This window comes from Macaca nemestrina, chromosome 2, assembly GCF_043159975.1.
Source record: "Macaca nemestrina isolate mMacNem1 chromosome 2, mMacNem.hap1, whole genome shotgun sequence".
Lineage (NCBI taxonomy): Eukaryota > Metazoa > Chordata > Mammalia > Primates > Cercopithecidae > Macaca > Macaca nemestrina.
Genome location: NC_092126.1, coordinates 106,451,038 through 106,512,301, shown reverse-complemented (window position 1 = coordinate 106,512,301; position 61,264 = coordinate 106,451,038). Strand labels below are relative to the sequence as shown.

General features: G+C 43.9%; 1 protein-coding gene across 5 annotated transcripts; it reads left to right on the top strand.

Moving 5' to 3' along the window:
* Positions 1–33,993: 33,993 nt before the first annotated feature.
* On the top strand, positions 33,994–61,011 carry LOC105480291 (protein O-linked mannose N-acetylglucosaminyltransferase 2 (beta 1,4-)). Of its 5 annotated transcripts, XM_011738909.3 has the most exons (4): positions 34,010–34,229; positions 35,363–35,561; positions 36,689–36,859; positions 58,688–61,011. In XM_011738909.3, the coding sequence occupies exon 4, from the start codon at positions 58,793–58,795 to the stop codon at positions 60,533–60,535; it is 1,743 nt and encodes a 580-aa protein (XP_011737211.1). In that variant the 5' UTR covers positions 34,010–34,229; positions 35,363–35,561; positions 36,689–36,859; positions 58,688–58,792; the 3' UTR covers positions 60,536–61,011. The 5 variants fall into 5 exon arrangements, with proteins under 5 accessions (XP_011737212.1, XP_011737211.1, XP_011737213.1 ...); XM_011738911.3 differs by lacking the exon at positions 36,689–36,859 and having other exon boundaries at positions 35,448–35,561; XM_011738907.3 differs by lacking the exon at positions 36,689–36,859.
* Positions 61,012–61,264: the final 253 nt, after the last annotated feature.

Below are 61,264 nucleotides of genomic sequence, written 5' to 3'. Positions count from 1 at the left end.
TAGGCCCACACAAGGAAATTCAGGACAAAAGGAAGTTTTTAAAGACAAAGAGAAGCCCATGCAAACTGCTTTGAAAGAAAGCTCATCGGTTACAGGCACTCATTGCGGGAGCTGCTGTTTAGTCCCTCAGGGAAGAAAGCCATTGCTGTGCAACTGTCCTGGTCCAAGGGCACTATCTGAAATACTGTAGGCCAGAGGAAATTCCTGTGATGAGCTCTGCTTGCTCTGTTTACAAGGTAGAGCAAGCAGGGCAGGCATTTCAGGAAATCACGTCTGACAGCGTCTTCTTCATGACCCTCTCTGACTTCATTTTGGTTAGGGTTTTCATTTAAATGACTCTATTTTATTACTGTTAACTTCCACATGTTGTAGGAGTGACATCAATGAAAATGGTGGAATAAGGACATCTAAAACTCTCTCATCTATAAATACCATGAGAAGGCCAGGAACAGTGGCTTACGCCTGTAATCCCAGCACTTTGGGAGGCCAAGGCAGGTGGATCACAAGGTCAGGAGATCAAGACCATCCTGGCTAACAGAGTGAAACCCCATCTCTACTAAAAATACAAAAAATTAGCCGGGTGTGGTGGCACGTGCCTGTAGCCCCAGCTACTTGGGAGCCTGAGGCAGAAGTATCACTTGAACTTGGGAGGCAGAGGTTGCAGTGAGCTGAGATTATACCACTACCCTCCAGTCTGGGTGACAGAGCGAGACTCTGTCTCAAAAAAAGAGAGAGAGAGAGAGAGAGAGAAACTGGCAAAAAATATTAGAATAAACTTTGTCAGAACTCTGGAAATTAACAAAAGACTTGTGGCAATACAGAAAGCATTTACTTAAGAAAAACGGCTGAAACTGCAAGAACAGTGAATTTGGTGATATTTAATTTGCTCCACATTAGTCCCCCCTTATCCTCACAGGACATGTTCCAAGACCCCCAGTGAATGCCTGAAGCTCAGATAGTCTCCAATCCTATATATACAATGTATTTTCCCTACATATATGTGCCTATGATAAAGTTTAACTTATAAATTAGGCACAGTAAGAGATTAACCATAACTAATAATAAAATAGAACACATGACAATATACTGTAACAAATGTTATGCAAATGTGCTCTCTGTCTTTATCTCTTCTCTGTCTTTCTCTGTGTCTCTCAAAAGATCTTATTGTATTGTACTTACCTATTTTCAGACTATAGTTGACCTTGGAAAGTGAAACCGTGGGTAAGCAGGGGACTCCTCCCATATCTAGGGGTGCAGTAGTCTTAAAAACTAGCATCCTACAATCATGGTAAAAAACACTAGCAGCTAGGCAGCCACTGAAGGGAACAGAACAGAACAAAACAGGGTTAGAGCTCCTTCAGAGTTTAGTATCAGAGTATTGTCGTTATTTGGTTTTTCTTTTTGTTCCCTGGAAGACATCACTTGCCAAGCTCTCTTTATTTCACCTGATTCAGAAGTCATTCAGTGGAATCCCCTTTTCTTCAGGGGCATTGATGGAAAAGATGAGAAGCAACTGTTAAACTCTGCAGCTGCCTAATGGATAACAGTAGGGCAAACAACAGGTTAACCAAAAACATAAAAGGAAAATTGAGGAAAGAGATGTCCACATAGAGGATTTGAAAAGCTCTGACCTATTCCCGGAAATCTAGAGGCTGTGCTCTAAAGCTGCGTGCATGGCCAGGGCTGTGCACATGTTAGGGGAAGACCTGTGAAAGCCCTAAGCTCTCACCTCTGTCTGACCTTGAGTCTCTGCATGAAGAAAGTGAAAGGTAAGGCAAAATTGTCAATTGTCAGTCTGAGTGTTGAAGAGGTACTCCACGCTTGGCAAAGTCTGGGAGACTATCAGTTCCACGCATTTGAGGAAATATCTTTCCAACCCATACCTAACAATTAAACTAACAGAGCAGGGACACCAGTGGCCACACACAACAAAGAATTTAGACTAATGCAGAATTCGTTGAAAAAAGTCATAAACAACCAACAACAACAATGACAAATAGCAACAATAAAAGAAAAAACCTGGGAGGGGAAATCTGATTTTCAGAGTTGCCAAATTGTATTATCTAAAATGTCCACATTTAAACAAAACATTGTAAGAAACAAAAAGTATGACTTATACACTGGAAAAATGGGCAATAGGTAGAAACTGTCCTTAAGGAAGCCCAGGCATTGTACTTACTAGAAAATACTTTAAATCAGTTATTTAAAATATGTTCTAAGAACTAGTTTGAGACAAGCCTGGGCAATATAATGTGACTTTGTCTCTACCAAAAAATGTTAAAAATTAGCTGGCATGGTGGCACATGTCAGTAGTCCTAGCTACTTGGGAGGCTGAGGCAGGAGGATCCCTTGCGCCTGGGAGGCAGGGGGTTACAGTGAGATGAGATTGCACCACTGCACTCCAGTCTGGATGACAGAGTGAGATCTCTCTCAAAAATAAATAAATAAATAAATTATATTCTAAGAACTAAAGGAAACCAGGCCTATAGAAATAAAGTGTGAGAATAATGTTTCAATAAAGAGAAAATATAAAGAAAAAGGTAGAAATTACAAAAACAAACCAAATAGAAATTCTGGATTTGAAAAGTACCATCACTGAACTGAAAAATTCATAAGAGGTTCCCAACAGCAGATTTGAACTGGCAGAAGTACATAAGCAACAAACTCAGAGACAGGCCCATTGATATTATTCAATCTGAGGAACAGAAAAAGGAACTAAGAAAAATGAACAGAGTCTCAGAGACATGTGTGACACTGTTATGAACTGAATGTTTGTCCCCCTCAAATTTTTATGTTGAAACCCTGCAATGCCCAAGTGGTGGTGTTAGGAGGTAGGGCCTTTAGGAGGTAATTAGGATTAGATGAAGTCATAAGGGTGGAGCTGTCGTATTGCCCTTACAAGAGTTATGAGAGAGCCTTCTCTCTCTCTCTGCCCTTCTGCCATGTGAGCATATAATGAGTACATGGTTGCCTATAAGCCAGGAAGTAGGCCCTCACCAGACATCATATTTACTGGCAGCTTGATCTTGGACTTCCCAGACTCCAGAACTTTGAGAAAGAAATATTTGCTGTTCAAGCCACCCAGTCTATGGTTTTTTTGTTATAGTAGCTCAAATGGACTAAGACAGACACACCATCAGGTATATCAACATACATATAATGGGAGTCACAGCCACAGAGAAGGAAAAAAAGGGGCATAAGAATCTTTGAAGGAATGATAGCTGAAAACTTCCCAAATTTGATTAAAAACTACACATCCAAGAAGCGCAACAAATTCCAAGTAAGGTAAACTCAAAAACATCCACACCTATATACATCATACTCAAACTATCAAAGCCAAAGATAAAGACAGAATAACTACCCAGAAAGTGAAAAAACGACCCACAGAATGAAAGTTTTTGCAAATTGTGTGTCTGATAAGGGTCGTGTATCCAGAATATTTAAAGAATTCTTACAACTGAATGATAAAAAGACAAAGAATCCAATTAAAAATGGCGAAGGAGTTGTATACATATCTAAAGAAGATATGCATATAGCCAATAGGCACACAAAAAGGTGCTTGACATCATTAGTCATTGGGGAAATGCAAATCAAACCATGAGATACCACTTCATACCTACTTGCATGACTATAATAAAAAGGATAGAAAATAACAAGTTTTGGAGAGGATGTGGAGAAATTATATTTTATATATTATATGCATTAGAATATTATATATTATATGTATCATCATGTATATTTTAATTACATATTATATATCACACATTATATCTTCATTTTATATGTCAACAAAAAATGAAAAAAAAAGGCCAGACACAGTGGCTCACACCTGTAATCCCAACATTTTGGGAGGCTGAGGCGGGCGGATCACGAGGTCAGGAGGTTGAGACCATCCTGGCCAACATGGTGAAACCCCATCTCTACTAAAAATACAAAAATTAGCTGGGCGTTGTGGCATGTGACTATAATCCCAGCTACTTGGGAGACTGAGGCAGGAGAATTGCATGAACCCGGGAGGCGGAGGCTGCAATGAGCCAAGATCGTGCCACTGCACTCCAGCCTGGCGACACAGCTAGACTCAATCTCAAAAAAAAAAAAAAGAAAGAAAAAAAATGCTGTAGTTGCCAATAGAACGATAAACATACCTGCGATATAAACTTAAGCAAAAGGAGAAAGGCCTAAATCTGCAAGTTCACTGTGAATATTGCAGTGTATGTGGTGATTAAAACACAGCAATAGTCTTATGCTGGAGAAATTAAAGATTTTTCTGAGGTATTACTTTTTAAATAGGTGAAAATTGAAAAAGGAAATATAAGCACTGCTCTAATTAGTTATTTTGACTTTCCTTGAATATTGCCACATCATGGCATAGATGCATGATAGTCTTGTATGTATCTAATATTCAGTGGGATTAATAGCCGACATAACCTAATTATTGGCTAAGTTTGGATATCCAATATTAACTTATCAAATTGTCAGAAAACAAAAACAAAATTGTGAAGTAAATCACTTGAAAATGGTGTATTTTAAAACTTTTGATTACCCAGCACATCAGACATTTTCTTTCATATTGGACATCAGTCTTGTAATGAGCCTGAGCTACAACGGATACACACACACTGAGAAAACAGAAGGAGAAAAGAAAGAGATGGAAAAACAGTGTAAGTGGGAAGGCGGGAATAACTAAGAAAAGCTTGAGACAATGTGCAGGAGCTACTTACGTGCTTGATGAGAGTTAAATTCTGAGTAAGGGCTGTGATGAGAACCTGCCAATGGCTCTCTGTGGGTTGGGCTAGAGTTTTGATGCCAGGATGATGGACAGCTCTCAAATCCTACATAAAATGCAACTGCTTTTCATTCATTTTGGAGCAAAAATGATTTGCTTCCTCCCTTCTAGAACTGTGTAGCCCAGATTTCCTTTGATTATAAAAATTTTCAAATATTCTTAAAAGCACAATAATACAATAGGCCTCTATCTACCCAATTTCAGTTAACAACATGTTGTCAGTCTCATTTCATCTACCCTTTCTTTTGTATATTTGTTTTACGCTGGGGCGATTTAGTGCAAATCCTAACATCATGGTGTTTCCCCCCAGATTACTTCAGTATGCATTTCTAGCTGATATAGACATTAAAAAATATGACCACCACGCCATTATCGCACCTAAAAAAATTAATAAAAAATTCTTCATATAAATGTTCAATAAGAGTGTAGTCAGTATTTTGGCCAAGAATGCCTCAGAGTTGGTGCTTTACACTTTATATTGCATCACATGGGTAGGCACATAATGCTTGGTTATTCCACTTTTAGTAGTGCCGAGATGGAACAGTGGATCCAGGTGTTATCACCCTGATTTATTCTTATAAAGTTCTCCACCAACATTTCACCCAGTGGTTTCAGCATCCATTGAGGATTTTTGCCTAAAATTACTCTAAAATATTTACTAATTGTATCCTTCCATCTGCCTTTTTTAGTTGGAATTGTCTACACAGAACTTGCATCACCTATTTGGTTACGCTGAAGAGCAGTTCATGCAGGAGGGACAGGACAAATGCTTGAATCTTTCCCTTTCTTTGTCAGGATCCCTGGTAACATTGAAGATTGACCAGTAAATGTCTATTTTTTAAAAGTATCATTATAAACATGGATTTTGATTCAGTCGATGGCAATTTCAGTCTACTGTGTTAATTTTTTATGCTTAAATTGTTTTATTTTTAGCCAGTGGGAGACCCTTCAAGTTGACCCCTGGGTGCCTTTGATATGACCCACTAAAATGGACAGTTACCTCCTTTTGTGGCACAGCCAGGACCATCTTGTACATTTCCTGCCCTGGGTGTGAAATCAGCCATTCCTCAGGGAACTCTGATTTCTTTTAGTGGGAAATGATATTTAGAGACCACAATTCAGGCATAAAGGTCATTGCTCCTAGGTCCTTTCAGCAAACAGATCTAAGATACACACATGTCTTTTTAGAAACAAAGAAATAACGAGGTATTGATATGTCCTATTTATTCATGAGATTACAGGGTTTTCCCATTATTTCTTTGGTTGTACAGTATCTTTTTTTCTTATAGCCTGCCAGCTTTTTCTGCCTTCCTGAATTTGGTTGGATAGGCTCAAGACCTAACCCCACAGTGGCTTCAGATCCACCCTTTAGTCCCCTCCCCACTTTTCCATCCGAGCACCTCCCAGCTCTGAAATGTAATGAAATGTCTGATAGTTTCCTCATTAGAACTAACGTAGTGGAAATGAAATGAACTTGAGGGCATGCGCTGAAAATCTTCCTATTCCAGGCCAGCCCAAGGTCGTGTGAGCCATTGGATCCCGTAACACTAACATTTCCATACAAATACCTCACAGCTTTCCCAGGAAATTACTCCTGGCAGAAAGGCCTCCCCAGCGAAATCACAAGCAAAAGTAATTAAATGAGCTTGGTAGTTCAAGAGCATATCGCCAGAGAGCCCATCTCCGATAGTCCTCTGAGACAAAGCTGAGTGTTTTTCCATTCTTTCTTTCTTAAAAAAATTGGAGTCAGGTTGAATTATGTTCCATAGCAACTTCTGCCAATGAAGTTGTCATGGTTACAGGTGAACTGGAAAGTGAGCAGTGACAAGCTGGGCTTGGAGTCCCTGAGCTACATGTCTTAAAGATATATCCATTTGTCTTCTGGTCCTGGCCAGAAAAGTAATGAGAATTAATAGCATTTCCCAGCAAGGTGTAACCTGTGGACAGATGCGGACCAGGGGAAGACAGAGCCATGGGCCACTTCAAATAAACATTCTCCTCCAGAACCCAGGGTCACGTTATTCCCCCATGCCTTCATCTGCCCACACATGGGGGATGCGGCTGAATCAGTGTGTGCTTGCAGCTTCCCAAATGCAGAAACGGTGAGCCACACCCAGGAATTCTCCTTAGATTAAAAATGGAGAAATAATATCTCCCTCTCATCTATGGTAGTGCTGTCCAATAGAAATAGAATGCCAACCACAAATGCAAACCATGTATGTGATTTTACATTTTCTTTTCTTTTTTTTTTTTTTTTTTGAGACGGAGTCTCGCTCTGTCGCCCAGGCTGGAGTGCAGTGGCGCGATATCGGCTCACTGCAAGCTCCGCCTCCCGGGTTCACGCCATTCTCCTGCCTCAGCCTCCCGAGTAGCTGGGACTACAGGCGCCCGCCACCATGACTGGCTAATTTTTTTTTTTTTTTTTTTTTGTATTTTAGTAGAGACGGGGTTTCACCCTGTTAGCCAGGATGGTCTCGATCTCCTGACCTCGTGATCCACCTGTCTTGGTCTCCCAAAGTGCTGGGATTACAGGTGTGAGCCAGTGATTTTACATTTTCTAATAGCCGCATTTTAAAAAGTTAAAAGAAACAGGTGAATTTTAATAATTTATGTTTAACCCAATATATCCAAAATGCCATTTCAATATGTAATTAATATTAAAATGAGAAATTTTACATTCTTTTTTCATACAAAATTTTTGAACTTTGGTGTACACTTTTCACTTACGGCACTTCTCAATTCATTATAAACTCTCTTTGGAAATACTTGACCTATACTGAGATCTCATAAATCTTACAGTTGAAAAAGTTGATTCACATACTCAAGTTAATCCAAACATACTTAAGGGTTTTAAAATAACAAACTGAGTATGCTCTAAATATTAAATTTAAATGAATTAAACTGAAATAAAATTTAAAATCTAACTCCTCCATCTCACTAGCCACATTTCAAGGGCAAAACAGCCACATGTGGCTGATGACTACTATATTGGACAGCATGAGTCTAAGGCTTTGCTACTCAAAGTGTGGTCCCAGATCAGCAGCATCAGTATCATGTGGGAGCTTATTGGAAATGTGTTCTTGGGCTCTACCTCTGACCTTCTGATTTAGAATCTGCATTTTAACATGATCCCCAGATGATCCTCATGCACATTACAGTTTAAGAAGCTCTGCTTTAAGGGAAAAAAATCTGAAACTCTTAATGTGGCTTTTAAGGCCCTTGATGAGCTGACCACTGCCCCAATTTCCACTCTAATCTCTCATACTCCAAATCCATTTTCTATCTCTTTCTTCCACAGTTCAGTATCTCTGTTCCTGCTGTTCTCCACTTACATGGAAGGCTCTGTTTCGACCTTCCTTCCAGACCCATTCAGATGTCACTTTCTCTGAAACCTTTTCTGATCCTTGCATTCTGGCAGTGTTAAACATCATTTCTCTGCATTTCGTATCACTCTGTACCTTTGCTACAGAGTCCTGTTTTTGCAGCCTGGCTTTAGCACCTATTTACTGTGAAGGCTTGGGAAAGTTACTCAACATCTCCGAGTTTCACTTTTTCATTTGGGGAAATGGAAATTATAATACTTCCTTCATGCACTTGCAGGGACTATAGATGCAATAATATTTCCATGTAAAGGTATCAGTAGTTTCTAAGTCATGGGGCATCTTTGGCCACCTACCACTTATGCAACATCTTGGACAGTCACTTAAGCCTGTCAGGCCTCAGTTTCCTCATCTGCAAATAAAGGAATGTGACTAAGAATTAGGATTTGAATGTCTGTTCCTCCAAAACTCATGTTGAAATTTAATTGCTACTATGGCAGTATTGGTGAGTGGGACTTTTTGTTTTTGTTTTTTGAGACAGAGTCTCACTCTGTCGCCAGGCCGGACAGAGTGGCACAATCTCAGCTCACTGCAACCTCCGCTTCCTGGGTTCAAGTGATTCTCCTGCCTCAGCCTCCCGAGTAGCTGAGATTACAGGTGCCCACCACCATACCCAGCTGATTTTCATATTTTTAGTAGAGACAGGGTTTCACCATGTTGGCCAGGCTGGTCTAGAACTCCTGACCTTGTGATCCGCCTGCCTCGGCCTCCCAAAGTGCTGGGATTACAGGAGTGAGCCACCGCACCTGGCTCAGTAAGTGGGACTTTTAAGAGGTGTTTAGGTCATAGTATTAATTAATGTCATTATTGCAGGAGAGGGTTCACCTGCTCTTGCTCTTGTTCTCTCTCTCTTTGCTCTTCTGTCATTTGATGCCTTCTGCCATGGTATAGCACAGCAAGAAAACCCTCACTGGATGCCAACACCTTGATCTTGGAAGTCCCAACCACCAGAGCTGTGAGCCATACCTTTCCTGTTCTTTATAAATTACCCAGTCTGTGGCATTCTGTTATAGCTGCACAAAATAGACTAAGACACTGGAGCTCTAATATTACGTTTCTGAATTACATTGTTCAGTGTGAAATTTCCTTAAAGACATTAAATGATGCTGAAATTTTTGTTCCTTTCAGCTCACAGTCTTTAATTTCCCAGAGTTTGCTTTTCACCCATCTCTTTGGCTCCTCTCTAAGCCCTTCACCTGGTTTTAATTGGTTGGATCTGCTTGTGGTTTGATTGACCGGTTAGAACATTAGTCTGTAACACCTATCCCCAAGAGCATAGTTGGGATGAGCAATCTTGGTGAGAAGCCATACTCTATGCATTTTACATAGTCTGAAACCATTCTTATTCATTCTTAGTGCATATTTGACATGTCCAATCCAGTGGATATTGAAGAAGAAACATCCAAAACACAAACTAACACACCTAAATTATGATTGAAAACATATGCACGTCCATCTGCTAGAGCAGAAGAATGCAGGGATCTATGCATGTATGATGGCATCAAGTGCTCAAATTAGGCCAAGAGGTGGTTTGCTGTGATTTTTCATGAGGCCCATGGGCTAGTGAGGTCCTTTGGTGGATTCCATCACCACCGCCTTCTTCGGGGGTTTCTCCCTCCAGCCCCAACAGTCATGCGCATGTTGTTGCCCAGCAGCTGCCATTTTTTGATATGATCCTGACCCTGCCTACTTGAAGCAGTTGCTTGCTCCTGGAGAGGCACTTAATCTCTTCCTTGGGACTTTTTAGGAATTGGGAAATAGAGTAAGCTCCTCTTTGTTGTCCTGGCATTTCCAATATAAATGTTAAGAATTATGGTTTCTCCCATATGGTAGAAGCTGATCTATGGTGAAGGGAAGAAAATGAAGCCAATATGTAGACTGAAGCTGAGACAAAAGATGGAGCACACCCATATGGCCTCACTCCTGCTCTTTCAGGATTTCATGAGCAAATAAATTCCATTTCGATCTATGGTATTTCCAATTGGATTTCATTTACTTACAACCCATAAACTCTGAATTCTTTTTCACTTGAGGTCCTAGTGGGGTTGGCTGGTTAGCCTTCTGCCAGTGCCACAGATTGGGAGTGCTGACCAGGCAGTCCGGGGAGGATGCTCTAGACCTAGATCATGACCTGGCATCCCAATGGCAGCAGCATCCCTATCATGCAGGTGTTACTTCAAATCATTAGAACACAAAGCTCGTAAGCATCCAGGTCACAAAAGTAGCTCACCTTGTTCCAACTCATTCTAAGGCTGACTATGTGGGGAGAGAACATCAAGCCAGGGGACACTAGTGTCCAGGCCCCCAGTTTCTACATTTCTCCATGTGAATTGAAATTCAGATTCATGGCTTGTGGATATCAGCCTTCTGTGAGGATAATCAGTTTGAATCAATTCTCTCCAATTGATCATTTCTGGGGCAAGTGCATGACAGTTTCTGGACTGTAAGTTTTTGTGGCACACTGAGTACTGACAGCTTCCCAGTACAGCAGCACCCTGAGGCCTTTTGCTATTGCTCAGCCTTCTTCTCCTGGCACCCACAGCCCCCCCCACATGTCTGACTTCAAAGTTCCTGCAAGCTCCTGAGCCTTGTTTGTTTATTGTTTTTAGAAGTTCATACAGTTTTGGGGTTTTTTTTTTTTTTTTTTTTTGAGGTAGGGTCTGGCTCTGTCATCAAGGCTGGAATGCAGTGGTGCGATCTCAGCTCACTGCAACCTCTGCCTCCTGGGCTCAAGCAATCCTCCAACCTCAGCCTCACGAGTAGCTGAGACTACAGGCACATGCCACCATGCCTGGGATTTTGTTTTTTTGTTTTGTTTGTAGAGACAGGGTTTCACCATGTTGTCCAGGATGCCTTGAACTCCTGAGCTCAAGCAATTCACCTGCCTACGCTTTCCAAAATGCTGGGATTACAGGCATGAGCCGCTGCACCCAGCAGAAAAGCTCTTATAGTTTTCATATATCAAAAAGTAGGACTTCATGAAAGAATCTGATAATATTAACATTTTTAAACACAGAAAGAAAAATGTTTAGGTGAAGAGGTTATTTCCGAGTCACAAACCTACATTATGTGTTAGGGCAACTCAAAATACTACAGCTCTGGAACGATTGTGCAGACAATACAAGATTCTAGGGGGTAATTTGATAAAATATACAATGGAATTTTGTTTTGTTTTTTTAAATTCTCATCTCCTCCAAAATTCTTTTAGGTTGACCCCAGACAAGTAGAGGATCTGAAGGTGAGGTTTAGAGGCTCTCTTGCTATTAGGAAGAAAGCAATGCAAGGGAAGGGTGTGGAAAATGGATGAGAATTGTTAACAGGCAAACGTTTCCCAGTATCTGTACTGTCCATGTGAATTAATTATAAACAAGAGCAGGGCGATAGCCTGTCTCTAAAATGGCCCCTATAATCTCCCTGGCCTGGTAATTCACACTTTTGTGTAATCTCCTTCCATTGAGTGCATTCTGGACCTAGTGAATCGCTTCTAACATGTAGAATATAGCAGAAGTTATAAGATATCACTTCCAAAATTAGATTGCAAAACGACTGTGACTCTGTCTTCCTGGCCCTCTCTCACTGTCTCTCAAAGCCTTTGCCCTGGAAAGCCAGCTGCCATCTTGTAAGCTGCTCTATGGAGAGGCCCATGAGGCAAGGAACTGATGTCTTTGGACAACAGCTGGAGGACCCGAGGCCTCCCATCAGCCACATGAGCGAGCATGGAAGCGAATCCTCACTGAGTCGAGCCTTCACATGTAACCAGTGGACCTTGGTCCAAACACCTTGATTACAGCCTTGTAGACACCCTGAGTCAGAGAAGCTGCATCCAGAGTACTGACCTATAGAAATTGTGAGATAATGAATGTTTGTTGTTTTAAGCTGATAAGTTTTGAGGTACTCTGTTATAATACAGATTACTAATACAAATGACAATGTGAGAGCCAAGAGAGACCCCGCCTACTTCTCCAGCCTTATTGTTCACCACTTTTATCCTGTGCTCCAACTGTAACAATTTAATTTTTTTTGTTGTTGTTTACCATTTCCTAACACTCTATTTGCTCTGGCTCATTGGTAGGTTTCTGCATACTCCATTCCTACTTCCTAATATACTAATCTTTACCACCATCCCCCCAACTTCTTTGTCTGTCTAATTCCTACTTCTTTTTCAACTCTTAGCTTAAATATCATTTCCTTTGGGAACCCCTCCCTGAACCTCCAGGTCTGGGTTAGTGCCCGTGATAGTGCCCCCATCACATCCTGTGTTGTATTAATGTTTACTCAAAAAATGGGCTGTCCACCAACCCTAATAGGCAGTGATTGCCACCATGGCAGAGATTGTGTCTGTCTTGCTTATCACTGCCTTGTGTCTCCTGAAGCAGGCACAGAGCCTGGCATATAATAAACAATCAATAAATATTTGTTGAACATTGTTGAGAACTAGGAAAAGAGGATTGTAAGGAAGGAGGATGGACTGCAAGCTAGAGTAATTAGCCCCCACAAAAGTAATCAAAGCAACAACAAAGGAGACCCAAGCTTGGGATATTTCTGAAAGTAGAGCTCATGGGATAGGAGTTAGGTGGCTTAGCTGTGTGTAGGGCAGTTGAAACTGTTCTCTGAGGTTCATGTGTAAAAGCGGGGTGCTTTCCACGCATGCCCAGAAGTGAATTTAGGTGGGGTGTTGTGATCAAATCTAGGGGTGGGAAAGGAGGGAGGCTGTATGGAAGAACATGTTGGGGGCGGGGGACTTTAATTGGATGTTCACACCAGAAGTACCTGTCTTGTCACAATGTTAAAACACTTTCAAATCTTCTGGTTATGATACTCTCACAAGGCAGAGGCATTTGGAAAATGTGCAAAGCATTTCTGGGATCTTAAAATGTGTCATTTGTCAGCTTTACCATCCAAGTCCAGTTCCATCATCTATCTTGGACCTCAATTTTCTGGCCCATAAAATAAGAGGTTCATCTAAATCATTGCTAAAGTCCCTTTAACCTTTGTAAAATAAATAATTCCTCTATGATCTGAAAGAGTGAGCAATTGGCTCATGTTACTGGTATAAGTCGATTCTCCTCAATGGAATAAAATATAATAATCACAAACAAAGTAAAAACATGCACTATAGCAACAAAGAAAATTAAGGGCTTATTAAAAATAGAAAATGATAATTTTACAACATCTGCGTTCATCTCTAAGGCACTTAAAGGAAAGTGGTTTGGGCCAAGGCAGATGAGTCAGTTCCCTCATTCCAATCTATTTGTGATTCCCATGAGAATTGCTGTCACTTCTTAAAGACTCCTTTTGCAAGACACTTGTGATCTATGGGTAAATGAAAAAGGCAGGTTACAAAACAAAGCATACAGTATGACTTCTCTTGGCATGTTGATGTACTCACACAAAGAAAGCCTTTTAGGAGGTGGTATACCAAAAGGCTAACTGCAGTGCTCTCTGGATGGTTAAATTAAGGGTAATTTTAAATTATGTTGTTTTAGCTTCTGTGGCTTTTGCTTTTGCCCATTAGAAACATATTATTACGTCTTCAATAAGTCAAGCACAAAAGCTTTGTCAAAACTCCTTTTATGTCCAAACTTGCACATCTGGAGTAGTATAAGCCTTGCAGAAAGAAGACTGTTGCCACAGACATCATTTTATCAACAGAGCTCCAGCAATCTGCAATGTGAGCAGGCTGGGCTGCCCGGGGCCTGCGTCCAGTCCTCTCTACACCTACAAGCATGTCTCTGATGTGCCCTTTGGAAAACAGAGGGATTATTTCCTCATGTTTTCAGAATTTTGTGTAGTAGAAACTTTGATTAGGAAAATGAGGCCTCTTCCAGCTTTTAATTATTATGGCATCCATAATTCTTTTTAAATAACATTTTCCAAGATTCAAATAAAATGCACTATAAGTTGATTGTAGACACTTTGGAGAATATAAAAAAGTAAAAGTAAAATAAAAATCACCTATAATCTTACCACTCACAGAAACATGTTTCATCCATTGAAACATGTTGGAATATGTTCTATTTTTTTTTCTTTGCTCCCTCCCAAGCTTACATATGTGAATGTCTTGATGTGAACCAGTCATGTCCTATTTTTTCCATATAAAATTATATCTGAAGCATTCTTCCATACAGTTGCTTTTCAAAAGCATGGGTTTAAGTGGATTCATGAGATGCTCTCATATAGATGTGTCGTAAGATACTTACTGTCCTCTTGTTGGACAGTTGGGTTGAAGTCTTGCTTTCTTTCTTTTTTGGCTACTGTGAAAATACAGTTATTATATTTTCCTGGATTGATATTTTTGTCATGACAAAATGTACCTCTTTCTCCCAGCAATATACTCCTTGGCCCTTTAACTCACTTTATCTTCAGTTTCTATTTGGTTAATGCTTGCAGTGTTTGTAGTGTTTTCAATCCTTGTGCTTTCTAGTAAGCAGCATATAATTGAATTTTATTTTCCTTGATCTAGTCCAACCTTGTTTGTCTTTTGATAGAATATTTAGTTCATTTATATATAAATGTGGTTGCTGATATCTTAGGGTTTAAATCTACAATATTATTATTTTCTTTACCTCTGCTGTGTTCCCTTTTTCTCTTTCCCTGTCTCTAATTTAATCATCTTTGTTGTTATTTCATTTTCTCTCCTGTTAAGGTTTGTTAGTTATCTGTCTTTTCAGTGGTTACCCAAGGGATTTCAACATGTGTCCTTGACTTTTGAGAGCCCAATATAAATTAGTACTCTTACCATTCTTCTTCAATTTTGTAAGGTTCTTAGATCATGTAACTCAACTTACTCCTCTTTTTTGTATAATTGTTGTCATATATTTTAATTCCATATGTACTTTAAACCCCACAAGACACTATCATTAAAATGGTGTTCTACAGTCAATAATCCTTTATATTTATTCACATATTTACCTCTACATTTTTTCTTCATTCTTTTGTGAGTTTCCATACTTCCATCTGGGATCATATCCTTCTGCCTGAAAAACAGCTTCACTATTGCTTTTATTACAGATCTGATAGTGGTAAATTATCTCAGTTATTGTTTGTCTGAAAATGTCTTTATTATCCCTCTAGTTTTGAAGGCTATTTTTGCTTAGGATAGAATTCTATATTTGTAGTTATTTTCTTTCAGCATTTAAAAAAACACTTAAATTTTTAAATTAACATTTAATTTAATCTGAATTTTATTTTTTATTTTTTATTTTTTTAAGAGACAGGGTCTCCTTCTGTCACCCAGGCTGGAGTGCAGTGGTGTGGTCACAGCTCTCTGCAGCCTCAAACCCCTGGGCTCAAGTGATTCTCTTGCCTCAGACTTCCAAGTAGCTAGGACTACAGGTGTGCACCACTATGCCTGGCCAATTTTTTACATTTTTTGTAGAGAAGAGGTCTCATTTTGTTGCCCAGACCACTTAAAATTTTAACAACATTTAAAAAGTTTTTTTATTTTAAAAATGTTTAAATGTTTAAAGATGCCTTTTTATTTCCATTATTTGTTTTAAGAAGTCAATTGTCATCCTTACTATGACTTTTTAAAATGCAGTGTGTCTCTCTTTTTATCTGCCTTTTAAGATTTTTTTTCTTTAGTTTTGTTTTATAGCAGTTTTACTATGATTTGCCTAAGTATGATTTTCTTTTTTTTTTTAATTATTTTTTATTATTATACTTTAAGTTCTAGGGTACATGTGCATAACGTGCAGGTTTGTTACATATGTATACTTGTGCCATGTTGCTGTGCTGCACCCATCAACTCGTCAGCACCCATCAACTCGTCATTTACATCAGGTATAACTCCCAATGCAATCCCTCCCCCCTCCCCCCTCCCTATGATAGGCCCCGGTGTGTGATGTTCCCCTTCCCGAGTCCAAGTGACCTCATTGTTCAGTTCCCACCTATGAGTGAGAACATGCGGTGTTTGGTTTTCTGTTCTTGTGATAGTTTGCTAAGAATGATGGTTTCCAGCTGCATCCATGTCCCTACAAAGGACACAAACTCATCCTTTTTTATGGCTGCATAGTATTCCATGGTGTATATGTGCCACATTTTCTTAATCCAGTCTGTCACTGATGGACGTTTGGGTTGATTCCAAGTCTTTGCTATTGTGAATAGTGCCACAATAAACATACGTGTGCATGTGTCTTTATAGCAGCATGATTTATAATCCTTTGGGTATATACCCAGTAATGGGATGGCTGGGTCATATGGTACATCTAGTTCTAGATCCTTGAGGAATTGCCATACTGTTTTCCATAATGGCTGAACTAGTTTACAATCCCACCAACAGTGTAAAAGTGTTCCTATTTCTCCACATCCTCTCCAGCACCTGTTGTTTCCTGACTTTTTAATGATCGCCATTCTAACTGGTGTGAGATGGTATCTCATTGTGGTTTTGATTTGCATTTCTCTGATGGCCAGTGATGATGAGCATTTTTTCATGTGTCTGTTGGCTGTATGAATGTCTTCTTTTGAGAAATGTCTGTTCATATCCTTTGCCCGCTTTTTGATGGGGTTGTTTGTTTTTTTCTTGTAAATTTGTTTGAGTTCTTTGTAGGTTCTGGATATTAGCCCTTTGTCAGATGAGTAGATTGCAAAAATTTTCTCCCATTCTGTAGGTTGCCTGTTCACTCTGTTGGTAGTTTCTTTTGCTGTGCAGAAGCTCTTTAGTTTAATGAGATCCCATTTGTCAATTTTGGCTTTTGCTGCCGTTGCTTTTGGTGTTTTAGACATGAAGTCTTTGCCCATGCCTATGTCCTGAATGTTACTACCTAGGTTTTCCTCTAGGGTTTTTATGGTATTAGGTCTAACATTTAAGTCTCTAATCCATCTTGAATTAATTTTCGTATAAGGAGTAAGGAAAGGATCCAGTTTCAGCTTTCTACTTATGGCTAGCCAATTTTCCCAGCACCATTTGTTAAATAGGGAATCCTTTCCCCATTTCTTGTTTCTCTCAGGTTTGTCAAAGATCAGATGGCTGCAGATGTGTGGTATTATTTCTGAGGACTCTGTTCTGTTCCATTGGTCTATATCTCTGTTTTGGTACCAGTACCATGCTGTTTTGGTTACTGTAGCCTTGTAGTATAGTTTGAAGTCAGGTAGCATGATGCCTCCAGCTTTGTTCTTTTGACTTAGGATTGTCTTGGAGATGCGGGCTCTTTTGTGGTTCCATATGAACTTTAAAGCAGTTTTTTCCAATTCTGTGAAGAAACTCGTTGGTAGCTTGATGGGGATGGCATTGAATCTATAAATAACCTTGGGCAGTATGGCCATTTTCATAATATTGATTCTTCCTATCCATGAGCATGGTACGTTCTTCCATTTGTTTGTGTCCTCTTTTATTTCACTGAGCAGTGGTTTGTAGTTCTCCTTGAAGAGGTCCTTTACATCCCTTGTAAGTTGGATTCCTAGGTATTTTATTCTCTTTGAAGCAATTGTGAATGGAAGTTCATTCATGATTTGGCTCTCTGTTTGTCTGTTACTGGTGTATATGAATGCTTGTGATTTTTGCACATTAATTTTGTATCCTGAGACTTTGCTGAAGTTGCTTATCAGCTTAAGGAGATTTGGGGCTGAGACAATGGGATTTTCTAAATATACAATCAAGTCATCTGCAAAGAGGGACAATTTGACTTCTTCTTTTCCTAACTGAATACCCTTGATTTCTTTCTCTTGCCTGATTGCCCTAGCCAGAACTTCCAACACTATGTTGAATAGGAGTGGTGAGAGAGGGCATCCCTGTCTTGTACCAGTTTTCAAAGGGAATTTTTCCAGTTTTTGCCCATTCAGTATGATATTGGCTGTGGGTTTGTCATAAATAGCTCTTATTATTTTGAGGTACGTTCCATCAATACCGAATTTATTGAGTGTTTTTAGCATGAAGGGCTGTTGAATTTTGTCAAAAGCCTTTTCTGCATCTATTGAGATAATCATGTGGTTCTTGTCTTTGGTTCTGTTTATATGCTGGATTATGTTTATTGATTTGCGAATGTTGAACCAGCCTTGCATCCCAGGGATGAAGCCCACTTGATCATGATGGATAAGCTTTTTGATGTGCTAAGTATGATTTTCTTTGTAGTTACCTTACTTGGATTTCACTGTGTTTCCTAATATCTTTAATCAAGTTTTATGTCTTTCATCAGTTTGGGAAAATATTTTGCTATTTTCTCTTCAAATATTACTTCTGTACCATTTCCTCTTTCCTTTACAGAGTTCTAATTATATGCTTATTAGATTTTATTTTTACTATCTCCCATTTGTCTCTTAAATCTTTTCTATATTTTTTTCTTTTTTCTCTTCATGTGTCATATGGATACTTTCTATTAACTTAACTTCCATATTACTAATTCTCTCTTCAGATACATCATCTAATCAGCTATTAAACCTATCTAATGTGTTCTTAATTTTGTTTACTATATTTTCCAATTCTTGGATTTTCTTTAAATATGTTTAAAAATATATTCCAATTCTCTGGCAAAATTTTTCATTTTGCATTCTGCTTTCTTAAGCATATTAATAATAATTATTTGAAAGACTATGTTTAATAATTCTAATATCTGGATCAACTCTGGTTCTGTTTTTATTGTCTGATTTTTTTCTTTCTGCTGTCTCTTGATATCCTGGGAATTTTAGTTGAACGTGAAATATCATGTATTAAGTATTGTAGAAACCCTAAATGAGCTTTTAGCTTATGGCAGGCAGTTAGAGTTAGGACAGATCATGTTAATCCAATTGCAGATTGAGGGTGAGTATCAGTTTTTTTGAGGTCTAATTTATTTTTAGCTAAACTTTACTCCCAGGGTGTAGGTCTCCAGGGGTTCCATCTGAAAGCCTGAGTTATTTACCAGAGTCTCTCTGTTTTAGTGGGACTTCAAAACCAATTTTTATCCCCCATCTCTCTGAGGCTGCAAAATCTGTTAATCTCTTCAACCTCTTAGCTGGCACTATCTGCTCAGTTTCTCGAAGCCTACACTATTAGTGATTTTGTGATTCTGTATCACATAAAAGTCTCTTTTTGTTGCTTAGCATCTCTGGCTACACCACTCATGAATCCACAGATCTTTTGTTTGTTTTTGTTTTTTTGAGGCAGAGTCTTGCTATATCACCCAGACTGGAGCGCAGCGGCACAGTCTTGGCTCACTGCAACCTCTGCCTCCTAGGTTCAAGCGATTCTTCTGCCTCTGCCTACCAAGTAGCTAGGACTACAGGCACGTGCCACCACGCCTGGCTATTTTTTGTATTTTTGTAGAGATGGGGTTTTGCCATCTCTACAAGACTAGCCTGGGTTGGCCAGGCTGCTCTCAAACTCCTGACGTCAGGTGATCCACCCACCTCAGCCTCCCAAAGTGCTGGGATTACAGGCATGAGCCACCATGCCCAGGCTGATCCACAAATCTTTTGAGGGGAAAACAGCACAGAATGTCAGGTCACCTTATTTGATTTCTCGTGTATCCTGAATCTTGGATCCTCAAGTTATGGCTGTCTTGGTAACTTTCCAATCCCTAAACAGATTTGCTTGAGTCTGAGCTTTCTAGCAGTTTTCAGTATGAGGTTTTTTCCTGCAACAAGCTAATCTAGCATTATCCTCTTTTTTTGCTACTCTGAATATTACTTCAATTAGCATCCTTATACATAAACCTTTATCTATATATCTCCAAATTCCTTAGGATAGATTTGCCATAATGGAAATTTCTGAGTCAAAGAGTACACATTTTTAAGGCTTTTGATACATACTGTCAAATTTCTTTCTAGAAAGATCTTATCAACTTACATTGCCGGCAGCACTGTGTGAGGGTGTCCAACCCAAACTGTTAATTGATTGCTATATCATATAGTATGCCAAGCTTTATAATAAGCAAAGATAGCCTCAAATGCTTGGAACCAATTTATTTTTACTCTTAAAATCAGAGTCAATTACCCAACATTTGTTGAAGAGGAAAGCAGATGTAGGTATTGAAAACCTACAACATGATTGGCATGTTACATATGCTACCTAAAAAAGTTCTGTTTTATAGGTATAGTCCATTACATCAGTGCCCCAATTCCTGACCTGTCTCTGCATACATGTTCTTTTCACTTCTAAGACTCATTGATTCAGAGTTCAGCAATGTGACTTTCTTTGGCCAACGGGATTGCTGACTGACATGATACAAACAGAGGCGTGAAAAAGCATTTATACCATTGGGCCAGTGCTGTTGCAGTTTTGCCACATCCATTAAAAGGGCATGCTTCCCCTAGCTTGTTGGCACCAGGACAAGGGGAAGAGATATGTGGAACAGAGCCATGCGAGGTAAAGTTCTCCAGCCAACCCACAGATGCATGAGGAAGCCCAGCCAGGATCAATAGAGCCAGCCCCTGCTGACACACAGACATGTGAGTTATAATCATAAATGATTGTTATTTTAAACCCCTGAATTTTGGGGTAGTTTGTGGGGCAGTGAAAGCTAACTGATAAGAAGGTATCATTGTATACATTTTACGAAGGAGAAAACTGAGGCTTAGATTCAAGTTTATAGCCAACCTCTGTTACATACTTACTTATTTTATGCTAGGCGCCTTTCTAAATGCAAAGCTTATGTTATCATGTTAAGTCTCCTCATAACCTACGAAATAGATTCTATTACTATTATTGCCATGTTACAGATGAGGAAACAAGTAACTTGCCCAAGGTTATACAATTAGTAAGTGGTGAGTCTGGCATTGAAGCCAGGCCTCTCTTATTCCAAATTCCATATTTTATCCACCTCATTATGCTGCTTCTACTAAACTAGATATAAGGGTGTGGAGGTCTGGCAAAGATAGGGCGTTAAGTTAAAGGCCCTGAACCCACAGAGCTTACAACCTGTATGGGAAGACAAGGTGTACACACAAAGCATTCAATATGAGTATAAGGTAATGTTACAATATATCAGTATCAAAGGCTTTTAAGGTCATGTCTCCAGTTCAGCGCACTTCATCTGAGCTCCACACGTGGTGATCTGCAACTCTGTGCCTAACATCAATCACTATTTCCCACTCTGATCCATTCTCTGCTTGACAGCTATCTTTTTTCTTTTTTTTTTTTACATCTATCTTTTAAAATTCAAAATCTAATCATATTGAATCTTGAGGAATCTATGCTAAATGAAATAAGCCAATCACAAAAGGACAAATACGTACAATCCCCCTTATGTGAGGTACTTAGAATAGGCAAACTCACACAGACAAAGTAGAAGGGTGGTTTCTGGGGGTTTGGGGGAGGGGATAATGGAAAGGTACTGTCTAATGGGTATAGAGTTTCAGTTTTACAACTTAAAAAGGGTTATGGGCATGGATGGTGGTGATGGTTGCACAACATTATGAATGCATTTAGTGCCACCAAACTGTACACTTACAAATCTCTAAGATGGTAAATTTTGTTATGAGTATTTTACCACAATAAAAAAATTTGGAAGAAAAAAGTGTAATCACTTCCTAGCTTAACACCCGTCAATGGCTTTCACTGCTCTGAGAATAGAGACCAAAACCATGAGTATGGCTTACACAGCACTGCATACTCTGTTCCGTGCTCACCTCTTTAGTCTTATTCAGCTCCAATTCTCCCGCTTGCTGTTTCCCTCTTGATCTCTAGCTTCACCACCAGGGTTCCTGGTGCCGAGGGCCTTTGCACACGTCATTCTTCCAGCATGAACTGCTTTCCAGAGCACTCCCACCTCTATTTAGATAGCTCACATCTTCAAAGTAGCCCTCCATGATTTCTCAAACAGGGGCACGTTTTCCTGCCATCCTCTTTTAGAGCTCTTGGTTCTGTTCTTTCACTTCACTTTGTCACTGGTTTTATTATATACTTGTGTGCTTATTTGATTAATTTTGGTCTTTCCTGCTAGATTTTGATCTTCAGGAGATCATGGACAGTGTCCGTCTTGTTATTCATTGCAGCTACAGCATCTGGCACAGGACTTCATATGAAGTGATAAATTAATGGCTCAATGAGACAAAGTACAGGAGATGCTGTTGGCTCCTGCTCCTACCACATCCCCTCAGCCCTCCTCATTCCCTTATATATTGAAGGCTTTCTAAGGAAAGTACCTGGGATTCTCCATCTGAGGGCTTTCTCTGGAATGTTCAGTCCACAGCTGTGGGGCACAAGGAAGTGCTGAGACTCCTGAAAACAGCTCCTGCCAAGATGGATGGTAAAGCCTCCCCACTACCCTAGGGTGGCTCTAAGGAGCACTCTACACAGCCTGCAGAGTTTCCCTCGGGAGTGAGCTACCACTTCCTGCAGTGATGGCTTTAGTTCACCCTGTGTTTGGCTTCCTTCCCTTCCTTGTCTCACTTCTCACTCTCTGGTTAGCTTCCTGGTACCACCTCTCAAATAAACCAACTGAAGAGAATGTCACAACGAATGAAAGTCATGGAAAGGGAGAAGACATCCCCATAGAGGGGTGATTTGGACAGTTTCTATGCAGCACCTGGGATGTTAATTGGACTTTGCAAGCCTGGAGCTGGAGCATGGATGCAGCTCTATTTGCAAAGTTGCAAAGGAGAGGTGTAGAAAAATGAGCAGGATGTATTGGATCTCCTTCCCTGCCCACAGAATGAACGACTTTTCTGCTCTAACAAGCTGTCTTTGGGTTGTGTTAAGAATTCTTTTCCATCGCCTTCAGGAACCTTCCTTTTCCTAACTGGCGAATTTTAATGTGACAGTGAGATCATTTGTTCTTTAGGTCACATTGCCAAATCAGCCCCATTACTATTTGTGCTTTTACAAAATGTCTCTTTCACAGTACAGGATCAAATACTTGACAGAATAACAAAATATGGGACAGAGAAAATTAAAGAGCCTGGTCTCCAACCCTCAAAGTCAGGCCAAGGGCTGGCGATTTCTCTGGTGAACTAAGGAGGAAAGGGGTGACAGAAATCTGATCAGAGTAGCACAAACAGAAGGTTTCTTCTCCTTCACCCCACAGTCGTTTAAAATGTCTGTCAAATGATTGCCCCATCCAGCTTGGCTGTGAACCAGTAGATTCAACCAGTCTAGAAGAGGGTTTTTGGTTTGTATTTCTTTTTCTTTTTTTTTTTAATAAAGGAAGCGAAGCCAGCAAGCTTACAGCCTTCTCTTTGATGGATGTAATTCAGTCCAAATGCCCAAATGTACATTGCAGATTCTCCAAAACACTGATAAATATTCCAAATGATATATTGCCTACTGAAGGAAACTGTTGAAGAATGGTGTTCCCCATGCAGAACTAGGGACCCAAGGCTCCCTCTCGATTTGGTGCAAGAGTTCCAGCAGTGGCAAGACTGCTTACACAGCATCTGGGTAAAAGTCAACTCACTCATAGCTGGGCCTCCACAAGCTCATCTGCAGATGTTTTCTGGATAGAATTTGTGTATGATATACAGCAGATCATTTAGGTTGTTTGAAAAAAAAATAAAGCAGACTCTCAGTGAGAAACTCAATAACTGAACATTCATTACTATCTTCCAAGCTTTCTGAGGTATTATTCAAGGCAGAGACCTTATCTATCTCGTTATTTTCAGAGTTTTTACCTGGATATAATAGTATCCTCCAATCCTGCACCTGTTGACAATAAACCAAAAATTTGTGCAGGCTGATGGAGATGCACAGTGGAAACTAAGTCAGGGACTACGGATGACTCTGGAGTCTTGTGAAGAGCTGACTTGTTCAGTGTTTCAACAGGTGGAGTCAATGTTAAGTGAAGCTGGTCATTCTAGTAGAATGAAAAGACATTCAGGGAGAATTGAAATGAACCATAGGGAGAAAATTAAAGGTCAATACTTTTTAAATGAGTCTCTCTCTCTCTCTCTCTCTCTCTCTCTGTCTGTCTCTCTCTTCTCCTTCTCTCTCTGCCCTCCTTAAGCACCTAGCTTGGAAATCCTCTCCAACCTTGAAGGGCCAACTGACAAGGTACCTCCCTACTGCCTTACTAGTTAATAGCTAATATGTACTGAACCATCACTATGTGATAGATATTATCTCAATAGCTTCCTGGACTTATTCTATTTAATTTTACACTGCCATATACTAAGATAGAGAAAAAAGTCTTAAAACATGGCAATAGAATTTCTGTTATGAAAAAACCTGTCTTTTGAAAGCATGAAGTATTTGATGAGTATAAGGAGATCGCACAAACTGGTTCACTGAGTGCTCTCTCCAATGCCCTTCCACCGTGCCCTCCATGCTGGAGATAGAGAACTACAATCTCCATCTCCAGACTTCATGCAGGTTGGGTTCACCTTAGACCCAGGCTCCACCAAGAAGATGCAAGCAGACATAACTTGGAAGAAGGAAAGGAATTCCACAAGGTGGTATCCTACATGGGGATATGGCAGAGATGAGTTTGGCTTCTCTATGGCTGGCAGGGACAGGTCACTTCCTGCTCATAGGAGGGACAGCATGATCCTGGGGCCAAGATGGCAGCTGTTCCCTTGGCAGTTTGATTCTCAGACATCGTGGTTGTAGGACTTGTTCCTAGAAGCCCATCTAGAGTCTGTTTCTTCTTCATCCCAGTGAATCTGTGGGTCACCTAACATACCTTAATAAACCATTTTCTGCTTAAGCCAGCCAGTGTGGATTTTGTTGTCTGCAACTAAGATCATTTCTGACACACAAAGCAGAAGATGAATCCTCAAGGGCCTGGGTCCAGCTGGTCCTGAGGCTTCAGAGAGCAGCAGTGACTGCCTTGCATAAGGCAAAGAGAAGCAACTGTGTTGAAAAAAGCAAGGGCAGGAGGAGAGGAGAGGAAAGCAGACAGTACACGCATGGCATGGAGTACAGGAAGCGGCAACAGAAGCCTCCATTGTGGTTGCAGACGAAGAGCCACTAACTTGGATATTGTTTGTTTTGTGTTGCATGGGACATGACACATCCTCAACTTTGTCAGTTCTTTGGTAAAGTCTATTACTCTTTGAGTCTCACAAATGCTTTATATAAGTGCGGGTTTGTTGTAGGACCTAGCAAAACAGTAATATTTCTTTGGACTGATTCATAATAGCAGCCATGATGGAAGTTCACTGAAGCCATGGGGTGGCCTTGCAACCAACCAGGCCAAGAAGCCGGGAGGATCCAAGTGCCTTTCCCTGATTCTCAAGGAGCAGGAAGCCCCCAGCTGACATCTGTGCATCATGCCTGCACAGCATCGTTTCCATTTTCTGAATGAAAAATTTGAGGCTTAAAAGGGTCACACAGTGACTCAGGTGTTCATAGTTAGGTCTGCCTGATTTCAAAGCCTGAGCTCCCACTCATAGTAAGCTGCCGGCTTAGCCATAAAGCCAAATTAAAGTACCAGGAAAAAGCATATGATAAATACCAAGCCAGCAAGTAGAATATGCAAAAGGGACAAGTCCCTGTGCTACCCAGTCACAGTCTGGGGATCTCTTACTGTCCACATGGACATTGCAGAGTTGAGGGTTCTCTATGAGCTGCCTTCCCCTGGCCTTTGCTCTATGTGGCTTTCTGATGATCTCACCTTCTCTTGGGTCTCAGCTGTGAGCTCCTTCCTGGTTCTCTCAGAGATCACTAGCATTGTTGTGGCCCTGGTCATACCCTTGTCTGTGTTCTTTGCTCCCTAGAGTCCTTCAAAGGCAACATTTTATCCCTCAAGAACTTGAAAGAGGGGAAAGACAGAAAGTGCCTTTCTGTGCTTTTTCAATGCCCTATCTTTATCACTTTGCTGCATGCCTAACACTGATGGAAACCTTACTCAAATTGGATTAAGCAAAAAGGAAAAAAAAAGGAGAGAAGGGAATTGATTGGCTCATGTTTCTGAAAATCCCAGGGATTTTAGCTTCAGGTCTGGTTGGATCCAGGGGCTCAGAGGGTCTCTCATTCTCTTACTTTGTTTCCTTTTCCCCTCCATCTCTTTACTCCATTTCTTTTATTCTCCAGTAGAGTCTCACCTTAGGTGCCTCTTGGCATATTCCAAGCTCACATTCTTAATGACTCCCAAAGAAAGGGGCTTCGCTTTCTCAGGAGATACAACTCAAGTCCTAGAACTGACTCTCATTGTCCACTTCTGAACCAAATCCTGTGATCAGGGGTAGAACTGCTGTAATGGCCGAGACTGGGTTATGTCCCACCCCTGGCACTGGGACGAGAGCAGCCTACTCAAACCACAGGGACAGAGATAGAGAAGGAATGGCTTTCCATGAGAACTCCAGGGAGCGTCCCCACAAGGAGAACAGATGCTGGCTGAGCTAAAACAAGAAACATCCACTGTTCTGCCTTTACTGCCTTCTCTACACCCAGTCTTCCCTTCTCCTTCACCATATAGTCTGTTCAGAGCATCACTCCTGGGGTCTGTTGGAATCTATCTGAATGCATTTCCTCCCTTTCTCAGTGGAACTTTCCAGATTGTGGCTCTGCAAGGGACACACCCCTTGCTTGCTGGCCATGTCTGCCCAGCCTTGCCTCATTTTATTCCCAATGTTCGACACAGTGACTGGCACAGATACAGTGTTTGGACAATGTCTGTGGCCTGACTGGATGAGGCCAGGGGAGCAGAGAGGCCACCGAGCTCTTTTTCATTGCTGGGGTGGACCCAGAACAACTCCATGGTGCTGTCTCAAGACTGCAAGGGAAAGACCCAAGATTCCAGACTGACGGAGCTGTCATGTTGGGATTTCACTTGGCTCTGCTTCTTCTTTCACATTGCTAAATTTTTTACAATAATATATGCCAAAGGGCTTTCCCTTAGTTGAAAAGAGCCCCAAATCCAGGGTCTGGGGTTGGAGAGAGAGAAGCCAGGATAGGTGCTGCTTGGGAGTGAGGTACAGAAGAAAGATGTCCCAGGGATGATGCTCTCTTCCTACCTGCTGAGGCCTGTGATGTTGTCGTGGGAAGAGGGGAGGATGGAGGAGGCACCAGCTGTACTCGCACACATGTTCCTGCCATGAACGTACAGCATGGGATGAATTGACAATGCTTCACTGGGATGACCCTCAAATGAAAATCTCCACTCCACTGTGGCTGTTTGAACAGTCAGGGCAGTAAAAATGGTCATTTCTCCCCGTCTTGATCATATCAGAACTTTGAGTCCTTCTTTTCCATATGCCTCATGAATTTGAAGAAAGTACAAAGCCATGTTGGATGATAACCCAGGGCTTTCTTCTCCCCATAGATGGGGCTGTTCCCATATGAATTCCAACAATGCCCTTCCAGAGACCCTTTCGGGATTTCATTTAGCAGGAGCAGTTGGTAAATGGAGGCACCAGGGACCTGGAGAGCCATTTGCTTTGAGCTACTATATTAGTGCTGTGTCCTTATAGCCAGCCAGGCAGGGGGCCCACAGCACACAGACCCAGTGAGAAGACTGGGCAGCCCCCACGCATGAATTGCCAACTTAGTGCTTCTGGCACTCCTCTGAGTATGGAAGAAAATGACTGCTGTCAACGGGGTAACAGTGATGACCTTAGAGTGTCTGAGAATCTAGTTTAAGACAGACAATCTCCAATAAGTTGACCTAGAAAATTCCTGTCACCACTGCCCCTTCACCTCTCTAGGTCTCAGTTTCTTCCCCAGAAGATGAAGGGTAGACTCCATTGTCTCCAAGAGTCTTGAGTGTTAACAGCCGCACACTGAGCTTTGCCTTACCTGCTTCCTCTACCTGGAAAAGGACAAAAGGAGAAGAGTTATTTACAGACCATTGAGCAGCCCTCTTCAATCTTGGAGATGGTCTGCCTGTCCTCTGACTTCCTGTTGAATGTTTACTTTGGGGGCACTGCAGCTACAGGGGAAGTGTTTGTGTCATCTCCCTACTTTTGTGCTTTGGTTCAGAGAAGGGAGCCTCCACCCATACTTCTGCTCCCTGTCTCTTCCCACCTCCCTCTTGGGAAAAGGAGTTGATAATCCAATGGATCCAAGCCTGACATTCACTGGGGCTTTACCCTTAGTACAAATGCATTTCCATGAGCCCTTTCCCGCTGCAAGTAACAGCTTGTAGTGTGTAAGTGCACACACATATGTTAGAACACATCTCCAGGATAAATTCCCAGTGGAGGAATTTCCGAGTCAAGAGCAAATGCATTGAAATTTTTAAACTTCTGATTGTCCTCCAAAAAGGCTGTACCTCGTGGCAGAGAGTGCTAGTAATGTACCCAATATCCATTCTCCCTTGGCAATCAAAAAGCTACATATCTGGGCCTCTCTTGTAAATGGGGTGGCCAATGAGACGTAAGCAGACGTTTTGAGTAATACTTTTAAGAAGGCTCCTTGGCTTCTGGACCTTCCTCCACTTTCTGTGTGGATCTCTGTCTTGACGGCAGGAACTATAGCAACCTTGTTATAACCTCAAGGATGGAAGCTGTATGCTAAGTACAGGGATAAGAAAGGCCAAATGAGCCTGGGTCCCTGAAAGTCCTTGTAGAGGCTTCAAACAGTTCTGAGGTGTTTCTGGTTAAGTAGGCAAAAAAAGTTCTAATTGTTCTAAGCTATCTCAGTCAGGCCTCTACTGCTAACAGCTCAGTGTAGTCCCTAACTGATTCACACTGACTTTCTCATTAATAGCCAATAGTGTATGTCTACTGTGTGTGTGTATGTGTGTATATGTGACACACACACATATATATATGGAGAAAGAGAGAGAGAGAGAGAGAGAGAGAGAGAGAGAGAGAGAGAGAGATGGAGTCTCACTCTCGTCCAGGCTGAGTGCAGTGGCATGATCTCAGCTCACTGCAGCCTCCGCCTCCCGTTTTCAAGCAATTCTCATTGCCTCAGCCTCTTGAGTAGCTGAGATTACAGGGGTCTGGCACCACACTGGATAATTTTTTATTTTCAGTAGAGATAGGGTTTCACCATCTCTGGTCTCTAACTTCTGACCTCAAGTGAGGACAGGCCTGGCTCACTTGGCTAGACTGGTCTCAAACTCCTGACCTCAAGTGATCTGCCTGCCTTGGCCTCCCAATATGTACACTATTTTTGACCATTACATTTCTGGTGGAATTATCCTCCAAGAAATCCAAGATGTGGGGCAAGAAAGACTGAAGTAAATTACTGAGTTGTAGATTTCAGAAGCAGCTATATTCAGGGGGTAACTGTATCTATTTGCATAAATGAGCCACTAAACAGATCCAAGCAAGTGACCCACGATTGTCCTGTAGGGTGTGTGGAGGCCAGTTCACAGGGTTCTCAGTCATGTATTTCCCAGGATATGTACCAAATGGACTTTTTTTCAATGAAACCCAGAGTATTTACCACTAGAGGATGTATCTTCCTTCCCTCACTCATTCAGAAAAAAAAGAAAAGAGGCCCGATTGACTCACAGTTCTGCAGGCCATACAGGAAGCATGGCTGGGGAGGCCTCATGAAACTTACAATCGTAATGGAAAGTGAAGGGGGAGTAAGCATATATTCACATGGTGACAGGAGAGAAAGCTTGCAAAGCAGGAAGTGCCACACACTTTTAAACCATCAGGTCTCGTGAGATCTCACTCACTATCATTAGAACAGCAAGGGGGAAACCTGACCCCATGATCCAATTACCTCCCACCTGGTCCTTCCCACACATTGGGGACTGCAATTCACCATGAGATTTAGGTGGGGACACACAGCCAAACCATATCAGGGCTGGAGTCATCTGAGGGCTCATTCGCTCGTACGTCTGGCAATTTATATTGGTTGTCAGTTGAAAGCCTAGCTGGGGCTGCTGGCTGGTATACCCATTGTTATGGACTGAATGATATCCCCCTGCCCTCGAATTCATATGTGGAAGCCCAAACCTTCAATACCTCAGAACGTGACTGTACTTGGATATACAGCCTTTGAGAGGTAATTGAGTTAACATGAGGTGAATAGGCTCATTTTAGGGTTAGGCCATAATCCAATCTGACTGGTATCCTCATAAGAAGAGGAGACTGGGACACAAAAGAGACACAAGGATGGGCATCCACAGGGAAAAGGCATGTGGGGGCTCAGTAAGAAGGCGGTCATCCTCAAGCCATGGAGAGAGGCCTCGGAAGAAACCAACCCTGCTGACACCTCGATCTTGGACTTCCAAGCTCCAGAACTGTGAGAAGTAAATCTCTGTTTTTTAAGCTTCCCAATGTGTGAAATTTTGGTATGGCAGTTGTAGCATATTAATACACTCATGCACGTCCTTTCCATGTAACCTGAGCTTCCTCACAACATGGTGAATCTGTTCCCAGGGAAACCAGAGAGACAGCAAAAGAGAGAGAGAGAGAGGGAAAGAGAGAGAGAGAGAGAGAGAAGCTGTACCACTTTTATGACCCAGTTTCAGAAGTCACATAGCATCACTTCTGACATTTTCTGTTCATTAGAAGTACGTCACTAAGTTATGACCATACTTGAGGAAAAGGGAACTAGACTCCCCCTTTCAAAGGAAAAACAGTCAAATAATTTGTAGACATATTGAAAAACCATCCCAGTCTTTACCATCACCACCATGTTCATCATGCAGATTTTAAGATGCTGGCAGGCCAGGCAGGTGGAGGTGTGTATGCCCCAAGCAACTTGGACTGGGAATGTGGATCTGGAACTCAGGGCTAGAGATGTGGGCTTGGAAGGCATCCACACAGAGAAATAGAAAGGGAACGTGACCCTAGAGAAAGGGAGAGGGCTTGGCCTTGAGGAATGCCAAACTCAGCTTGGTGCACATGAATATGGATTTAAAATGCTGGGAAAGACCTCAAAAAGCCAGCTACCTAACCCAACTTGGATATTTAATAAAAAGAAATGTACTAGTTTTTTCCAGTCTACTAAAGCTTCCTACAAGCAATGCTCCACAGCCAGAATAGTTTTCAAAAAATGATGGACTCAAAGATGATCAGTGTGTGCAAACTGGGTCCTAGGTGACCTGCAGGCCATCCTGTTAGATCCTATCCAGGAGATTCGGCTTTGGCCAGAACCCAATCCCTGTCCACCTCCAGCAAGGGGCTGCTCTCTTGGGCTGTTAGGTGCCTCTTTCCATCAGTGACTATGACTGGCTATCTTGTGGAGACTCATAAACTCAACATAGGAGCTTTTTAAAACGTAGAAGTTTTTAAAACAACTTGTATTTAAAATAACAAAACAATGTATGTTCATTTCAGAAATAAATTCATACAGGTAACCAGCAAGATGGCAATAAAAACACCCATAATCTTACCACACTGGGTCATGGCTCATTGAAATTTTGTTGATATCCTTCTGTGCTCTGTGCTCTTACTGTGCACAAATATGTTCTTTTTAAAAATGGGATCATATGGAATGTTTGATACTTTTTTCATTAAATATGATACAATGTGAAATATCTTCCACTGCATTAAGTAAATATTATTTTGCAGCATCCTTTTAATAATTTCTGAGATGATTTGTGATTTTACTTAATCCTGTATGACTGAGGAATTAAGCAATTTCCAAATTTGTTTGGTTTCTTTTTTCCTACTTTTTATCTTGAAATAATTACAGATTTGTGAAAATCTATAATAAGATAGCACAGAGAGGAATCTCTTCATCCAGTTTCCCCCAATGGTTACATTGTACATAATTATAATACAATATAAAAATCAGGAATTTAACCTTGGTAGAAAGTTTGTGTGTAGTTTTAGTCATTTTATCACATGTGTAAATTTGTGTAACCACTACCACAATCAAGACAAATAACTATTTCATCAGTACAAAGATTTCCCTCCTGTTACCCTTATATATTCACACCTACACCCTGTCTTCAACCTCTGACAACCACTAATATTTTCTCCATCTCTATAGTTTTGACATTTCAAGAATGTTATACAAATGGGAACCATGCAGTATGTAACCTTTTGAGACTGAATTTTTTCACCCAGCATAATGCCCAAGTTGTGGCATGTGTCAATTGTTCCTTTTTATTGTTGAATGATATTCTTTATATAGATGTAATAACAGTTTATTTAACCATTCACCTATTGAGGGGCATTTTGTTTCCCGACAGTTTTTGACAATTACAAATAAAGAAAGTAGGAACAACTGTGTACAAGTTTGTGTGTTGACGTAAGTTTCCATTTCTCTGTGATAAATGCCCAAGAGTGTGACTGACGAGTCATATGGGAGGTATATGCTTAGTTTTTTAAAAGAAACTACCAAGCTATTCCCACCAGTCAGTAATATATGAGAGATCCAGTTCTTTGCATACTCACAGCATTTGTTATTTTATTTTTTAAGCTGTCTTTTGTTGTTGTTGTTGTTGTTTGTTTGTTTTTGAGATGGAATCTTGCTCTGTCGCCCAGGCTGGAGTACAATGGTGTGATCTCGGCTCACTGCAACCTCCGCCTCCTGGGTTTAAGTGATTCTCCCCTGCCTCAGCCTCCTGAGTAGCTGGGTTTACAGACACGTGCAACTATGTCCAGCTATTTTTTGTATTTTCAGTAGAGACGAGGTTTCACTATGTTGGCCAGGCTGGTCTTGAACTCCTGACCTCGTGACCCACCCGCTACGGCCTCCCAAAGTCCTAGGATTACAGGCATAAGCCATCACGTTATGTCTTTTTAAGTTGTTTTAATAGATGTATGGTGATACCTCAGCATAGTCTTAATTTGCATTTCCTTAATGGCTAGTGATGTTGAACATTTGTCCATATTTGCCATCTGTATATCTACTTTGGTAAAATATATGTTAATGTCTTCTGTATTTTTTAAAATTTATGACCCAGGATAAAGTTTATCTTAATATATATACCTTGGTTACTTGAAAAGAATGAGTATTCTGTTGGTGGGTGAAGTATTATGTAAATGTCAATTAGATCAGGTTGGTTTTAGTGTTGAGCTTTTCTATATCCTTGCTGACTTTCTGTCTAGTGTTCTATCAGTTGTTGAGAGAGGGATGTTGAAATCTCCAATTACAATTGCAGAGTTGTCTATTTCTAATTATAGTTCTATCATTTGATTTATTTACGTTGAGGCTATGTTGTTAGGTGCATCCACATTTAGAATTATGGCTTCTTGGTGAATTGACCCTTTTATCATTATATAATTATCCCTTTTTTATTCCTGGTAATTTTCCTCGCTCTCGATTCTACTCTCTGTGAAAGTAGTATCACCACTTCAGCCTTTCAGTTTATTATCATCTAAACAACCCTATTCAGCCTTTGCAGTCATCCACAATTATTAGAAATTCTTGGTTAGAGGCTTTTGACTACATGTTTTTAAAGGCTTTGGGCTGAACTGACAAATTGCCCTGCATAAATTTACCAACTTAATACCTAAACATTTGGGCTAATTTAAAATCATTATAAACTAAAGGCATGGCTTTCCCAATTTGATAGGCAGAAATCTTATAACTCTATGGAGGTGGAGTTGGTGGTGATAGGTGCATCTCTAGATGACTTAAATTCAAAAAAAGTCAAGGGATCTAAGAAAGAAGTCAATAGATCTAAAATTCATAAATTGAGAAATAGGGGCATATGTATATTCTTAGAATCCGCGGGAATGCCAGATGCCACAGCCATAAGTAGCTGCCCTTGAGGACTGGACAGCCAGGACTGGACAGTGGGATAAGGTGACAGCTGGTTAATGAAATGGTGCCGCAGAGGACTGGTACTTTTGTATTTAAGTTCTCTGTAGCATTACAATTTTTAAAAGCATGTAAACCTATTACTCTGACTTTACAAATGACATTTGGTTGTTCGTTAAGCTTGCATTTAAATTTATTATAAGCTTGCATTTAAATTTATTATCATAACTGTGTAATCCTAACACTAAATAAAACTCAGCCTCTCTGGGAGCAAATTGTCACTCTCAACATTCCGCAGGCTGGTGGCGGCGCGGGCTGTCCTCGGACGCAAACTACACCTCCCAGGATTCCGCGAGCCAAGGGGGTGGTTCTGGCCGGGACCGGAGCGACTGAACTCGCGGCTTTGCGCACGCGCACAGGCTCCGCGCTGGGCTCGCCAGCCGGGCAGGCGCACGAGGGACACCTGCGAACCTGGAGGTGGCTGAGGCTGCGAACCCGGCGGCGCGGCCAAACCTGCGTTGGCTGCCTGGGCCTCCTGGGCCAGGAGCTGGCGCTGGGGGCGGCGGCGGTGTGGGAAAGTGGCGCCGCAGTGGGGCCTCCTGGACGTGTTGGCGGAGGTGGCTTCAGTCCCGCGGAGCCCAGGCTTCAGGTTAGACGCGCGCGCTCGGGGCTGGCGCGGACTCTGACACCCGTCTGGGACTTGGAGTGGAGGGGCCGAACCCTCGACCCCCTGGAGGAGACGATGCGGTGCCGGGCCCCAGAGTGAGGGGGAGGTTCTAGGACGCCTTCCGGAGATAGGAGTTTGCAGAACTGAGGGGTGTCGTGTGAAGCGAGCTGAGGGAGGCGCGGGAGGTGGGCGGGGCGGGGGTGGACCCTCAGGGTCGGGGGCTGAGGACCGGGGCAGCGCCCTGGGGCTTGCCAGTTGGAGACCTCAGCTCGTGGCAGGCACTGGCGTTGGGTCCTCAGGCCCTTTTGCTTTGGGAGGTGATGGGTGGTGCGCATTTGACGCGGGCGGTGGGGAGCCACGCGAGGTGCGCGGAGCGGGCCTGGGCCTCCCGAACTGCCAACCCGGGCAGGCCTGCAGCTGATCCCTGGGCGCCTTGGGGGCGAGTGGGGCACGTACCATGTGTGTCCGGTGTAAGAGCTTGCCACGGCCTGCTTGGCAGTGCCGGGGTAGCCTCTGAAGTAGGAACCCAGTGGACTCCTGACTCCGTGTGTGTGTAGGAACCCGTCTCCCGCTCACTGATGGGAACTCTGCTAAAGTATGTGACCCTCAGGCTGGAGTCTTGCACCAGGTGCAGAGCGACCAGTGTCCGCCTACTTTATGCCAGCCAACACTTAGAGCCTGCTCTTGGGAGAAACAAGGATCCGCGTGGAAAGGGATGACTTCGGGGTTATGGGGCGAGCTTGGTAGGACTTAGTAGCTAAGAGCATAGACAGAGGAGGTTTCATTCACCAAATGTTTACTATAGTTTGCGCCCGGCCTTCAAATCCTGGTTCTCCGCCACTAGCGGTGTGCGCTTAAGCAAGTCATTTATCGTCTCTGAGCCTCTGTTTCTTTCTCTGTGAAGTGGAGATGAAAGTACAATGCCTTTATCACGGGGTTGCAGTGAGGATGAAATAATGCCAGGCAAGTCCGCAGCCCAGTATGTCTAAACAGTGAGTGTGCAGCAAATATCAGCAGTCGTGGTGACTAACGATAGAAACTGTTTGAGGTGCTTGGAGTCCAGGTTCATCTTTACTGGGACTAGCTGCCCTCTCTGGCTCTCGTGAATCTTGCAGATCTTCCAGCTCATCCTTTCATATTAGTCATGAGGAATCTCAGTCCCGCAGAGCTAGGAAAGAGCATAGGTCCCCTCATCCCCAGGGATGGTCAGCACGTTCCTTCCTGAGCCTTGGGCCCCTGCGAGAAGAAGAGGAGAGTGGAGATCTTCAGCAGAAAGGAAGACATGGTGCTGGTGGCTGGACCCTCCGTGGCCATGTAAGTATGCTGGTTGGCAAGTTCTTGCTCTGAGCCTTGCTTTAGAAAATATTTAGCAATAAACAAAGCCTTCTAGTAAACATTGCACTAACTAGAAAATTAAATTACCAAATCCCCCATTCCCCAATGGTCCTTGTCAATCTCAGCTTGGTTGTCAGTGGAATACTTTCCCCTGGGACCTGCTAATCACGTGATTCCCAAGGTTTCTTAAATTGGATGAAATAATAAATGTGAAAGGTGGAACCTACAAATGTCATCATGGGCTTTGGAGTCAGTCTTGGTTTTGAATCCTAACCCCTCCACTTAATCGCTGTGTGACGTTGGGCAATTCACTTAATGCCTTTAAGCATACTTCCTTAAATGTGAAATTGAATTAATAGCATTTACTTCAGGTTTGTAGTGGGGAATAAATGAGATAATAATGTAAAGCAGTTAGCACTGTGCCTGGCTGAGAGTGAAAGCCAGTGAACAGGAGTTATTTTACCATTATGATTAATAATAATATTAGAAAAATAATTGTCAGGCATGGTGCTTTACCTTTGCTGTCTCTTTGAATTCACAAAACCACCCTGTGAAGTAGGCATAATTTTGTTTTTCAAATCAGGAAATGAAGGCTTGGAGAGGTTAAGAATTGGCCTAGGGTCACATAGCGGCTAAGTGACAGGGATGGGAACTCATATCCTGACATCTCCAGCTCCAGAACTGGTGCCATGTAATTCTCCTTCTCTGCTGCCCATCATCCTTGCTGTTGTTGCATTCTTGAAGCCTAGTTATGACCTGGGGCAGCCTCCAGTCTTGCAGCAGGGAGTCTTCTCACACCAAGTGGGTGGGAGGCAGGACCCTGCAGCCTGGCTGTGTGCTTCCTCTCTGTGGCTGGTGTTGGATGTGTGGTGAAGCTGTAGGGGACAGTCCCTGAGTGAGTTCAGGGGACGAGGTGTTAGGAAGAGGCAGCCCAGGCAAGGCCTGTGACCTCTTTAGGGTCTCATCACCGGACGGCAGGGCCGGGTGAGGGTGCAGGCTGGGTGGGACCTGGGAAGCTTGTGTATGAGAAGAAATGCCTTCGTTTAGCTCCTGGGAAATGTTCTGGGGCTGCACAATTATCGGAGCCTGATCTCTGCTTTGCGAAGGAGAGCAGACCTTGAGCTGTGGATGTGAGGAGAAGGAGCCCCGGACTGAGAGCCAATATGCTGCCATTTTAATCCTGGCTGCCTGTGAGAGCTCACACTGCCTCTCAAGATCTCTTTTATAAAATAAAGAGTTGGAAGAAATCATTTCTAAGGGTTCTTGTAGCTCTAAAGGTCAGTGGTTTTGTAATTCTAAATTGATGGCTTAACCCTCTCAGCACAGTACTAGGGCACATGGGATAATTATCACACTAATATGTTACCTAGACTCCTTAGGGTGAGAGAATGTTCACAGCTCCCTAAGCCACCTGTCATAGCCGGGTACTCTCTGCCTGGCTGGGTGGGGAGGAATTACAGCAAGAAGCCTTGGGTTGCTAAGTTACAGTCTAGGGCCTGTGGTTCTACATTTCCAGGGCCACCACACCTGCTGTGCCCTTGACTAATAAAAACTCACAGCTCTACAGTTTACTCTGCTTCTCTGCCATTGAGTATTCCTCCAAGTCTGATGACAGATGAGCACAGTACTAAGAACAAGACCTCTGGAGTGAGAGACAGGTTCAAATCCTGGTGCCCCTTCTTGAGCTTTAGGAACTTAAGCAAGGTACTTAACTCCACTAAAACTTGGTTTTCTCATGTTAAAAGAAAGTGGGGATAATACTGGTACTGCATTGGAGGGTGAGGCTTAAATGAAATAGGTCAGAAAAAGGGCTTAAGACAGCACCTCTCACATAGTAGGTGCTCAGTAAATTAAGATGGTGAGACTGTTCATCTCTTTCCCCTACCCAGAGGCCAACATCCTCTTTCTTAGCTAACCTGGACAAGGATCAATCCTTTTGTTTTCTCTGACTTCCCATGTCCTCACTGGTACATACTCCAGCACCTGTAAGAGAATCAGATCTTTCACTCTGCCAGTAGTGACTGCCATTGGTACAATCTTATGCTACAAATTTCTCTGTTTTCTCCATTCTGAAAAGGCTAAGAGAGGGCCCCTTCTTTGCTGTGTAGTTGCTCCTCAGCTCTGAGCTAAGCCTCAGGAAGGGGTTGGGGACCTGGTCTGCTGTATTGCCACACCCAGTGATGAAACAGACCCCGGGGTCCTTTGACAGTGGAGGTTTGTGGCAGGAATCATGGCACATCCTGGAGTGGCATCTGGAGTTGCCACAGTTGTGCTGGGTCGCAGAGCTTCCAAGAGAGTCACACAGTAGCCATTGTAAGGAACTGGAGATGCTGTCCAAATTTGCTCTGTTCAGGGGCTCCTTTCTCAGGGGACCTACCTCCTCTCTGCTGGCTTGCAGGGATGGCCATCTCCCTATGTCCCCAGCTGGTGGCTGCTTTAGACCCAGGCTCCATTTAGTCCATTTAGCTGTGGCCAAGAGGTCTGGTCTCATTTCTTGCCACTCCCATACCACAAGTGGTGCACTTTGTGTGGGAAGGAATGGGTTGGGGCAACTTGTTTCAAAAGAGAGCTTAGAGTCTGGCAGGCTTCTCAGATTTCCCCAGAGCTTAGGCTTATGCATCATCTTAGCAAAAGCTGGGAACAGAATTTATTTAGCCTTTACTGATACTGATGGGGAGAGTTATTCTCAATTGAATCAGTTGTTTAACCTGGGCTAGCTAGAAATGCCTTGCTGAGTATCGCAAAATTGTGAAATGTTAGAAGAACCTTTAGAGCAGTTCTCTCAGTATTGTGCACACATTAAGAATCACCTGGAAGCTTTATTAAGACACAGTTCCTAGGTCGTCCTCTCAGAGAGATTCTGGTTCTGCAGGTCTGAAGTGGGGCCCAGGATTCTGCATTTCTCAGATCCCAGGTGATGCTGCTACAACAGGTCCATGGATCCACTGAGTCCTGCTTTGGAGGACATCATGGCCAGCCCTACTCCCCGCTATGGAGTAGCCCACATGGGTTGTTCTTGTTTTTTGCTAGACCACTTCCAGGCAGGGGGTTCACTGCCCTACAAAGTAGCTGATTCCTCCATGCTCAAACAGTTATAGTCTTTAGAGAAGTCTTCCTCCAGCCGATCATGCTGAGCTCCACCTCCCCGTGACTTCTTTTTGCAGTTCTTACTCTAGGTCCCTGGAGCAGCTGGCACACCTGTGCTGGGCAGGACAGAATGGGAATCATATGTGCCACAGTCCACACTTGTGCCTGGGGCTTGGGTTGCACGTGTCACCATCATCCACATGTGTCCAGTCAGGTAGAAGGGATTGTATCCACTCCTCAGGAGCGGCCTCACTCTTGTTGTGCAGCAACTCAGGTATTTGAAGACGCATGGGTGCACGGGCTTCTTTTCTCCAGGAAAGTGTCCCTACTCCTTCTAGCATCCGACACAGTATAGGGGTTCTCAGTCCTTCCTCATCCTGGCTGCTCCAAGGTGAGTGTCCCAGAAAGATTCACATAGGGTGGGGTCGTATTAATGACTAATTGTACAGACTCTAATTCCTGACAAAAATGCGTAACCTGAACCTAATCATGAGAAAACATCAGACATTGAGGAATATACTAGAAAATAGCTGGCCCTGACTCTTAAAGGTTGTCAAGATCATAAGTCGAAGATAGACTGAGAAGCTGCCCCAGATTGGAAAGGAGTAGAGAGATGTGATAACTGGATGCCATGCTTCATCCCAGACTGGATTCTGGACCAGAAAATAGAAATCATATGTTAATAGTATTATCATTATAGTATCAATATTCATTTCATGAATTTTTGTTGTGTAACAGAAGGTTTTCATTCTTAGAAAATACATGCTAAAGTATTGAGGGCTAAAGGGGCCAGATTTCTCCATCTTATTTTAAAATGATTCAGAAAAGAGAGAGAATTTGTATACAGTTGCCCTCCTCAGGGAGACTTGTTCCAGGACCCCCCACAGATAACAAAATCCAAGGATGCTTAAGTCCCTGTTATAGAATGGCGCCATTATTTGCATATAACCTACGCAGTCCTCCTGTATACTTTAAATCATCTCTAAATTCTTTATAATACCTAATACAATGTAAATGCTATGTAAATAGTTGTTATACTATATTGTTTTTAAATTGATACTTTTTTATTGTATTTTTTTTTTGTGAATATTTTTGATCCACAGTTAGTTGAAGTCACATATGCAGAACCTGTAGATATAGAGGGCTGACTGTATATAGAGAGAATGATAAAACAAAGATGTCAAATTAGCAGTTGGTGAATCTGGGTAAGAGTGTAGAAGAGTTCTTTGTCCTATACATGCCACTATTTTGTAAGTTTAAAATTATTTCCAGATAAAAAGAAGGAGATCGCAGACCCTGCAGCCAGCCTACCTGGGTTAGTCTTATCGTTGCTTCCTCTGTAAACCTGGCTTTCTAACCTCCCTGAGCTTTGATTTTTACCATCTATAAAATAAAGATCATCATTGCAGAGTGAAGAACCTGGCACCTAGTGATTGGCCAGTGGATCTTAGCTATGATAATATCATTATTATTAGGAAAGGGAGGAGTTCAGGGTGACACAGTGGTAATGAGACCAAAGGAAAACTCAGCCTTATCCTGTCACCTCCTTCTGCTTGCTGATGTGGGATCTCAGGCTCCCTGGGTGTCTGGCAGGGACCTGGCTGCTGTAAAGCGTCACCCTGCAGAAGGCTTTGCAGGTAGTCACCTGAGCCCATAGGGTTCCAATGTTGAAACCCAGGTCTCCTGGCAGCTTTATCCCCTGCCTTCCCTGGCACTTCTGTGCCTGCCCCACAGCCTGGGCTCCCCAGGCTCTACCTGTCTGGGTATGCAGTGCCCACTGAACTGCACATGGCTTTGGACCTGGCCATCACTGCCCATGGCTTGGAGGCCTCATGGTTTGCTGGACATATGTGAGAACTAGACAGTGATGCTTATCTTACTGTGGACAGATTGTAGCAGTCATGAGTAATTGGGACATGTAGACACATAACAGAGATGCTCATCTTATCCTCCATCACCACCAAAACACCTCCAAAAACTTGCTCAAAACTCACCCACCCTCCAGCCAGCTTCCCTGGACGATTTCCTGTTGTGCACACTGCCTCGTGTTTCTTTGTGAATATTTTATGCTTCATATACAGGTTGTCTTCGGACTCTCTTGATCAGTTCAACCCTCTGAAATTGGGCCTGAGGGTCCATCTGGATGTGTGTACACACTGGCATCTGAGCATTCCCTGTAAGAATTGTTTTCATTTGATTTTGCAGTTCCACCTAGAAAACCTGGTGTAGGCGTGTTCTCCGTTACCTTTGTGAGCCACACAACAGAGGTTCCCACCATTCTGTTCCCTGTTTGCGTCCCTGTTTATAACCACATTGGTACACAGTGATGCCAGAGAGGACCAATACAGGCACATGTCACTTCCAAGTGACCCATTTGCGCTAAGCAAAAGCCAGATGACACGGCAGGCTATGTGGCAAGCAAAGGTTTCTGCGTTATTTGGAGGCTGAACGCCGGTGAGAGGGTTGCAAATGAGCTGGTGGAAAGCCGAATGTCCTGCCCCATACTCAAACCTTGGTTTATCCTCAACAAAGACTGACATCACCCTTCTCACCAAAGTAGTACTTTGTAGTAGTACACAGATGACTGTGACTTAATTCTGTTGGAGGTTTTCCTGCTTTGAAGGGGTTCCTTTTCTATTGATAAGGCAATATAGTCACAGTCATCAGCTATTGATGGTGGATTAATGTCTCCAGCTTTGACTTTGCTTTGCTCTTTATTCTAAAGTAAGAAGATACTACCCATGTCAAAGTTTTAATCTAAAAAAGTGAGCCCTTAACTAAATGTTAAATATGCCTTGATAATTAAACTTACTAAGTTTTACAAGAACCACTCAGGCTGCCAGGATTTTGCCAAAGGATAAATAACCTTGGTCAGAAAACCTGATCTATAAATGCCTGAATTTATCAATAGCATTAGGTTAATATTTAGGAGCAAATGTAAGCATTATATTATTAATACCAGTTCCATGTACTACTTCTGATAACCAAAAAAAAAAAAGAAAAAAGAAGGGGGAAAGAGATTATTCCGAGGATAAGGTTGAGTTAATGAAACATGTTTACTCCTTACTAATTCACAACATATAAGACCACAAATCAATACAGGACTGAAGGCTTCCACAATCTAGCACTAGTACTTCAGGCTGCATTTAGGACAAAGACGCTTTTCAGTGACAAAATAAGAATTCTGTAATTTTCAATTGAAAGTGTGAACAATCCTTAAAAGTCAAATTGCTGTAAAAGTAATATAAACCCTTCTGCACCATTGCTGACCCCCTCCTGGCTGGGGCCCTGCCTGATCTTCTGCAGCCTGGGTCTGGCAGGTGCTGGCTGTCTGGTCCCTCCACCTCTGTAACCCTTCTGATGGAGGAGTGACCGGTGAGCAGCTGGTTCTGGCAGTCACACAGCTGGGAACCTGGGCACAGGCCATGGTGAGGCCAGCAGGACAGGGGATTTGCTTTAGACCAGAGCTAGCAAACCAGCATCCATTTTTACCCGGCAGCAGTGAGGCCAGCAGCCCCAGGCCTTGGTGCATGTTGTCTTCACTCAATCTGAATAATTGTGAGAAGTTACAAATTAGGACATTTCACATTTTCAATAGATTTATTGCTTCTCTGGGAAGATCAGAAGAGGGTTGCTATGGACTGAATCATGTTCCCCCCATTTATATGTTGAAGACCTAACCCCCATGTGATTATGTTTAGAGATAGGTTGTCCTAATAATAAAGCTTAAATGAGGTCATAAGGGTAGGGTCCTAATCTGATAGAACTGGTGTCCTTATATGAAGAGGAAAAGAGATCAGAGTGTTTCTCTCTGTCTCTCTCCCCACCTCCCTCCCTCCCCTTGCTTTCTCTCTCCCTTTCCCCCTCCCTCACCTGACCCTCTCCTCCCTCCCCGCCACACAGAGAAGAGGCCATCTACAAGCCAGGAAGAGAGGCCTTACCAGAAAGCAACCCTGACAGACCTGTGAGAAAATTCTGTCATTTAAAGCACCCAGTCTGGTGTTCTGTTATGGCAGCCCAAGCAGACTGATACAGATAGGTACCACCAGACTGCTTTCGTGCCATTCTCTCATCAGCTGGCATTAGGTGTTCAGTCTCCAGGTCACACAGCCCACCTTCAGCTTTACTTTCTCCATTGGCTCCAGCCCTAGCAGGCATGTGAGTGTGCACCTCCTACTCTGGGCCCAGAATTTCTGGGGCTTTTACTCCTTATCAAACCTCAAGGCCCTTGTGGGCTTTTCTGTGCCCATGTCTGGGGCTGGCCAGGTCCCCCAGAATGGAGCCTGCACCCAGCACCAATGACCAGCCTCACATGGTGAGCCCCCCGCCCCAGGCAAGTGGCCCCACCCCAGCTGCTCAGCTGTTACTGGGGTCTGCAGATGTGACAACATTATCGACGCTATCCTCTGATGCTCACAACAGCTGGGATCCTAGAAAGGAAGATTCACTAAGTCTGGGAATCTGATAACATTTAGCTGCTCTTGGGAGCTTAGTAAAGTGGTTTGGGGGAGTATCAAGCTTGCTCCTGCCTCCCTCAGTTTCTAAAGGGATTTTCTAGGCATGTTTTTAATCTCTTATTGATTTCTTTTTTCCCTGTCTTTTGAAAAAAATTTTGTTTTATCATGCTTTGTCCTGGCTGAGTCACTAAGCTCTTTGTTCCCCACTCCAGGTGGTCTCTAAATTTGGTGCCCAGTGTAGAGGCAGAAGCAGATAAACATGGTGGTGTTGGAGTACCCTGGTCTGTGTGACCCTGGAATGCCGAGAAGGCGAGGTCCAAATGGTGCCTGGGCTGTTAGCATAAGACAGTGCTTAGAATCCATGTTCAAATCCTGCCTCCATTCCATACATGCTCAGGGACTTGGACACATTTACTTAGCTTTTCCCAGCCTCTGTGTCCCGATCTATAAATGGGTAATAGAAATAGTGGTGTTAGCCTCTTAATATTGGTTTGAAGATTGAATGAGAAAATATACCTACAGTGTTCAGTATACTGCCTGGAACATAAAGTGTTGGAGGCTGGTGGTTTTGAGTGTGTGTTTCAAGGTAAGAGTGGGTTCATATTTAATAGTTGCTGGTAATCTGGGAATCAATTTTAGGTGCTGATTGGATCCTTGGTAGCAGGATGGGACGGGAGGTACAGCACAGAATCAGTTGCTCGTCCTGGAGCAGTGGAGGGGCCAAAACTCTGCTTAGGGCACAAGTAAGAGGAGTGATGGGAAGAGGCAGCTTTTCCTAGTTTGATTACCTCTGCTTTTCTAAAGGAAAGCAAACAAATAAGGATCAAGGTTGTCATGTCCCCCTTGAAGCCCTTTTGTCTTCTTCAAGAGTTTCACCGCTGAGCATGGTGATCACATCCACCCAGCATTCACTCATCTTCCCTTCTCCCTGCCCCACAGCCTGATGACTCTCAGCTGGTCAGCCAGTGGCATTCTCTGGTCATTGTCATGGGTCCAGGAGGGGACTGGGCTGCAAAGTTGGGTGGGATGTGTGTGCCCTTATTTGGGCTCGCTCCTCCCTTATTGAGTCCTCTGAATGTCTGAGGTGTTTCTTTCTCTTCTCTGCGCCTTGCCCCACTTTAATGAAGACTGGATCTTCTGTATCTTGAGGGTGGTTTTCAACACAGTCTTTAGAGTTCGAGAACACTGGGTTAAGACCTAAGCTTCACACCTGTTGTAACCTTGGACAAGTCACTGAAACTCTCCAACCTCCGATTCCTCATCTAAAAATAGGGAATAATGATACTTCATAGGCTTGCGGTAAGTACATAGAGGAACGCTTTAGGGCGAGACAGCCAGGAAGCACTGAACACACAGCTGTCCTGGCTTGGAGCAGGGGCAAGACTGGAGAACCCTTTGTTAGGGCACCTGCCATGTCCTTGCCCAAGCAGGAAAAGGGCTGATCTGTTTTTTTTTCTCTGTGTGGAATGGCTCATGTCAGAGACCATCTGTCCTGTACCGATCCCATCTCATTGGAGACTCTGTAAGCCCAGAGGATGGTGGGGTGCTTTGCATCAGTGACCATTGGACCTTCATGCCCACCCGCACATCCTAAAGAATCAGCCTCTGTTTTCAGGAAGGCACTAAGTAGAGACAAAATGTATTATCCTGGGTGGCCCATGCCTCCAAGTACCACCTCTCACCTCCTCATGACAAGACTCTGTCTGGGCAGCCCTTGTCTCTTGAGAAGCAGCACAGGTGGAGATGCTTGGGGTTGAATCCTGGACTGTCAACACATGGCTCAGCCTCTGAGCCTGTCTCTGAATGGAAAATGGAGACAAAGTGCACCACCCTGCTGAGCAGGGGTAAGGAAGGATTTAGCGAGGCTGTGTGTGCGTGTGTGAGGGACCTAGCATAGCACTGGGACATAGCAGGAGCTCAACAGGTTGGGATGCTAGCCAGATCTGACTGCAGACAGGGTGACCTTGCATGACTGCTCAGAAGTGGGTTCACTGGGGGACAGAATTAAGGACAGCAGGTGCAGGAGAGGCACATTCCAGCTCTGCTTTTGTGCTCTCAGAGTAAGTGCACAAAGGAGGGTGGGCTGCTTAGGACTGAGAGGGAGTTCCTCGTCACTGCACAGTCAGATTTCTTGTGATGCTGGGATCCTGGCCCCTGCCCATTTCAGCAGAGCCAGGAGACAGATGAAGTGGGGAATGGAGGTCTTCAGTCTGAAAGAGTTCTTATCCCTTTGTCGCCAGTGCTCTGGGGAGGCAGTTGGTGCACAGAGGTGCCCTGAACGATCAGACATTAGGACCAAGCAGACAGTGTCTGTCAGACCAGGCTGCAGTCCTGTGGAAGACAGTGGCTTAGCTTCAAGTCTCTTCAGGCTCCAAGGCCAAGGAGGGCCACCTGGGCTCTCTCACGCCCTGAACCTCATTGCTGCTGTTCTGTTGTCAGTGAGACTGGCAGCCTCTCCAGGCTGTGATAGCCCCACAGCAGTGTAAATTGGCCCAGAGAAAGGGGAAATCACTGGGTCTGTTGCCCAGTAAGCACCTTGGCCCAGTTATTCTTCACCATTGTGAATTTTCCTCCTAGAGAAGTATGCGTTTATTATCCAGGAACATTTCGATGTGGTGAAGAGGAAAGGACTCTTTATCTTCTTTGGGGCTGGAGATCCGATTAATGTACTCCTTGCCTCCATCTGTTGTCTTTTGAAAACCTTCCTGAAGATTTTGCATGATCCTTCAGTTCAGCTGGCTTATGCAGGCTGTTGGGAGGAGGGGCAGGTGCCACCTGGGTGTGGGAAACAGGCTGACAGTGTTTTGTAGTGACACTGACTGCTCAAGTACTTGTTGGCTTCCTACTACCACACTGTGGCTACCTACTTCACAGTAGGTAGAAGTGCAAGGGTGGCTTTCCATGTCTCCACAGTGACAAAATACAGTAATATCTGTTTATTAAGGTTCCCCTCTGGATTCAGGACTAGATCTATTATTTTTTTTAAGTCTCCCAGGAGCAGATCCTGAGATCCTAAGACAAGGATTCTTTAGCAAGTAGATGATTTGTATTCAGTCCCAATGGACATGTAAACATGAATGGGGAGTGAGAAAGTGAGAGAGGGAAGGGAAGGCAGCCAAAAAGGGTGTGTGTCACGCTTGTTACCATTGTGGACAGCTGGGGCTTAATCCCATTGGGGACCCCTGGGAGCCAGTGTAGAACATGTCTCAAAGCTAACCTGCCTGTGGAGTATGGGAGCGGGGTATTCATCCGACAGTGGTGTAGGCTACCTGCTTGTAAGTGGTAAAGTTGGTAGAAACTCCCAGGCAATCAGAACTCCAGGACCTGATTGTTGCTCTGTCCGTCTCCAGCAAACCTTTCTTCCCATTTTCCCCTTGGAAGGGTAACTCGGAAACCTGAAATGCCCAGTGCAGGTCCATGCAGGCCAGTCTGTCCTGCCTTCCATCAACACTATTCTGGCAGGGCCTGAGAGTGGGGATAGGAGGATGGGAGTTGGGAGGGATTAGGGACTGGGGGATTGGGAAGACTTAGCAGCTAATTAGAAGCAGCCCCCGTGTCCCCCAGTCTCGAAGGCTGGTCTCTGCTTAGTTGCCAATTTGCCTCACAAGGCCCCCACCCTTGTTTCCTAGTTTATGAGCTTTGCCCTAAGGCCCTGATATCAGTGCTTTGCTGGGATTGTCCACTGCATGTACACAGTCAGTCAGGTCCAGATGTGGACCCTAGACTTCTGCCTGCCTGTGGCCACTGCCCCATATCCCCACCTGCTGCCAAGCCTGCCTTAGAGAGGGGCAGGTGGCAGAATGATCACTAGAGAGATGATGAATACCTGGAATACCTGGGGGCTGAGATGCCCACTCACGTTGGAGGTAAGTCTTTCCTCTCTTCTTTCCGTATCTCCGTGAGGGTCTAGCTATTTGATATTCCCTGGGTTTGTCTGTTTTGGCTTTGGCTTCTATTGGAAGCTATTCTTTGATCAGGGCAAAATGTGTGTCAGCTCATAGGACATGAATCTGCCTCCCGTCTCTCCAGAGAGGACTTAGTTTTATTTTTTCTGAATATCAATTTATTTCTTGTTTACTCTTCAGAATTCTCTTATTTATAAATAGTGATTTATTTAATTCTTTATTGTTTCCTTTTTAATGTATTTATTATGTCAAGTAAACACAAAAGAGTACAAACATATAAAGAACCCCACCATCCCCCACCATCTTCCACAGTGATCAGTATTCCCTTGTCGGGTTCTGTCTGTCTACTTTGTTTGCTGGAGCAAACCACATTCATGTCATTTTACATGTCATTACCATTTATAAAGACTCATGTTCTCAGCTGGGTGCGGTGGTTCACACCTGTAATTCCAACATTTTGGGAGGTTGAGGCAGGAGGATTGCTTGAGGACAAGAGTTTAATACCAGCCTAGGCAACATGGCCAGACCCCTTTCTCTACAAAAAATTTAAAAATTAGCCAGGCTGGTGGCCCGTGCCCATAGTCCTACCTACTTGGGAGGCTGAGATGGGAGGATCGCCTGAGCCCAGGAATTCGAAGTTGCAGTGAGCTGGTATCATGCCACTGTGCTGTAGCCTGGGCAAAGCAACAGTGAGACGCTGTCTCAAAAATAAAAAATAAAAAAATAAAAATTCACGTTTCTTATGTAATTTATTTTAAAAATAAATAACTTTTTTATTTTGAATACATTTTAGACTTACAAAAAAGTTGCATAAACCACTTCTCCCCACTTCCCCTACTATTAACATCTTACAGAGCATAGTATAATGATCAAAACCAGGAAATTCACACAACACATTAAACCACAGACCTTATTCAAATTCTGCCTGTTGTCCCATTAATGTTCCTTTTCTGGTCCAGGATGAAAGCTAGAATCCCACACTGCATTAAGTTGCTGTGTCTCCTTAGTCTCCTCCAATCTGAGGCAGCTCCTCCATCTTCCCTTGTCTTTTATGACTTTAGCCCTGTCAAGTACTGGCCAGGTATTTGGTAGAACATCCCTTAATTTGAGTTTAAGGTTTTCTCTATTAGCTAACCTACAGACCTTATTCAGAGCCAGAACTGGAGCTAGAACCATGGATCCCCATTTAGAAATATAGATTGAAGTTACACATTTTGGGCAGGAAAACCATAGAAGTGAGGTCCTGTCTCAGTGCATCATATAAAGGGGTACATGATGTCAGTGTTATTACAGGTGATGTTAATTTTGATTACTTGGTTCGGGGCATGTCTGGCAGGCTTCTCTACAGTAGTTTCCATTTTTACTTTTGTAATTAATATGCACCTCATGGGGAGATACTTTGAGACTATGCAAATATCCTCTCATCATACTTTTTCACCCACTAATTTTAGCATCTATCAGCAGATCTTGCCTGCAACAGTTATCACTGTGATGTTTGCCAAATGGTGATCTTCTATTTCCATGATTGCCTCTATATTTTTTAATTGAAATTCTCTAAGGAAGATCTGTCCGTTCTCTCCTAATTATTTATTCATATCAATATTGACTCATGGATATTTTATTCTATGGGTTATAATTCATTACTATTACTTTTTAATTTTGGTACTAAAATTATACAAGATTTAGCTGTTGGGAGCTCTTTCATGCTGGCTCCTGTGCCTTTTCACTGTCTCCTCATCTTTTTTTTTTTTTTTTTTTTTTTAATACTTTTACATTCTGGCACTACAAAATGTTCCAAGCTCGTCTTGTACTTTCCCTGCCCTAGCCCTGGAATAAACCATTTCTCCAAGGAGCTCTGGTTCCTTTTGTAGAGAAAGATTTTTAGAAAGCTAGTTCTGGGTGCTGGGTATACTGATTGCTGCTGCACTGTCACTGCTTCCAGGCCCTCTTGGTGAACCGAAGTAGGACACCTATAATTCCAACCTTTTCCTTAGCTATGACAGTTATCACTAGACACTTTGTGGGAGGAGAATCAGTGTCTGAAATTAGCACTTTGATCTTTTGTATATACAAAAAGTGTTTGAGCTGTGCTTGACATAGTTCCTCTTACAAATGTCAGTCCAGTCATTCGTTTAGGGTAAACACTCACAAATATTGCCACTGCTCCCCCTGCTCATGTTCCTCCCTGGTGCCTTCCTCCCTGCCACCCCAGCATGAGCTCCTCTTCAGTTCCCTGGTTTAGATCTGAGCTGAGGACCTCGGGGTGATCTCCCTTCCACCCCCTGGTAAGACAGTCTCTCCCTGTCTTTCCAGTCTCTTTTGAAACCTTTTTGTCCCTTTTCTAATTTTATCCTTTATTTTTTTTCTTCTCCTAACCTCAAATGTTAATGAACTCTCCCTCTTCCTGGTCTCTTTCTAGCTCCTGGCTTCTCCTCTTTCCTCCTAGAGATCAGATGTCAGAACTCCAGCTGAGGGCATGTCTTACTGATCACATAGGTGTTCTCTCTTGAGAAGAACTGTCCATACCTTGGTGGTGGTAAGGATACCTGGTTCTTATGGCAGGACCACGGGACACTGGTCAAAAATAGTCATATCAGCACTTTAATGTGGTTCAGCACAGTGGTTCTTAGCTGGTGGGGTTGTATGGAGAATGTCCACTTGGGGGCATGCCTATTTGAAAGAGCATATCCAGTGATATAATTTTACATTGAAAAGTAAAATAAGGCCGGGTGCGGTGGCTCAAGCCTGTAATCCCAGCACTTTGGGAGGCCGAGACGGGCGAATCACGAGGTCAGGAGATCAAGACCATCCTGGCTAACACGGTGAAACCCCCTCTCTACTAAAAAATACAAAAAACTAGCCGGGCGAGGTGGTGGGCGCCTGTAGTCCCGGCTACTCGGGAGGCTGAGGCAGGAGAATGGCGTAAAAACCCGGGAGGCGGAGCTTGCAGTGAGCTGAGATCCGGCCACTGCACTCCACCCTGGGCGACATAGCGAGACTCCGTCTCAAAAAAAAAAAAAAAAAAATACAAAAATCTAGCCGGGTGAGGTGGCGGGCGCCTGTAGTCCCAGCTACTCAGGAGGCTGAGGCAGGAGAATGGCGTAAACCTGGGAGGCAGAGCTTGCAGTGAGCTGAGATCCGGCCACTGCACTCCAGCCTGGGCGACAGAGCGAGACTCTGCCTCAAAAAAAAAAAAAAAAAAAGAAAAGTAAAATATATAGATAGATGTTGATATAAAATACCAACATCAGAAAGTAAAGGTTGATGGAATTCACTGGTCTTGAGGAGCAGACGTTGCAGAAGAGAGTCTTATGAATGAGGGAGAAGGGGATGTTGAACTTTACAGGTCAGTTTGGGGCATGAGAGAATTTCTCTTTATTATCAATGGGTGAATGGGTTGAAAAGACTGAGGAAACACTGAGTTTAATTAGATTTCTCAGCTTCAGGGTTTCTAGGCTCACAGAGACACTCCCCTAGAGATGAACAAGGCTGACGGGAGGTGCTGTTAAAACCCAGCTAAGAAGGCAGCCACAGAGCTCTGGCCTCTCACCTGTGGCTGGCCCAGAAGTTCTCAGCCCGTGTTCCACAAGAGCCTTGAAGACCTGAATGAAGGACGTGAAGTCAGGGCCCCACTATATTCTCCTTTCTGCAGGGCCCTCAAGATAGCTGTGACTTTATCCTCTTCTCTTACCACCAAGAAGGCCCATTAAGATGTGAAAGAGTGGAAGTTTTATTAAAGGATGAGCTTTGAGGTTGTGAGAATTTATTTAAATTTAAATCATCTGCAGACTTTGGGACTTGAATTGCCATCAGGAACATGCTGCTGTGCCCCCTTCATGCAGAGTGTGACCCACCAGCTTCCTCTGTGTGCTCCCTTCTGGGTGCCCCCATTCTAACACTCAGGCTCTCCTCTCCTGTATTAAATGGGGAGACACTGAGCTTGGGAGTTCCTAATTGGCTTTTTTCTACCTCTGTTCTCCCAGAGAACCTCCAAGCTGCTCTGTTCCAAGACTTATAATAGCTCCCTATTGCCTATAGGATATAATTCAAACTCCTTGATCTGGCATCACACCCTCGGCTGATTCTTCTAAGTTTCTCTCTACTTCTTCTCCTTGTGAACCATCCATTCCAACCAGACCGGACTGTGGGGTGGCCTTGGGTCACATTCCCTGGACTGCCTCCTACCCCCTGCCTTTGTACTGTTCAGATATCACATCTCTGTCCCTCTGAAAGCTCCAGGAAACAGCCACACCAGAGGACTTGTTTGCTCCTCAGGAGGGGTCTGGCACTTCCTGCCTGCAGGGCTCACTGAAGCCTACCTTCTGCCCGTGCTGTGACACTTTGGTGGCCTTAGTTCTCATTCCCTACTGGCAGATGGCACCTGTGTAGAAAATTGTCACAGATCCTCTATTTGATTGTTTTCATGTCTCATGAAAAGGTTTCTTAGGGAGAAGGCTTCATTTACCCAAGTTATAGAAGAGTCCAGGAGAAACTGATGCGAAATAATCCCCCTAGGCTGGAGCACAGAGCTCAGAAACAGGAGACACAGCCAGACCCTGCATGTTTACCTCACGCATGGCACTTTGCAAACAGGTTCTCCTTCCATACCAGTTGGAATGTTCTGGCTGTGGGAAGCCAAAATCCCAACCCAGCCTAGCTTCAGCAATGAGGAAAGTTACCATTTCTCACAGCAGATGTCCGAGATGGGGCTCGGAGATGTCACCAGGGTCCTCTATATCTCTTTGGCCATACCATCCTAGGCATTGTCTTTGCCTCAAGCTGGTTCCCTCATGGTCAGCAGATGGCAGCCAGCAGCCCTGGGACAACATCTTCTTTTTCTGTCTAGTGAGTGGGAACATGACATGTGACACCTCATTCCTCAGCTGAATTGGTCCCACTCGGGTAACCTGCCATGGCTGGACCAGTACCTGGCCCCAGAAGTAGGCTCTGCTGACAGTCCATCCACCTGAGGTGCAAGGTCTGAGCTTCTCTGAACCTCATGGGTATCAGCCGGAGGGTGGCTCTCTGGACACACTGGGGATGTTATTAGGAAGAGGAAGAGGGCAGTGGCTGCTGGGGGAAGCAACAGTGTCCATTATGTCATCTGTCAGTACACTCGACCTGGATGCCCAAGACGCAGAGGGTTGGCGACTGACCAGGCCCAAGGTGCCACCAGTGACACAGTGACAGCGTTCACTGTCTGGTCTGTCTCCATCTTCTTTGGAAGGAATCTTCTCCTGCTTAGCTTTAAAATCCTTTGTTTCAAATGACTGTGATGAAAAGTGACAGTTCCTGCCTCACCACTGATCAGTTTTTGCTTTGAGTCAGATGAAGGTAGCCAAGTGTGTCCAAACTGTTTTAAAATGCCAGTGTTTTGTCTATATCCCAGTGGCCCTTTATTAGCTACCTGGTGCCTTAAAACCTTTTTATTTTCCTCTCCACTATATACCGCACCTGTTAGGTTGAACCTGATGGAATGAAATTGTGATTTTTATAAGATAAAAGTGGTTATCACCATTCACGAAATTCAACTAATACATCATTTCTGACTTCCACTTTCCTGTGAGGTGGGTGCTGTATCCCCATTTTTGTTGATGAGGAGCCTGAGTGTAGAAAGGACATGCAGTAGGTCGAGGAGCTGGGGTTTGAACCCGAGTCTTTCTGTCTTTATCCTCATACTTATCCAGACAGTGCATATCCTCTTCTGGGAGCTACCTGCAGCCAGTAGTGCATTGGAAGCTGAGAGCCAGGCTGGTTTGGGAGACGATGTGATAGCTACTGATTGATCAGTGATACCTTCAAAGGTGTCTCCAGAAGAGCAAACCCACAAGTTAAACTAATGTATGGAGTTGGCTTCCCAAGACTGAGGTGTTCTGACTATTCTAGATCCAAGTAAGTTCCGCACCCCTCAAGAGGGTTTGAGCAGCTCATCCGTATCAGACTGGCCCAGGCCCTGGAGCTAGGCAGGTAGATGGTGAAGCGGAGACTTAATTTCATGAGAACCTGAACACAGAAGCTGCACCAGCTGGGCCTGCTGGTGACCTGCTGGTCTCCCCAGTTGTCCACACTGGGAGGCAGCGCTGCAGCAGGTGTGTTTTAGAACACTTCTGTTCTTATTCCTGATTTGCTATGTGATGTTGGGCAAATTGCTTTTGTGGGCAAAATGAGGACTTGCTTAGTGGTTGTTAACCTTTATAGCAATGGAATTCCTTCTTAAGAGCACAGAACCCCTTTTTCAAATGAATTATTATGGTCCCTATATTAGTTTTCTAGAGCTGCTGCAACAAATTACCACACATTTGGTGGCTTAAAATGAAAGAAATTTATTCTCTCCCAGTTCTGGAAGCCAGAAGTCCAAGATTGAGGTGTCAGCAGGGCCATGCTCCCTCTGAAGGCTCTAGGGGAGAATCCTTCCTTGCTTCTATTTTGCTTCTAATGGTTTTGGTCATCCGGGCTGGTTCTTTGGCTTATAACAACATCACTCCAGTCTCTGTCTTCCGTCGTCACATGGCCTCTGTTTCTCTGTATGTCCTTTTCTGTCTCTTTTAAGGGTAGTCACATTGGATTTATGACCCATCCTCATCCAGTATGATCTCATTTCAAGATTCTTATCTAATTGTCTGTGCAAAGAGCCTTTTTCCAAATAAGGTCATCTTCTAAGGTTAGACATGATTGCCTGAGTGGGAGTCACCTCTCCTTTCTGCCTTGTGAGAACAAAAAATGAAGCCACTCCTTTGTATCCTGGCTTAGCTGGGCTTATGTTTATTGCTTGCATCCTGCTTCATAGTTGATTGCTAAGCAGGTGAGAAGCCAAGGTCAGCCTGATGCTTTATCTGATCATCCAGGCACCCAGGAGCCAGAGAGGCATAGCAACATGTCCAGTGTCATGCAGCAAAGTGATAGACCTGATCTGAAGTTCTGCAGGGTTCTGGCTGCAACATTTGGCCCTTTGTCTTTCCCCCATAGTATGTGATAGGGAAGAGTCACATGCATAGCATACTCCTGTGGGCATACAGGTGTTGTTGAAACCCAAAAGATATTTTGCAGTGAAGCAGAGCAGAACAGTAACTCATACTAGCTGTTGCTATTAATAAGGCATAACTAACACATAGGCTGCTCACTGCTGCCCACAGCTTAGGCAGTGGGGTTGTGGGTTCTTGTGCCAGCTAAACAGTGATCCTCATCTTCCTGATTCAAGATGTATCAGAAAGCAATTGAGTGATGGTGATGTGATTATAAGGATAACATTGAGCCTACTTTAATTTATATACAAAAGAAATAGGAAAACATTTCCAAGCTTTTAAACTGATAAGTGGTAATGTGTTTCATGGCCTGCTTCTTTGATTAAGAACTACTTGGTTTTCCTCAAATCTGTTTGTACCCCAGAATCACCTGGGAGCTTGGTTAAAAAAAAAAAGTAGATGCCAAGGATACCTCAGGTTCTGGTCAAAATGGAGTAGACAAAATTATCCGTATCCCTCTTACTAATATAGCTAAAAATACTGGACATTATATATAAAACACTGGAAGACTGAAAGGTGGAGAAAGGAGTGAACCAACTAGGGACTCTGGAACTCACAGAACAATGTAATGGTGAGTCCTCTGGGTTTTCTTCTTGCCTCCTACATATTCTACCGTGGGTGCTAGAGAAGCCCACAGTCCAGGAATGCCAGTGAGCACAGAACAAAACAAAGCCCCAAGGAAGCTTGGTCTCTTTTGTCAAAGGACTGGAAGAAGGAACAGTATAGTACAACTGTTTTGTTTTTTTGGTTTTTTTTCTATAAATACTCCATTCCTGCAAAACACCAGAGAAAATTGCCTCCCCCTCCAGTCCTCAGTTTTAGTAAAGGCCAAATGGATAGCGTATTAGTCTGTTTTCATGCCAATAAAGACATACCCAAGACTGGGCAATTCACAAAAGAAAGGTTTATTGGACTTACAGTTCCACATGGCTGGGGAGGCCTCACAATCATGGCAGAGGGCAAGAAGGAACAAGGCACATCTTATGTGAATGGCAGCAGGCAAAGAGAGAGCTTGTGCAGAGAAACTCCTGTTTTTAAAACCATCAGATCTAGTGAGACCCATTCACTATCATGAGAACAGCACAGTAAAGAACCCCCCCGACCCAAGATTCAGTCATCTCACACCAGGTCCCTCCCACAACATGTGGGAACTACGGGAGCTACAAGATGAGATTTGGGTGGGGACACAGAGCCAAACCGTATCAGATAGCCTAGACTTCCACCTTTGCCTAGTGGTAACCAGCTGCCCCACACCCTCCCCACTTGATGGGAAGCCTAGACTTCCACCACCGCCTAGTAGTAGTGTACATCCTTCACTGTGATAGTCCTCTTGGGGCCTAGACTTCCATCCACACCCCAGGGTGTCATTGGAGGCCAACTGCAGAGCCTGGGTTTTGACCCCCTGACATACACTCTGTGCTGAGTATCCCTCACCCTCCCAGCCACAATGGTGTTGGTGGAGGCTGAGTAGGGAGCCTGGACGCCCACCCCCAACCAACAGTAAGAGTCAATGCTCTCCTTTCCCCGACCAGTACGGTTTTAACAGAAGCTACTAAAACAAGATTTAAGTAAGATCCAGAGTATCATAACATTATAACCAAAATGTCCAGGATAAGTTTTAGCAAAAAAAAAAAAGTTATAAAAACTAAATGGAAATTTTAGATACGAAAAATAGAGTAACCAAAATTTTAAAATTACTGGATGGGCTCAATCGAGAATGGCGAGGACACAGGAAAGAATCAGTGAACATGAAGCCAGAATGATAGAAATCATCCAGTCTGAACAACAGGGAGAAAAAAATACTGGAAAAAAATTAACAGAGCTTCAGAGATATGTGGGACAATACAGTTTTTTTTTTTTAAAAATCTACGATTGGTGTAATTGGAGTCCTAGTAGAGCAGTGTGGGGCTGCAGAAGTTTTCAAGGAACTAATGGCTATGTCCCACATTTGGGGGAAGGCAAGAGCCTACAGATTCAGGAATCTGAGCAAACCCCAAAGAGGATAAACCCAAAGAAATACATGCCAAGGCACCTCAGAGTCAAACTTTTGAGAACTCAACAAGATCTTAAGAGCAGCAGGAGACGATGCATTTCCCTCCAGGGAAAAACAATTCGAAGGGTAGCAGTTCCTCATCAGCAGTCACAGAGGCCAGATCACACAGCATCATTTTTCACATACTGAAAGAAGGAAAATCTATACCCCAAATTCTATACCCAGTGAAGATATCCTTTAGGAATGAAGCTAAAATCAGACATTTTGACATGAAGGAAAACTAAGATAATTTGTTGCCAAGAAATTAACCCTTAAAGAATAGCAAACTAACAGAAGTTCTTCAAAGAAGGGATGTAGGAATGGAAGGAAACCTGGAACATCAGGAATGAGGAACGAACATAAAGAGTAAAAATATGGGTGAATATAATAGATGATCCTTTCCCTCTTGAGGAAATCATACTCGACAGTTGAAGCCAAAATTACTGTCTGATGTGGGTCTCATTATATGTAGAGGAAACATGTAAGACAATTATATTATAAAAGAACCTAGGTGGAGGTAAAGTTTCTACACTTATTTGAAAAGTAAAATGTCAATACCAGTAGACTGTGATAAGTTACAGGTTATAATATGATGCCTAGAGCAACCACTAGAAAATCTATATCAAGAGATGTACTCAAAAACACTGCTGATAAATCAAAGTGGAATTCAAGCAATTCACAAGAAGGCAGGAAATAAAAGAAACAAATAATGCAGATGCTTGAGCCATACTCCAGACCTACTGAATCAGAACCTCCAGGACTGGTGCCTGGGAATATGGATTTTTATTTAGCAACTACTCCTGAGGATTCCAGTAATCAGCCAGGCTTGAGAACATCTGGAGTAGACAAGTATTTTTTAAACAGCAAGTTGCCAACCTGATGAGTTAATTAAGATGATTATGGGCAGGTTTTTGTTGTTGTTGTTGTTAATGAGCTTAGACTAAAGTGTGCTAGAAAAAACTAGAATGTATGATACTTGTTCAGGGTAATTCTCATTTCCTGATATTTGGGGGTGGGGAGTATATAATATATTCATATGTGTGGGCTCAACCTTTGGATAAGAGTAGGCCAGAAGAGATCTCATGCCTCCAGGAAGGGCCTTCAACTAAGTAATGCCCAACAGGATTTGATAGACATGTATCCCAGCTTCCATACTATATCCAGCATATGATCATGAGAGGAAGGCTACACAGGGCATTAACTGCTCATTAAGGTACTCTGTATGTGTTGGCTTTGGTCCCTTCTGTGTCTCACTTTCCCACTCTCCTACAGGTGTTTCATGGGATAATTTCTCAAACTGTTTGGATTCAAATCCTTGCCCCTGACTCTGCTTCTTAGGGAACCTAGCTGAAGACACCTTCTCTTTCTAGGCAAGATGCACTTGGATTCTTTTCATCACAGGGAGGTAGGAATTGCATCAGGACCTAGCCACAAGAGAATAAAGGAACAGCTACTCCCTCCCGGTGCAGTGCCAGGCAGGTGTCAGGTGTTACCTGTGCTGCTCCTGTGTCACAAAGGATGAGCTTCTTCACCGTCTGAATAATCCTGGGTCCCAGAGCAGGCATGATACCCTTCACAATATCACAAGAAGAGGGAGTAAATGCTCACCCCTAGCCAGGCCTCTCTGTCAGTGTGTGTATGTGGGAGAGGGCATTTAAAACCCTGTTGGGTTTTTTTTGGCTCAGTATACAAAACATTTTTCAATGATGACACCCAGATACAATTATCTTACCACCGAGGGGACGAGTTTCTACCCTTCTCTTAAGGGATTCTAAAGCCAGCAGGCATGATTTCTAAAGGAACTTTAAGCAGGAGCAAAGCTTAGCTGACCATACATGTGTGTGTCTCAGGTGGCATACCGGGGTCTTGTACAACCTGGGAACAGTGTTCACAGATCTCCAATGCCAGTTGTTCTCATTTAACGGAAAGTCATTACCCAGAGTCCAGGAATGTCAGGCCCCTGCAAGGGATTTTCCTATGGCCTGTCATCACAGATACCTCTCTTGGTTGGCTTTTGCTGCAGCAGTGCTTCATCACAAACAGCCCCAGAATTTCAGGGATGTTTAATCAGCTGTTGTTCAGCCCCGATGTCTATGTGTTAGCTGATCTTGGCTGGGTTTGGCTGATGGCACTGCTGCTCTTGGCTGGGCCCACTCAGTCATGAGGGATCAGCTGAACTAGAACAGGGTATGGCCGGAGCGGTTGTGCTTCGTGCGTAACTTGCTCCTCTTGGGGCCAGCAAGTTAGCCTGAATACATTCTTCTTATGCCAGTGTCATAAAGAGGGCAAGGCCAGGCCAAACACTTTCCAAACCTTTGATTATGTTCTGTCTGCTGACATCTCACTGGCCAAAGCAAGTTAAATGGCTAAGCCCAAAGTCAGATATGGGGATGCACTCTCCAACATGGAGGCGATGGGGAGGGAGTAAATATTTTAAACAATGGTCTAATCTACTATGCCTACCAATGAGCACAATGGCTGCAAGGATCCAGTGCTGTAGTGGGCACACAGAGCCTAGCACAGCGCCTGGCATATAGCAGGAGCTTGTAATGATGCCAGGCAGACTGTGCCAACTCCTTTTTCTTTTCCTTCTCTCCTGCAGGCTTTCACCAGTTCTCGGGATGCCCATAGGGATGGGTGAAGCCCGCCTGGCCTGTGGTGCTTCCCAGTGGCCGTCATCTCACTAGGGCCCCACAGTGGCATTAGGATGCACCTCTCTGCGGTGTTCAACGCCCTCCTGGTGTCGGTGCTGGCGGCGGTCCTGTGGAAGCATGTGCGACTGCGTGAGCATGCAGCTACACTGGAGGAGGAGCTGGCCCTCGGCCGACAGGCCACAGAGCCAGCCCCAGCACTGAGGATCGACTACCCGAAGGCACTGCAGATCCTGATGGAGGGTGGCACACACATGGTGTGCACAGGCCGCACACACACAGACCGCATCTGCCGCTTCAAGTGGCTCTGCTACTCCAACGAGGCCGAGGAGTTCATCTTCTTCCATGGCAACACCTCTGTCATGCTACCCAACCTGGGTTCCCGGCGCTTCCAGCCAGCCCTGCTCGACCTGTCCACCGTGGAGGACCACAACACCCAGTACTTCAACTTCGTGGAGCTGCCTGCTGCTGCCCTGCGCTTCATGCCCAAGCCGGTGTTCGTGCCAGATGTGGCCCTCATCGCCAACCGCTTCAACCCCGACAACCTCATGCATGTCTTTCACGACGACCTGCTGCCACTCTTCTACACCCTGCGGCAGTTTCCCGGCCTGGCCCACGAGGCACGGCTCTTCTTCATGGAGGGCTGGGGCGAGGGTGCACACTTCGACCTCTACAAGCTGCTCAGCCCCAAGCAGCCTCTCCTGCGGGCACAGCTGAAGACGCTGGGCCGGCTGCTGTGCTTCTCCCATGCTTTTGTGGGCCTCTCCAAGATCACTACCTGGTACCAGTATGGCTTTGTCCAGCCCCAGGGCCCGAAAGCCAACATCCTGGTCTCGGGCAATGAGATCCGGCAGTTTGCACGGTTCATGACGGAAAAGCTGAACGTAAGCCACACAGGAGCCCCTCTAGGCGAGGAGTACATTCTGGTCTTTAGCCGAACCCAGAACAGACTCATCCTGAATGAGGCAGAGCTGCTGCTGGCACTGGCCCAGGAGTTCCAGATGAAGACAGTGACAGTGTCCCTGGAGGACCACGCCTTTGCTGATGTCGTGCGACTGGTCAGCAACGCCTCCATGCTGGTCAGCATGCACGGGGCCCAGCTGGTCACCACCCTCTTCCTGCCCCGTGGGGCAACTGTGGTAGAGCTCTTCCCATATGCTGTCAATCCCGACCACTACACTCCCTATAAGACGCTGGCCATGCTGCCTGGCATGGACCTCCAGTATGTAGCCTGGAGGAACATGATGCCAGAGAACACAGTCACACACCCTGAGCGGCCCTGGGACCAGGGGGGCATCACCCATCTGGACCGGGCTGAGCAAGCCCGTATCCTGCAAAGCCGTGAGGTCCCACGGCATCTCTGTTGCCGGAACCCCGAGTGGCTCTTCCGAATCTACCAGGACACCAAGGTGGACATCCCATCCCTCATTCAAACCATACGGCGCGTGGTGAAGGGCCGGCCAGGACCACGGAAGCAGAAGTGGACAGTCGGCCTATATCCAGGCAAGGTGCGGGAAGCACAGTGCCAGGCGTCAGTGCATGGCGCCTCCGAGGCCCGCCTCACTGTCTCCTGGCAGATCCCATGGAACCTTAAGTACCTGAAGGTGAGGGAGGTGAAGTATGAGGTGTGGCTGCAGGAGCAGGGGGAGAACACCTATGTGCCTTACATCCTGGCCCTGCAGAACCACACCTTCACTGAGAACATCAAGCCCTTCACCACCTACCTGGTGTGGGTCCGCTGCATCTTCAACAAGATCCTCCTGGGACCCTTTGCAGATGTGCTGGTGTGCAGCACGTAGCGAGCGGGCCACAGCCCGGCCTCGGGAGGGTGGCTTCTGCAGTTCAGCATCCCTGGGCCCGTTAATCCCACTGTGGAGACTTCTGGGAACTGTCTATTTATTGAGCAGACCTGCCCCAGGCCTGTGCCTCCACGTCATCTTGTTGCCCCGGGGGTGTGGTGTCACAGCACTCCTCTTTGTCCTAGAGATATGGGAGCCGACTTCCCCTTCTCCCATCCTGAACATTTGTACCCCTGGAGAAGTTCCTTAGCAGGGCGGAGGAAGAGGAGAGGAGGAAGGAAAGAAAGAATCACAAGGAACCTCTGGCTACGTGATCCTGATGTTTCCTACTGAGTTTTTCTGGTATCCAGATTTCTGGAAACCGAGTAATCATGTACTGTTTGATTGGGTGGTTCATCTGCTTCCATCCCAGTGAAATTTACCTGTAGCCCAGTTAAGGGTGTGTTTGGAACAGTCATTAAATGATTCTAAGCATCTTGGTCAAGTCTTCTTATTGGATGGGAGGAAGGGGAGCCGGTCTTCAAAACCCAGGTGCCCTTTAATCTTGATTGTTAACTAGGGAGACGTGGCAATGGGAAAGCGTCCAGGATGGCGAAGTGAGCAAGCTGGTTGGATTTCATCTTGACTAGCTGAGCTAATATCACAGTTCCACCTACATGGGATAAAAGCCTAGAAGTAGGTAGCAGAGGGCAGAGGGGAGAAAGAGCTGTATCTACCATGAGTTTTTCT

Coding starts and splice junctions, on each gene's coding strand:
- LOC105480291 (XM_011738910.2), top strand. CDS start 58,793: ATGCACCTCTCTGCGGTGTTCAACGCCCTCCTGGTGTCGGTGCTGGCG.